Raw genomic sequence first — 72089 nt, forward strand, 5'->3', positions numbered from 1 at the left:
ATCATTGGATTGATATTTAAATTTGCTTTAAGATGGTTACAATTTTGTTGCAATAAGCCATATAGTATATGAGAAATTATAAGTCAAAGATTAGTTTTAAAAACTGTGGTAAGTTTGACCATGTCGACCGATAAAGTATTTATTACTGCTGTACTGGAGAAGTGGAGAGGTAGAGGGGACAAGAGCAGAAACAGGGTCGTCTCGTCCGTCCTCATGTCGTTCACAGTGGAGAGCACGGTGACAGAACAGAAGATCTAGGGTTGGGACTTGGACTCACCCAGTGACAGTCAAAACTTATCAAAGCGTAGTGCTCAGATAATTACTCCCTCCGTATTTTATCGTATTTTAATGTATGACACCATTGACTTTTTAACGTTTGATTATTCGTCTTATTTAAATTTTTTTTGTACAAATATAAAAATATTTATGTCATGCTTAAAGAATATTTGATGATAAATTAAGTCACAATAAAATAAATGATAATTATATAAATTTTTTGAATAAGACGAATGGTCAAACGTTGATAAAAAAGTCAACGGCGTCATACATTAAAATACGGAGGGAGTAAGTATTAATTTTTTTTTCAAAAAATTGCGTGGTGAATTAAAAAATTAAGCATAATCTATTATATACTAAAAGTCCATTAAATTTCCTACAAACACTCCTAAACCGCCATGTGGCATCCTATAAACGCTCCTAAGCCGCCACGTGTCACACTAACAAATCTATTATCTATCTATCTATTATATACTAAAAGTCCATTAAACTTCCTACAAACGCTCCTAAACCGCCATGTGGCATCCTATAAACGCTCCTAAGCCGCCACGTGTCACACTAACAAATCTATTATCTATCTATTATATACTAAAAGTCCATTAAACTTCCTACAAACGCTCCTAAACCGCCATGTGGCATCCTATAAAAGCTCCTAAGCCGCCACGTGTCACACTAACAAATTAAATAAAATCTTTAAAGAAAAGCAAACATCTAACCATTGATTTTCATTAAATTTGATGGACCCATTATTTCATTATTTATAACCATTAGATTTATCTATAAAAAGAAATCGTCTTCCCATACCTAGGCCCACCTGCGCTGTTGGCATGTACGTACGTACATACGTACGTTTATTCCCTCCTGTCAATTCTTTTCCCTCTTTTTTACCTATTTCTTTTCTTTTTTCACGCTTTTAGAAAAGCAAAAATTCTATGTTAAAGAAATAAGCAAATATAACATCTAAATCAAAAAACTAATATTTGATCCGCTTATGTCTTTTGATTACTTTGCATTTAAAAATTCATCCACTTTAATTCATCTTTGAGAATAAATATGTCACATTAATTAGGGCTACATCTTCCGACTTTTGTGTGCTACTTAAGAAATTATAGATTTATAAAAATAATTATATATATTTTATCATCGTACATACCTTGATAAATAATAATACATATAATAAAATTAATATGAACATAACTTTGACCAATATTAAAAAAAATTAGACCCCCATTCTAACATAACTAAAAGTCGAAATAACATTATTAGATTATTAGATTTGTAGTGTGCTCCTAAAAAAATGATTTGTAGTGTTCATATATTTAATGCCAACTATGTATCGTAGGTATAGACGAGTAAAAAAAGATAGATTTTAATCAACCATTAAAGATTTTATTTTATTTTTAGTTAATAAAGTAATTGCAGCTAAAACATTATAACCGATAAAAGTTATTATAATTATATACATACTTACTCTGCGCTTCGACTCTCTCTTCCTCTCTCTCATTCAATTCTTTGGTCTTATAAACTTTAACTAATTAATCAAAATGATTAATAATTATAAAGCTCAATAATTACATTTTTTAAGTTATGTCTGACTGAAATTTGTTTTATTATAATTAAATATATAATTCAAGATCTATATTACCCATATTTTATTTTATTAAAATAAAAATTTGTCATTTGAACATATACACCAGTCTAACTAAACAGCAAAAATAACATAACATTGTAAAATATAATAATAAGTAATATATCATCTTAAATCATTGTATATCCTCTTAAATAAAAATAAAAATAAAAATTAGAATTTATATCAAAAAAATCTTACCATCAGTTTCCACCTAAATAGGTGGATCCAATATGTTAAAACAATTGATATACTTTTAAAACAATCCTAACCCACCATGTGTTACGTCTTAAAAATTAGAAAATAATGATACTAGAAATTCTGGGAAAAAAATAGATCATCGGTTTCACTTCAATCATATAAAATAACAGAAAAAGAAAACACCCCTCCACTTCGCCCTCCCCCATACATCCGGACAATACGGCACTACACATACCTTCCCCTCTTGGCTTAGTTCTCCACTATACCCCTCCCTGTTTTTATAGTGAGAAATAATAAAAAATATTATAAAATGGATTAAAAAATAAAAAATCAATATAAGTTGTACTTTAACTTATAATAAATATTTCATTTTTGTCATATGATAACGTTTATATATCACTAAAACTGGTATATAAAATAGAGGGAAGGTGAGAGCGTAGATTATATTATCATATATCACTTCATGAAACATGTATAAATAAATTAGATCTACGATATGAAAAAAAAAACTTATATTGTAAGTAACATTTAAAAAACTATTCCTTCCATTATTTTTAGTCATAATTATAATATCTTTGCTATCCCATCCCGACAATAAGAAAAATTACGAAGGAAATGGATAATGTGGATCATATCATCACTATCACTTGAAAACATATATACATAATTAGATTATATCTACAAAATAAAATACTCTAATTGTTATTAGCATTCCCCAACAATATTACCATCATTCTAAAATATAACTATGTCCAAATAATGTTAATTGGATCTATCAAGACAAATATTTTGATACAATTATATATTCAATAATTAAAGTGAATACATTATAAAAAGAAAGGATGAAATGTGTCCTTAAAAACCATATCGATTATCTTAAGAAGAACATGGGGCGTACATGTTGACCTTTTCCTCTACAACCGTTGGAGTTTAAACATAATTAATATTAGTATAAAGTACCATATAGACCCATATAGGGCTTACCTTATGTATCAATTCTATTTCACATTCAAATATATGTATAAATTATACTTATAAACTATTATTCACCAATCGTTGAGCCAAGATTATTGGCAAGGTGATTGTTTATGAAATTGACTATCCGAGATCCGATGAACTCCTATGCTATCAAGTGGTAAAGAAGAACATAAACTGACAATATTGATTATGTGACCTATCACCTTATAGCGGTTAATAAACAAAAATAACTATTACTTGTACAATATGAATTGCATCCTCATGACTTTATTTAAATAAAAAAATACTTCCTCCATTTCACAATGTAAGTTATTCTAATATTTTCCACATTCATATTGATGGTAATGAATCTAGATAGATATATATATCTTGATTTATTAACATTAACATGAATATGAGAAATGTTAAAATGACTTATATTATGAAACGGAGAGAGTATACAACAACATGAAAAATAAAAACAGACTTTGATGCATGCCCACGCGAATGCGTGGGCTACCTTCCCAGTTATGGAGGTAAGCCTAAGTTGCTCTTAGACTTGTCTCCGTCTTTGGACTCACCTGTAGCTGTAGCCTCTGGCAAGGCTGGCTTGAGATAAGAGAAAAAAAAAATTGTCAGGGACAGAGGAGAGTTGTTAGCTGGGTGCGGGCACTTCCTACCTAGCAGCCTGCTGACAGCGAGCATGGCAGCCGGGAAAGCTTATCGTCGGCATTCAGCTACCGACCTGGATGGATGGCAGAGCTAACGCCTAAATTGGAGGACAAAATTCGGAGGTGCGGTTGCGCGGCTGTAGCTAGGAGAAAGACTCGAAAGGAAGCTGGGAAATTTTACTGGAAAGGACGATCGGGTCGGCGGCAGTGGCAGTGGTGGCTTGGTGCTTGCCCAGACAGAGCCATATGGAGAGAAGATAATACTTGAGGGGAATGAAGCTGCTTGCCGTCATTTATAGGCGCGAAAAGTAAGTCGTCGGGCGCAAAGCGTGGACGCGGCGTAACATGGTGTTAGCTTTGCGCACGCGTGGGCCACGGCCAGAGCGTCCGCAAGTCGGCGTCGGAAGTGAGGCAGCATCTTCTGATCAGCCTCAGATTGACAATCAGATGAGCCGGTTGATGCGACATTGGAAGCTCCGATTCACGGTAAGAGTGACGACTGACGACGCAGAATGTCTGCGGCTAAAGTACAAAGAGTTCTGGCTAGCGGCAGGGTGTCTCAAGCCCACTCGAGGTGTGAGCACGTACGGCGAGCCACGGCACGGATATGCCTGTGCTGCCGGGCGCCCCGGGCCGGCGTAGTGCAAGGCAGGGGTGATTAGCCGGAGTCCGGAGAGAGTAGCAGGAAGCCGGGAATGCTGAGACCGACGGTGGGATGGTTCGACTCCTGCTTCGACGGGTCATCGATCCGGACAGAGCTCCTCTTCGTTTGGTAGTAAAGTCAGGGTGTGACTTTATTTCATCTCTACCATCCTAATTAATCGGATGGATAGATTTGCTTCTAGGGACATAGAGAACTAGGGAAGGATATGGTGTCATCAACAACTTCACTGAAATGTTAGCGGTATCTATCTATCTATCTATTATCTATTATCTATCTATCTATTATATATTAAAAGTCCATTAAACTCCCTACAAACGCTTCTAAGTTGTCACGTGGCATCCTACAAACACTCCCAGCCGTTACGTGGCACTATAATAAATTAGAGAAATTTCTAAAAATTCCCTAGCCATTGATTTTCATTAAATTAGGTGGACCCATTATTTACCACTATTAGATTTATATAAAAAAATTGCCTAACCCTATACCAGGTCCACCTTGGGCGTGTACTACGTATATTACTATATGTATGGCAAAATCTAAACCGAGAAGCCTCTCGGCTTAGCGTTAATCAGCGACGAACCAATTTGTGCGAAGGACTGCTACACGTGCTGATGTGCATGCTTGTTTTTCCTCTTAGACATGCATGTCCTTTTCTTCCTTCTTATAAATTTTTCTCTCAAATTACTTATTCGATCTACAATCCGATTACACCATTATGTTCGTTACAATTAAATCTTCACAACAAGATCTTACATGATTATATTACGATGAAAAAATATTTATATTTGTAAATTACTTTTATTATATACATAAGTTACTTTTATCATATATATAAGTTACTTTTAGATTTGACTAAGTTATTTCTTGGACATATAAAAGTAAATTCAATAAAGTCTAAAAGTAATTTACATATATTATAAAAGTATCTTAAAACAAAACGGAAATATACTATTGTATTTTTCAAGTTGAAAGGAAACACTAGATGGAGTACAAACCAGCTACTACTAGTTGTGTAGTCACGTCCAATGAAAAAAAGGCATGCATTAAAGTTACTTTCTTTTTGTTATAGGTTACTTCTATAATATATATAAATTACTTTTAAACTTTATTGAATTTACTTTTATATGTTGAAGAAGTAATTTAGTGAAATCTAAAAGTAATTTAGATATATTGTAAAAGTAATTTATAATTTTTCATCAAAATATAATCATGTGAGATCTTATTATAAAGATTTAATTGTTATGAACACAACGGTGTAATCGGATCGTATATTGGATGAGTAGTTTAAGAGAAAATTTTCATTTTAAGTATAGGTAGATAGTGTCTCTCATAGATGGAGTGGTAGCTGATTTAGACAAACCAGCTACCACTAGCTGTGTATACACGCCTTGTATGTATGTACTAAAGTTTTTTTTTCCACCTTTTGCCGGCCTGTACGTATTACTATATGTATGTATATGTACGTTTGTTTTAAAGATAGTACGTACGCACTTTCACCTCTTCTTCTCTCAATTTCTTCATATTTTTTACATATATCTTTTCCTATTATCATACTTTATTAGTTAGAAAAGCATTTTATTTGTTAAACAATTCAGCAACTATAACATCTAAATTATGGGTGTGTTCCGATCCCAAAAATTTTTTGGCCAAAAATATTATATCAAATGTTTGGATACATGCATGGAGCATTAAATGTGAAAAAATCAATTGCACAGTTTACATGTAAATTGCAATAAGAATCTTTTAAGCCTAATTGTGCCATGATTTGAGAATATGATGCTACAGTAAACATTTGCTAATGACATATTAATTAGGCTTAATAAATTCGTCTCGCAATTTGCAGGCAGAATCTGTAATTAGTTTTGTTATTAGTCTACGTTTAATACTTCAAATGTGTGTCCGAATATTTAAAAAAAATGGCCAAAGAACTAAACACGGCCTATACCACTAATTTTTAATCCGCTTATATCTTTCAATTTATTTATGACTAAATTTATAGCTAGCTATAACATATAAATAAACACTATAAAATATATAAAACATAATTATATGTGTGCGTACTTTCTCTTCTCTTCTCTCACTCAACTCTTCCGTGTTATAATTTTTAACTAATTAATGGTGTAATATAAAAATGATCAATAATTACAAAAGCTAAATAATTATGATTCATATGTCATATCTGATTTTTAAAAGTTTATTTAAGATCCATATTAACTAATGTATTATAATTAAATAAATAATTTAAAATCCATATTACTCATATTTCACTGTATAAAAATAAACACCACCTGAGCTTGCACACCTATCCTTTATGCTTCGTAACCAAATAGAAGAAACAAAGCATTACAAAAAATTATAATAAGTAATATATCACCTCAAATCATTGTATATCCTTTCTAGCGCACTTAACACATCACATGTAAGTCTTAATTAAAAACAAAACGTTAGAAATTGTAAGAAAATATATCTACTCATAAGTTTCACTTAATAGGTGGATCCATTCTTTTTAACCAATAGATATAATTTTAGAATCTTAAGCCATCATGTGTTACGTCTTAAAATTTAGGAAAAAAAAGGAAATTAGAAATTTTGACAAAATAAGGATCTTCAGTTTTCAATTAAATCATTTAGGAAAAAAAAATTCCCGTGCACTTCACCCTCCCCTCACATGTGCACAACACATCACTACGCGTCCTCTCCACTCTCTCGTCTACCCTACCTTTTTTATAGCAAGAAAATCAATAATGTTATTAAAACATGCATATTTTTAAAATCAATAATAGCTGCACATATGATTTCTAATCAAACTATTTCTCTATTCATAACTAAACCAACAATTCAAAGATCCATAACCCCTATATTTTGAGCTGGCATAAAATAAAACTAAAAAAATAACATATCAATAGGCACTAAATTGAACTATCTGGAGAAAAATCAAATAAGTTTATACTTTGCACTAAAATTGGACCAACCATCACATGTTCTATTTTTATAATATTTTTTAAATGCTTATATATTAATGGCCTTGCATCTATCCTGTACATATTAATGCTTACATATTTGTTACTATTAAATTTAAATTTTTGGACTCATGTTGACTATATTTTCTTATAGAAGAGATACTATAGATCATAAATATTAGATCTATGATATGTGTTTGTTAATTTATATGTAAGTATGTAACAACTTGCGTGAATCTGAACCAACTAAAAAGAGAACTAACTTGATGGTACAATTAGTTTTATTTACTAACAACAATAGTTCTTTAGGATCGATTTGTTGAAAAATACCACTAAACATTCAATTAAACAAGACAAAAACATTGTACTTTTAATTTATGTTTAATTTGTAGATTCTTTAGATACTTTTGAAACATGACATGTTTTTATATGGACAATAGATAATTGTTTATACGAATGAATTAAATATTCTATGTTTTAAAACATAACAAAATGTTTGGATAAATTATCTAAGAAATGCCGATGAGAAAAATTATGGAGAAATAGTACTTTTTAAACATGGTAGTTTCATCCAGTTGATATTTCGTTTATATAAGTTTTTTCAAACGCAATCTAAAATACATGCCCGCGCAATGCGCGGGCTACCTTCCTACTAAGTCTGCATATCATTTCGATTATAAAAATACTACTGTGAGTTCTTACTTTATTTCAACTTTACATCTTTACAATGGCCTGTCAATCAAGTGTTTTATTTTTAGTAATTAAACTTATATTGCATAGCACTATCCTTTTGTTTCAGACAATTATATGCTCCAATTTCTATTGTTACTAAGCTCGTGTAGTTTTTTGGGATAATATACTTGACAAAAAAATGGTTGATTAATTCAACAAGGTTTTCATTCCTTAGTATATGAATCATATGGAACTTTCATTTTGGTAAATAAAAATTCCAACCAATGTTTATTTTTTGTTAGAAAAAAAACACTTATGACTAGATAACAGGTTGTGTTCGGCTGCATTAGCTGCAGCAGGCAGTCGGTTTGAACTGTCGGCTGTCGCAGCCGTAGCGCTGCGGCAACAAGTCCCTTCGAACATAGCCATAATGTTTTCATTCGTTTATGGGCTAAGTAGCAGGTTATATGTTGATTTTATTTAAAGAAATAAGGGAATAGAATTTTATCTATTGGATTAATTTAAACGGTAATGATGAAATAAAGTCAAACTAGCCCAAAGGCAGAGGATCTGTGTCCCAGCGGCAACTTCTGACGATTTCTCTGTCGACCGTGGCTCCAGACTCCAGTGCTGGCGACGCGAATTTCGCAGCTTGGCAACTTGGCAAGGCTGGCAAGGCGTGCGTTGAACCGCCTGAATGCACGACAGCAGACCCGGACGACGACTTGCATACACGGACGACGACTTGGTAAGGTAGCAGGGGAGGGCAGGGCCGCAATCAATGCATTGTCCCAAAAAGATGGTCGATGTGACATTGGAAACTCCGATACATGGTGCGCGCTAGAGTGGTTTTCTTAGCATATAATAACTTAATATCCGATGTGATATTTTATAATACAACGAATCTGGATACGTTGTCTGCCCAGATTCATGGTATACACGGACGGTGACTTGGCAAGGTAGCAGGTGAGCGCGGGGCCACAACCAATGCATTGTCTTAGAAATAATGGTCGATGTGACATTGGAAGCTGGTGCGCGCTAGAGGTGGTTTTATTAGGATATACTCCCTCTGTCCGGGCTGCCTGTCTAGATTTATTATACTAGAAAATATAAATATTTTATTTGGTTCTTGGTTCTTATATTTTGAGACGGGGGAGTATTGTACTAGTACTTTATACCTTACCTCTCAAATTCTTTTGTCCGTTAGGCTCACATTTATCTCAAAAATAAGTTTATTTTTATCTCTTTATATACTCTCGGTTCATATATCATTGATTTTACCACTTATTTATCCATCCAACGATAATATTTTCCTTTTTTCCGAATATCTGGGAGATCTAAATATCATTCCATTAAGTAAGAAATAAAGGAGAAGGTCATTAAAAATGTCGACGTTTGATGTCGCGATTCCGGTATTTGCATAGTATGGGGATCGTTGGTACTAGGATATATGCGGGACTGAGGTAAAAGAGATGGAGACAGGGATTTTTATACAGGTTCGGGCCCTGAATTGTCAGGTAATAACCTACATCTTGTTGGCCGAAGCCGGTATTGCTCTTATTCACCATAATCACACCAGTACAATATTTGGGGTAGCATATCTAACTGTTGTCGACATGGCGGTCTGAAGGTCTGACTCGTAGTCGACAACAGGGTAGTCTTCCTCCTCGAGTTCGTGCCTGGCGAGATTAGAGATAGCGCTTTCGTCTCTCCTGGCAGTATCCGGAGACACCGTAGGGGACTAGCCGTGCTTATCCCTGAAGTCGATATCCGGCGTCTTGTCTTGGCGTATGTTGGCTTCTATGTTGATCTTCTGTCTTGATCTATTATTCCGTATATGTTGATTATGGTGGGTGTCTTCCATGGTGGGTATGTTGATTGTCTATGTCCCCTCTCCTCCTAGGGAGCCTTATATTTATACCCATAGGTGTCTCCTTGTCCAAGTAGAACTAGAGAAACCAATATGGATACAATCCGAGTAGTTCTTGTCGTTTCCATGTAGAACTCTGGTTGTCCTTCCTTATCTGAAACTCCTCCTATATCCGCAGGTTGTTTTCGTATAGGACATGGTATGTGGTGGGTCTTGCCGAGATTTAATCAGCTACTATTAGGTATGTGGTATCCATAACCCTGACAGTAGCCCCCGACTTCAATGCAAATGAACGAATTCGTATTCTCAATCGCGCGCAGACCTTGAAGTAACTGTTATCGAGCTCACGTGACCATTCTCGGTGAGTTCAGAGATACGATAGACTTCCTTTATCAGCCTCGTGCAGGCACCTAAAGGGTTTGTCTGAGTCAATCTCCGGTGTCAACCAAGAAAGTACATAGCATACGACTAAGTCTCGTGTCTTGCTGTAATCGAGAATTTAGATTGAAGTCAAGAAATTTTATCTCGGCGGGTACACCATTTTTTCATTCCGTATTCCTTGTCGAGATTCACCAACCGTTCTCGAGTAATTGAGTAGGCGTAGAGTCTGCGACAGAGCCTTGTCAACATTTGTCGTACTCGCCTTAGTCGATCTTGGTGTAGAACCATAGAGACATGGAGTATTCGATAATGTCGAATAGAATTTTCTTGAAATCAATACTTAGAAAAGAATATTAGATAGAAATAGCCCCCGAGCGAATGCTCAAAGGGTGACATGTTATAATATGTATGGAAAACCGAAAATAAAGTAAACTTACAGACCAATGTTTTGTATATGAGCGTCTACTCTTTTACCAACTTCGATCAGTCAGTTTGTTGAGTTATACACTCTCCCTAGCCCCCAGCCTTGTCGTCGGAGAATCGTTCTCGGAGGATAAGGCACTTGGACCTTTGATCTGCCTCGGTTGAACAAGCACTGATCCTAGCCCCCAACCATGAAGTTGGAAAATCCATTTCCGATTACACGGCTTGGTTAATACGCACGGCGAGAACTCTTACACGACCAGATCTTACATGGTCTTTTGTCTCTGAAGGATCTGACAAGGCCTTATCCGCTCTGGGCGTCCCCAGCTGAAGTTACCGTAGGTTCCTCGGAGGCCTTGTCAGGACGGCGTAAAGGGACATTAGGATAGGTTTCAACGCTAGGTGTCTTTTGAGGTAAGGGATCTCTGGGTAAAACACTTGGCGATATTGTGCACTTGATATCAACTTTGTTAAAGTAGAGGTAATGGGAGAATCGCTACACCTCTGGTCAAGAACCAGGTAGTAGTCGTAACTCAACCACTAGAAGCAAATGTACGAGAGATCGCTACGATTGACTGGTCGAGAACCAGTGAGTAGGTGTTTCTCGATCATTTGAAGTCGTGGTGCGAGGACCGCTGCGTTATTGCTGTAGTCGTACCTCGACCATCTGAGGTTGCGGTGCGGGAGATTGCTACGTACTGGTTCGAGAACCAGCGAGCGAGTAGAATCATCTCTCGAACACCAATGGAGGTTTGCGGTGCGGGAGATTGCTACGTACTGGTTCGAGAACCAGCGAGCGAGTAGAATCATCTCTCGAACACCAATGGAGGTTTGCGGTGCGGGAGATTGCTACGTACTGGTTCGAGAACCAGCGAGCGAGTAGAATCATCTCTCGAACACCAATGGAAGCTTGCGTTGCGGGAGATTGCTACGTACTAGTTCGAGAACCAGCGAGCGTGTAGAATCATCTCTCGAATATCAATGGAAGTTGCTAGAGTTGGTTTATTACATGTGCATCTCATGTGGCCAGCATGACTCATACACCCAACTTGTAGCATATCCAGACGTCCGTTCGCAATCATGTCGGGTGATCAAGCCGACAGCGTTCGCGAGGAATTATCCGTTAATAACCTTTTCTCGAGTAGTTTAGCCATGGCCGGTGCTATGAGATAGGTCGTCGGTCTTTGTTGGTAGGTTGGGCGCGATGACTCTTCATTTGTCGAGATCGTTCTCGACAATGCGGTGTACTTGACCACAACCTACTCGAGTGCTCAATTATTCCTGAAAAACATTTTCTAGGAGGCAAAACTTATAGTAGAGAATATCGAGTATGTACTCAAAAAACTGCATGGATCTTCTAATATTATCAGGACATAACGAGCATATGTAAATACCATGCATTATGTAAACCGTAAACAAGTATGATTTATACGAAAGAAAATAGAGCGAGCCCCCAGCGTTAAACCATTGTCGGCCTAACACCGGAAACACTCACATAATAGATATTGTATAAAAAATCTGCTCTAGGTAAACATAACAAATTATGGATCTGACAATATACAGGAAAAGTAGGTACGGTAAATTATGAATAAAATATTACGTACCTTTGTAGATATATGCCAGATGTATCTATGAAATTAATAGATCAATTTAAAAAACCAATCTAACAATTACCTTTGTTGCCGGTATGTACATGCAGTAAAAAAACATAAAGCTGCACGTGTACACGTAGGAGTCTTTACAGGTGCACCGTTATTTGGAAAATCCACCTGTTCATCTGCGCTCGTATGCTTGATAAGCATTGCCTGTATGTTAATTTACTGGGACAAGTACTACCGATACCGAGCAGGAGTCAGGCTGAGTCGTCGGACTCCGTGCTTGATTTGGTCTCGCCATCCGAGTAGTGTACTACGGCAGCCCCCCGTCTGGAGATCTCGCAGGCTAGGAGCTTGATCCGACGATGATGCATGAACGCTGATTTCAGCTTTTCGGGTCCGACGCGCTTGTTCGTTTGGTGGAGATTGATGGACACAGCCGGCCGATATGTCACACCAGTTGATCTCGCACACATCCAGGGATTGGTGTTGGATCAATCTTGGTTGCCGCTGACATCACAGTGCTCCGCGCCGTCCACGGCGGTGACATCTTGAAGCTTGGTCGATCTCGCTGGATCGAATAGTTGATGGTGATGATTCCGATCTTGTCGGAAGACATACTCCGGTCGGGTTGGATCTCTCCACAGCCGAAGTCATCGAGTGGCTTGTTATCGGAGAATCCTTCTCTTAAACCCATCTCGTCGAAACCCTGAAGCACAAAAATCCCCCTACCTGGCGTGCCACTGTCGACGTTTGATGTCGCGATTCCGGTATTTGCATAGTATAGGGATGGTTGGTACTAGGATATATGCGAGACTGAGGTAAAAGAGATGGAGACATGGATTTTTATACAGGTTCGGGCCCCTGAATTGTCAGGTAATAACCCTACATCCTGTTGGCCGAAGCCGGTATTGCTCTTATTCACCATAATCACACCAGTACAATATTTGGGGTAGCCTATTTAACTGTTGTCGATATGGCGGTCTGAAGGTCTGACTCGTAGTCGACAACAGGGTACTCTTCCTCCTCGAGTTCGTGCCCGGCGAGATCAGAGATAGCGCTAGATCCCTACGGCCGGCCTTTGTAGGTACCAGATAGGGTCGATCTAGGTATATCTCTGAAGTCGATATCCGACGCCTTGTCTTGGCGTATGTTGGCTTCTATGTTGATCTTCTGTCTTGATCTATTATTCCGTATATGTTGATTGTGGTGGGTGTCTTCCATGGTGGGTATGTTGATTGTCTGTGTCCCCTCTCCTCCTAGGGAGCCTTATATTTATACCCATAGGTGTCCCATTGTCCAAGTAGAACTAGAGAAACCAATATGAATACAATCCGAGTAGTCCTTGTCGTTTCCATGTAGAACTCTGGTTGTCCTTCCTTATTCGGAACTCCTCCTATATCCGCAGGTTGTTTCCGTATAGGACATGGTATGTGGTGGGTCCTGCCGAGATTTAATCAACTACTATTAGGTATGTGGTATACATAACCCTGCAAAAAAATAACAAAAAAAAACTCACCCACGCACATTCTCTTGTAGGGTACAAGAGCTATTGCTCTAGTCAACAGCTTGTTAACAGTGAATTTGGTAAACCTCTAAGAGAATTATCACGTCGCCGATAGTCGGATTTCTGTTATATTCGGTTAAGGAAATTAATCGGTTAAAGAAAGCTTATCCAGAAGTGACCAAGTACAAGGAGGGTGCGGCATGGCGGTTTATCTATTAATTAGGTAGTATTTGGTAGTTTCCTTTTATCTTTAGGAAAGTGTGTTTAGTGTCTCATAAAGACTTTATGTTTTCCTTTTATCTTTTAGGAAAGTTTCTTTCTTGTCCTACATGGACTAGTATATCCCCATGGGTATAAATATGTACACCCGGGGTCATTGTAAACTATATCCACGATCAATACAATTCGGCACATCGCCACCTTTTACCTTTTCTTCTTTAATTTATTGTCTGGCGGGACTTGGTTGCATCACTTTCCGATCTCCGGCAAAGGGGTAAGTCCAATGTTCCGCCGACCCAAGCAATTGTATTGTCTACGTCGGCGTTGTTGAAGGCTGCATCACTACATTCGACCTCTTGGATTGCTCTGGTTTGGTTGATATATTTGCCTGGCTATATATCATATGTCTTAGTTACTTAGTATCTCAATTTAACTATATCGGTTGTCTCTCGCTTTAGGGTTTCTGCTGGTATCGGCTAATTTGTTTTACTAGATTAGCTTAGCTAAGGCATCTACCACCCTAAAAATCAGTCAACGGCTTAACTGTCTAGATATTATGTTTCTTTTCATAATTAGTGCTGCATCAATTAAGTTTGATCTACTAAGGTGTTTAGAACCATAATATCTAGCCTGCTTTTTGACTACCAATAAGGATTTCATCAGAGTTTCAGCCGATGAGATATCTGGATGTTGCATCGGCTTACAAGGATTGCATATAAGTTGGATTTAGCCGATGATAACAAAGATTTCACTATTTAATCTAATTTGTGGATTTTATGACATTGGACCTCCAACCGATGTATGCTTTAATCTTCGGATCAGTACTTGTTCTATCATATCATTGTTAGCCGATTGGTTTCTATTGGATTATTTTATTGCTTGCTTGCATTATCATCATTTGATTGCCTTTATATTGGTATTTACATCAAGTGTCAGATTCTACATCAACCATATAGCCGATAGCTTAGATCCCTATCGCTATCGGCTGGTATCGGCATCGACTGGAATTAATCTATCGGCTTGTCAGCCGATCGGCTCATTGATCTGCTATTTATATATCTTGTCAGTTACAGGGTCAAACTGACTGGCACGCCCGCATCTCATCAACCTTTGGACTTGCAGTGGAGCTAAGCAGATCTCCCAGGCCAGTGTGTGTTTTTCGCGTCAACACAGCTCTTGGAGCTTACAAGCTCCCACCAAACACCAAAGCGCCCTCTCATTATATATGTTTCCTCCATAGCAATTTGAATATTAATAACTAGATATAAACTTATTTTCGGAGGGAGGGAGTACATTACAAACAAACAAAAAGTTTCTGAAAAAATAGTAGATTTTATAAAACTCCACTTATTTTATAGATAAATGAATAAAAATAAACCTTCACCTGTTATGGCCCAAGTTACAGAAAACCACATGAATTTAGGCATGTGGTAAAAAACCTTGGTATTATAGTCGTAAAGTTTCACGAAATCATACTGTTCACCATTTTGTTATACTCTTGTATAAAAAATTTAAAAAATGGATGTATCGTTTAGATGATGGAGAAAGACACATCTGTCCTGGTTCGCAACCCTTTTTAGTCCCGTGTTACAAACCGGGAGGGAAAATCCGGGACTTAAGATGGCGATCTTTAGTCCTGGTTGAAATACCCGGGACTAAAGATCCATCTTTAGTCTTGTTAGTAACACCAACTAGGACTAAAGACGGCTGAGCCACGCGGCCGGCTCAGCCATCTTACCAACCTGGACTAAAGATATTTTTTCATTTTTTTATTTGGTTGTGCTGCTTGCTGCCTGTACTGATGTACTATTGATGAACCCTGAGCTCCACTCGAGACACTCAAGGCTGTTGTTGGTCCGATCTTTCGGTGAGTTGATGATAACTACGATTTGGGAGAAACATTGATGACCCGACTATAACCGTACTAGACGTTGTTGTGTTGCGCCTTAGCGATCGATACACCTCTCCGTGGTTTGTTGATCTAGCCGATGCAGATCAACCTTATTCCTGCAAGCAAATCGAAGATACAAGCAAGAACAAGATAAAAGCAATCTGAATTATAGATAGGAATTGAATACAAATGATAAGTTTGGAGTTCCGTAACGAGCAAACCGGCGATCTAACCGGTCACGGGATTACCGGCAAAGTAGCAAAGCTAAACTTTAATCTAAACAAAACCTGAGAAACCCTGAAGGGTTACCTAACTATTTAAAGAGGTAGGAGGACGACCAAGGGCACTCTAGGGTCGTGCTCCACCTGGTCATCTCGTTATCATCTTTGCGTCCTAGCACTCTAGGGGTACCTAGCATGTGGAGCACTTGATCTCGTTATCATCTTGTTCATCCATGATGTGAGCAATGGTTGTATCTGTAGTAGCCGTGGACACATCATCCTCCCCTTCTTCACAGAAAACCGTCCTCGGTTTTTCCATATGGTGCTCTTCGCGTAGTCCATTTAAAACAACCTGTTTCTTCCAATCACAACAAGGCAAACTCGAGACAATTTGGTTAGCAATAACATTTCTTTCTAGCTTGCATGTTTTATCCACATGTGTAGGAAGTTCTAAATCTGAGTAGATGTAAACTCTATGCTCAGAATATATTCCAAGATCATTATATTCGCCAAAGATGTGAAATATAACATTGGTTGGACATGGCAAATGAGACTTAGCAAATAATTTCTCATTCAAATTATCGAGCTCACAAAAATCATCAAACTGAACATAGCCCAAAGTATTTAAAGAAGATCTCAATTCACGCTTCTCTACTTCATTAGCAATGTGAACAGCATGCTTAAAATCAACGCAGTAAGAATTAACAGTAGGAATAGCATGTTCATTCACTAGTTGTGGCATGGATATAAGTGAAGCATTTTCACACAACTCTTCTTTATCACAAGGAACAACAAACAAATCAACTTGCGACAAAGGAATCTCAGTAGTTGGTTCCACTAATGGTTGCTCTACTATAGCATGAAAAGTGGACATGTGTAGCTCAGCTTGAGAATACTCACATTCATTTATCTCAGCACCATTTAATTTACCTTGCAAACTTTCTTCAGACATCGCAGGTGCTTCATCCTCCTTCTCAAGTACACCATTCTCCTCCTTTCGTTGAATGAACTGAACTCCCTGCAAAACGTTAGTAACAGGAGAGACAAAAGATTGCTCCTCCAATGTTTGCACATCATCATTGCATAAGGATATAGGAGATTCAGAAATAGGAGATAAATCACATTATTCATGCTTCCTCGCATTTGATATGATCTGAGTCTCAATGCTACGAGCAAGCATGAATAGGTGCCCAATATGATTATATGTCACATTATCAAGCAAAACCTGAATTTCAGAATTAAGCCCATTGAAAATCTACGCATTGTACTTTCATTGCACTCTTTGAGACCACTGTAGATGATACAGACCTTAAATTCATGAATGTACTCTCTAACAGTTCTATCACCTTGTTTCAGATGTTCTAATTTCTCCCGAAGAGTACATTTGTAATAAGATGTCACAAAGCGTTTTCTCATCATGGTTTTGAATTCATCCTAAGTTTTAGGTTTATTACTAACATAACTCCGCCAAAATAATGCAGAAGAGGTAAACTTATTACTAGCAGCCTTAATCATTTGAGCATCAGAAAAATCATATTTGTCAAATTCATTGTCTACTGCTAGTTCCCAATCAATATATGCAACAGAATCATACTTACCATAAAAAACTAGCAATTTAGATTCTACCATTGCAAGATCATTATCATGTACCTCATATGCAATGCGTGAAGAAGTCGCTATATCTCGTTGATGGTGAAGAAGTTGATGTTGAGCATGACCATCTCGTTTCCCCTTGCGCAATCCTGCCATGGTTAGTAGCAAACAAGAAACATACACAAGAATATGCACGCTCCTATCAACTACTAGGTAGTGGCAGCTGAAATATCACACACACACACACACTTAAGCTTTTAACCAAGCTCTTACAAGTTCTTACCAAAGCAAGCGGAATGGTGACGTACACCGACTCAACCAAGCACCCCAATGGAGTTTGGATGTATCGATGCCTTGGCAAACACTTGCTGTACGGCTGCAATCAATTCTGTGGAGCTCTAGGTAGGCTTAAATATGTAGCAAAGGAAAGCAATGGTTCAAATCAGAGAATGCAAAGTTGAATAATTGTTCAAAGTCAGTACCATGCTGGTCCTAGGCTAGAACGTACTAGAGACGCGAGCCTAGACACAAACGATACCACAAGATAACACCAGAAACAACTCAAGCACACACTGATATATGAAACTGAACTCAAAGATACAACTGATTTTTTTTTTCTTTGCCTTCTTTCTTTCTTTCTTTCTTTTTCTTTTCTTTCTTTTTTTTGGTGCGGCTTTTATTTTTATTTTTTATGCACCTTTCTGCCTTTTCTTCTCTCTCTTTTTTTTTTGATTTTTTAACCAAAACCAACACAAGGACCTTAATGCAAGATTACAAGGACTCAAATGTAAATATAAAACTTACTGGGACTCAAATGTAAAAGTCCAAACCAAAATTAAAAATTATACAAAAATTGAATGCTGAATTTATGTCGGTTCCATTTTTCCAAACAGATCTCGAAACTGACACCAAACAAAAATACACCAAGGTGTTTGACACGACTCACACTTTGTGATGTAGGTGATTTGGAGGGAGTCGGACTTCGAGGAAGGAATGCCGCATGCAAGGGGGTGGGACTCGGTGAAAATTCTGAAAGAAGGAAAACGATTCCTTTTTACCTCTTCTGCGTGGCCCCAAATAGAAACCAAACCAATCTACTAATTCTTTCTAGATCTAACTTGCATACTTCCAAAAAATGATTTTGTAACTTTGCTACTCTCGTGCACGAACACAAGCACGGCCGAAACAGAAACACGACCAACTCAGCAACCTTATATGCAACTCAACAACTCTAAAACCGACCGCCAAAAACTTATGGAAACTAGAAAAACGAAACCCCGACAACAAGACGATTCCTTTTTTCTAGGTCCCGACGACAACAAAGACACGGCGGGGGTGACGACTGTGGTACATAACGTGACCAGAACTCGAAACTATAAACGAAATAGATGCTACGACCAGCAACACGACGTGTCGATGCAACACAAAATTCAACAAAGCAAAAACTGAAAAGAACAATGCAATGGCACAATATGGCTAGGTAAATGATACAACTTTTTTTATCTGGCAATTTTCTGGCTATGGGTAGATAAAAACTCACTGAGCAACGAAAGCTCTAATACCACCTGATGAACCCTGAGCTCCACTCGAGACACTCAAGGCTATTATTGGCCCGATCTTTCGGTGAGTTGATGATAACTACGATTTGGGAGAAACGTTGACGACCCGACTACAACCGTACTAGACGTTGTTGTGTTGCGCCTTAGCGATCGATACACTTCTCCGTGGTTTGTTGATTTAGCCGATGCAGATCAACCTTATTCCTGCAAGCAAATCGAAGAAACAAGTAAGAACAAGATAAAAGCAATCTAAATTGCAGATAGGAATTAAATACAAATGATAAGTTTGGGGTTCCGTAACGAGCAAACCGGCGATCTAACCGTTCACGGGATTACACGGCAAAGTAGCAAAGCTAAACTTTAATCTAAACAAAACCCGAGAAACCCTGAAGGAGTACCTAACTATTTAAAGAGATAGGAGGATGACCAAGGGCACTCTAGGGTCATGCTCCACCTGGTTGGGGCGCACCCCACTTGGGCCCCACTTAGGCCGGGGTCCCAAACGAAGTTACAAGCCCAAAAGCCCATGACAGGTGATGCAACACCTTGTTTGTTCATCCGCGGATGACTTGGATGGAATTTGGTGATGAGGCTGGATCCGTTGGAAAGAGGACTCCGTGGTCTTTCCATCAAGTACTCACGGGCCGAAAACGGAGGTCATATGCAGACTTGGCGGCTATTTGAAGTCAGCAGTGTAGCAGGTGTCCGAATGGGATTCCAGCACGTGGAGCACTTGTTCTTGTTATCATCTTGTGCATCCATGATGTGAGCAATGGTTGTATCTATAGTAGCCGTGGTCACATCAACTATGCATATATATGTTTGAATACATCATATGCATGTTGTCGATTCGACAACTGCGTCACGTCGAAAGACGTGGTTCTCTCAATAGTGGTTGAAAGTAAAGACAATTGTATTGCTTAGTAAAAATTTTTCAGATCCCCCAGTTACATGGCCCTAGGGGGCTACTTATAGCCCTATTACAGATTCCCCGTTTAGGGTTTAGGCTTTACAGGGGAATTTACATGGTTGCTCTTATGATAGGGACATCATTATGGGCATACAGTGTCTTTTGCTTGTATGGACTCCTAATGGGTAAAGCGACTCAGCCCAATCCTTGGCGAAGCCTCTGGAAGGCGTGTCGGCCCGCTGGGCTTTCTCTTGGTGAGGTCCTATATTCGGCGAAACCCGTGCCCTTCGTGGCAAGGCTTTCGCCTGGCGGCCTTCAACCGTATGTCCCTCCGGCAAGGTCTATCTTCGGCGAAGCTTGTAAACTCCATGCCACGGCTTTCGCCGTGTGGCTTTCGCCTATGCTGTCTCTTCGACCTTCGTCGCTTGCCTCTGGCCCGCGCCTTTGCTTATGTCCTTGGTTTCGGTATGCCCGGCCGAAGGTCCCCGTGGTATACCTCCAACAAGCCCCTCACGGGCAAGGGTGAGTAGGGACCTTCGGCCGAGACCGTGCAAATCGTGTGGTATATCATGAGGCGCCCCCTTTCGGCCGATGTGCCACACCCTGAAAATCGCTAAATTATAAATCGTTGTAAAAAATAAATTTTTCAAAACTACTTAATGATTAAAGTAAGTGTGTGAATAAAATCTATGAAAATTTTGAACATTAAGTTGAGATAGATAAAATTGTATTAAATATTTTTAATGTCCAAGTATTTTCTGGATTTTTCCCAGAATTATTGGAGCATTAGAAATATTTCTAATAAATGAAAGATCATTTCAGTGATTATCTAAATTAAAAAGTTAATTAGAATTCCTCTTCTTTGTCTGGGCCGAATTCAGCCCACTCCTCTCCTCTCTCCCTCTCTCTTAGCCGAAGTCCAGTTGTCGTCCCTCTAGCAATCGGGCCAAGCAAGTAAGGAAAAGGAAGCCCAGGAAAAGTCTACTTTGCGTCCCCTCGCTACAGTACCTTCTTCCTCCTCCAGCCGAGCCATACAGAGCCCGAGCCGTGTGTGCGCCGCCGCTTCCTCCGCTCGATCCGGTGCATCCCGTGCTCCGTTTACAAAATTGGTTGCAAAAACGGATTCCCCTCGATCTCCTCTACCTTATCCCTAAGAAACCCCTTTGAATACCGTTGTTTATCGCGTGAATTCGACGCGGTTTCAAGCTCCGTTTTTCCGGCGAACCCTAACTAATCCGTCGTCGATTCTTCCCATATCCGAGCCGGTCTCCTCCTCCTTTGGCTATAAATAGCAGCCCCTCGGCCTCCTCTTCGGTTTCCCTCTTTTTCCCGAGTTTTTCCCTAGCCCTAGAGCCGCCGCCACGCTCACCTTCTCTCTCCACCGTCGCCACCAATTCCAGCCGCCGTCTTCCACTTCTCTGGTCGTCGCCGACTTGTGCCGCCACTTCCATCGGCTTTGCAAGGGTGAGAGCTACCCCGGCCACCCGTTCTTTTGCGCCGAACCCCGCCGGAAGTCGCCGTCACCGTGAAGGCCGAGCCGTCGCCATGTTTTGATCTCCGGCGAAGCTTTGCCGCTTCTCCCGTGGTCGCCGAACCTCGCTGTTTCCTCCGGTGGCATCGCAGCACCAAAACGAAGCCCGGCAGCCACCTCCGTGAAGCCGATCTAATCCATCTTCAGCCGTACCACTCATCGCCGGCTATCTCCCGTCGTTGTCCGTGGTCGTGCCGCCCTTCGGTGAGTTCATCTCGTCGTCCTCTCCGCGTTGGTGTTCTCGGATAGCCCGGCCAAGCCTCCTAGCGCCTGCGACCTTGCGGTCCGGTGCGTTGCCGGCGATGATGTCATAGCTGACGTGAGCGGCTGTTATTCCTTTCCAAATAAATCGTAATTCCTTTTCTGTATAAGGCTAAATCATATTGAATCTTGTAAATTCATAACTAATTCATATGAAGTCGGAATGAGGTCGTTCAAGTCTCATAATTCATCTAAATTCAAGCTCTACCCATATGAACTTTAATTGTACCATTTATTTGTTTTTTATTAGTGTTTTTTCTCATTTTGCGTTCTAGGTTTAGTTTTCCATTGTTTCGGAGGATCATTCGTTCGTTGGAAAAGTTCCTGAAGACGAATTGAAGACGCTTGTTTGTAAGGCAAGTCACACAGATCCCAAACAACCCTTTGAGCATGTTGAACCTGTTTAAAGCTAATGTTTTATTTCAACTTATGCATTATTTTAGAATGTCATCGGGTGGTGAGCCTTTCCCATTTAATTATGGCCGAAGATGACTTTATTTTCCTATGGGTTATAATTTGACTAGCATGGACCTTATATATTGGATTGGTTCAGCTAGATGTTATTTATAGTTGCTTAGCCGTGCTTAGAAACATTAGCTTATTAATGGGATAAATTATGCTTCAGTATTACTTATGGTTATATTTAATGGTAGCTCACGATGGTCAATCGTGTTATGATAATTAATTGATAATTAAAATATGATTAATGGTGGGTTGTGAGCACATGGTTTTGAAGCTCGTGCTCATGACACTTAAGGACCGGTTCGCGAGCTACTGTTGTGAGACATTAACCGTGCCAACCATAAATTAGCGTGGGCAACGGCTTTACCTTTTGTATAACATGGTTCATTCCAGGGCACCAGACTGTGAAGCAGCAAGAAGTCCGTGGGGGTCGCTGGGGAGTCCATTTGCCTCTGGTTTTGAGGGGGAGATTATGATCCAGGAACGGTGCACTGTGGTGAGTTGTGTTGTGTGAGAGGTATTGTCACAGTTCCTTTCCAAGGTATCGTGGTGGTATTGAGGCGCATGGTGACATGTTGTGGAGCTGTGTCTTGTGGGTATAGTGGTACATCTCTGGCCAGAGTAAAACTATTCGAATAGCCGTGCCCGCGGTTATGGGCGGGTCTAACAATGTTTTTCGTGATTAGTCTCACACTAGTCATTAATGTTAATAATGTGATAATTAATTTGACTCCTGGTTTGGAGGTTTGATCTGTACGACCGGGGTTGGTTGTTCAAGGTTGGTTGGGCCTGTGCAGCATGGGTGCGCTGTTCAGTGTTGATTAATATGGATGATTAATTACTCTACTATTTTATAAATTCTCAACTCTTTGCTAAATGCTGCTTTCGCAAATGAACCCTATATTATGCCATCCTTTGGTATCCATGTGCACTTGCATACTTGCTGTGTGGCTTGCGGAGTATTCCATGTACTCACCTTGCAATAATCATCAAACGTCAGTTGAAGAAAAATGGTCCAGAAGGAGAAGACCTTTGGCTTAGATCCCAGTTGAGCTGCCTGTGGGCGTGGAGCTGAAGCTTCGCTAGATTTTATTTTCCGCTGCAGTTTTCTTCATGGTGAGGATAAGTGCCTCTTATGTAAGTATTTATCGTTTTAGTTATTTTGATGAATCTGTATATTAAATTGTCAGTTTGTGTACCTCGGCTGTTTCCTGGACGAGGGTTTTAATGCACAAATTAGTTCATAAATTACTTGTGAATTTCTGGGCGTGACACGATGTTCCTACCGAAACCTGTGTCTTGTAACTGCAAAAAGGTCTAGCATTTTGCGTTAGCGGATCTGGCGATCAATGTTCTTTCCTTATTTTGCCTATTATTGGCGAAATTGTTGAGTGTATTGGGATTCTCGTGAATAGTAATGAGCTTGATGGGCCGGTCTATTTTCTTTATTTTGGCCCTCTACTTGCTTGGCCCGGCCCGATGGGAATTTATCGTTTTGCCTACCCTTAGACACGTGGCAGGTTGTGATTGGGTGGGAGTCGAACCGTCGCGCGATCGGGTTATATAACCCCGCTCCGGGTCGCTGTCATTCTCCCACTCTTCTCATTTCTACCGCCGTTGAACTCTCGCGCTCTCCACCCTAGCCTTCTCGCTCTTGCTTTTTGCCCCCTTTGTCTTCGCCATCTTTTTCGCCACGGGTCCAATAGCTCCTCACAAGCCTGCCAAGGCCGAATCAACTGGCGAAGACCCTGGTAGCCTTAGCGATGGTTGGTCGTGCTACCTTGGCAAGTCTCTTGTCAAGGAGGCCGACCTAGCCGAGCTCGTCCTCACCGGCGTCCTCGCGGAGCGCCAGGCGACTTGCGCAGGCGAAGATGTTGTCCCTTCGCCCGGGGACGGGCGAACAGTGGTCTTCGCCGCTGGGCTTCCCCTTCCATGTCACGACTTACTACCATCTGTGTTGGAGATGTACGAAGTCAAACTCCCCCAGCTTAGTCCATCGGCGTTCCCGAAGTTAGCCGTTTTTTGCTTGGATGTGCCGGACGTGCGGGTTCACCCCTACCGCGGAACTTTTCGCCATCCTGTTCACGGCGTGTGTGACGACTAAAGACATCAACACGCTGGCAGGGCCGAAGAAGACCGTCTTCGGCAGTGTAAACTTCATGCTTCGGCCAGAGCGCTCAGATGCGTGACCTGTACCTACGTCGATGGCAAACTGGGACCGCAACTGGATGCAAAAGTGGTTCTATATCGACAACCCCTACTCTGCCGAAGATGACCAGGCGAAGTGGCTTCGCTTCCAGCGCCTTCCTATCGCCGTTGTCAGCAAGCCAAATGTAGAGGTTGATGGCACGCTTGAATCGCAGCTCATCCTCGTTCGCAAGGTCGCGCGCCGATTGAGCACTTTTGCATGCTGCAAACTTCCCCCCTCGCGCGCGACTGGGGGTCACGTTAAAGAGGATGAGGAAGTGCTTGGTCTTCCCCGCCTCGAGCTCCCCCCCAGCATCAACCGTAAGCTTCTCTTTCCTCTTTCGACATTGTACCTACTGTCAAGGCATGATTTGGCTTACTTTTCTTTTCACCATTTTTTATCTAGTTCGCTCGTTGGAGGATGCCGAGGCCGAGGCAGCGAAGATGATCGGGGGTTTGACTACCGCCGAATTTGCTCGCCTGCTTCAGCAGCAATCTGACGGGAGGGCGAACCGTGTTCACGCCGGTGAACTAGCCAGCCAGTCAAACCCCGCAAAGGTCGACGACGACGTTGGGACGTTAAAAAAGTGAAAGCGTGCCGTCGCCAAGGGTGGCCAAGTGAGAACCCGTCGGACTGCGAAGGATGCCGCCGAAACTGACGCGGATGAAGATGTTGATGGCGAAAGGGAGGGTGGGTCTGACAACGACGGCGGGTCGCGTGGTTACACCCCTAGTCCGGTTCGGGCGAAGGCCAGGGCTGGTTCTAGTGCTTCGCCCACACGTCCTCAGGACATCGCCGGTGCAAACATGCTTCTGGCCATTGCCGGCTCAGCGTCGAATCTGGGTGCCGCGGTTAGGAAGAAGAGGAGTGGGGTGGTACAAGTTGCCGTCAGCTTTTCCGACAGCGAGGCCTCTTCGGACGGGACACCTACTTCACCGGCGTCGTGGCGCTCGATTTCACGAAGGAAATGTTTAACGCCACCGCCTGCCAGCGACGCCGAAGCACCAACCGGGGGCAGTGCTTGGGCCACGGCCGCTACTCCGATTGGGGCACTGCAAATGGCGGAGGCGAGTGTCTCCGGTGTTGACGGGGTTGGCACGGCACCTTCTACAAGTCGCCAGGGGGACGACAAGGCGCCGGCTATCAAAATGACGGTGTCTGACATGACACTCACCACGCCCCATTTTGTCTCCGTGGACTTCGCCTCCCGATTGGAGATCGCCCCCTTCGTCGATGGGGTCTGCCAGATCATTTTGCCGTCTGGTGGTCCTAGTCCCTTCACCGAGCTCAATGAGTTCGGCGAAGGATGTGCAGCTGCGGAGAGCCTACTCGTGCGGGTATAATTCCTCCCCTCTCTCTTTTTGGTTTTTCCGCTTTTTGCGCTTGCTGTACTTAAGCGGTTTTTATTTCCGTTTTCTTGGCTCTCGCAGCGCATTGCAGCACTAAGCAGTCTGCCTTAGTCAGACTGGACGGGTACCGGCTTTGCCTCCGGAAGGCCGAAGAGGACCTCCGCCATAAAGAAGACGAACGCCGAGTCGTGGCGGATATCGTTAAGAAGGCGAACGCGGAGAATAAGTCCATGATGGGGGAGAACAAATCTCTCCGCGCCGACTTGGAGAGGGCGAATAAAAAGGCTGCCAAACAGGAAGGGCAGCTCGCCGCGGCCGAAGAAAAGATTAACTCCCTTGAGGCCTGGCTTGGGTCGGCGGATGCCGCCGCCGAAGCTCTGGTGCCAGCGACTGAGTCTTCCAAGCAAGCTTGCTACACACTTCGGCTGGCCCCTACTGACCTTGGAGCGCGAGCGGAGGGCGCCCTGGGCAAAGATGGGTCAGCCTTCGACTTCTTTGAGTGGACGCAAGATGCGGTCGGCTCAGTCGTCGAAGTGGTCGACTTCTCTAGAGGGCAGACTATCTTCTTAGCCTCGTACGTTGTCTCGGGCAAATTGTTTACCTCCGGAAGAATGTTTTTGACGAGTTTCAATAAATCGCCAAATGCCTTGTCACTAACACCATTTTTTGCCTTCCATTGCAAGAATTTCAGAGTGGTACCCAACTTTTTGTGCCCATGTTCGCAACCGGGGTACAACGACGTTCTGTGGTCCTGTAACATACACTCCAATTTATGGGCCTCCTTTTCACTTTCACAGTCCTCCTTGACATCATGCAACATCTGACCAAGATCATCCACAGCGTCATTATCGTCAGCATCCCCGTCCACCTCGCCAGTTCTATTTCCTTCAAATCCCGCGTATTGAGCCCAGTCCGGAATGTTCTTGTCTTCCACTTCATCTTCTTCCATTTGAACCCCTTTCTCTCGGTGCGATGTCCAACAATTATAGCTTGGCACAAACCCCGACTCAAACAAGTGGAAATAAATAGTCCTACTCCTTCTGGTTCTTGCACTTGTTGCATGGACAACAAATAAAACCCTTATGCTTGTTAGCATCGGCCACCCTCAAAAAATAATGCACGCCATCAATAAACTCTTTCGACCGCCGGTCAGTGTACATCCATTGCCTATCCATCTACATGAAATGAAAAAAAATCGTAAAAATATTCAACGAAAGTGAAACCCACTAAACAATCATACAATAATAATGACATATCATTATTAATAGAATAATTATAAAATAATCCCACAAATTATTCTTTTTAAATTATTTTTTAAGTTTTAAACTAATATTTAATGTGTTGTACTTCTTTCAATTTTCAATTTAGTTTGTTTTCTATTATTTTTGATTAATTTTGAATATATTTTCCTTCTCAACTATTTTATAAAACATTTTAATAAAATTGTAAATAAACAAAATTTCTATATATTCTTCTTCCCTACACAAATTTTCTCTCTCATCAACTCCCAACAAAGTTTTAGAGACAATAGTGTGTACGAAACATAGCTCCAAATGTAACATGAGAACAAAAAAACATTGGAGGATGAAGTTGCTACCTTTTAGCACCTCCGGTTTGTATATAATCACCAAAATAAATTCATAAGAAATTTTGGCATGACCTCCCCTCTTGTTTGAAGAATTTTGAAGCTTGGCTCGGGATGGAGGAGGAAGGAGACATATATATATGAAGGGGTTGACACCAACCGGGACTAAAGATCCGGGGGGCCCTGACAAGCCCTGACAGCATATGAACTAGGACTAAAGATCAAATAGTCTCGTTGCCCTTATTAACCGGGACTAAAAATTATTTTTAGTCCTGGATTTTATTGAAATCGGGACTATTGTGAATTTCGCCAGACTGACCAAAGATGTTTCTCCACCGGTGTGTGTTGTTGAACGATTGGGGAAATTTTCTTCAACGGTATGGATAAACACTAGAAATACCCCCTTTTTTTTTCTAACTCTGCAATTCCTACTATGCTCCTTTCTTTTCCATTTTGTGATTATTCATGTTATTTTGTAACAATCCAACAGCTTTATATTTCATACTGGTGTTCGTATCTTTTATTGTACCAGGGAAAACTCTGAGTAGTAAATTTGGTTCATTGAATCATTGCAAGATAATTCCAACTACTGAGCAAAATTAAATGACGCAATAATCCTGTATGCAACTCATTTAGTGAACATGATGTATCCTGTGGCAAACAACGAGATGAAAAGTTACTGATCCTTCACAGGTTAGTTGATCCTTCAGGCATGTCTGTGATTTGCACAGTACTTTGTGATTCAGTGAAGTTTACATACAGAGTTTTTTATCATATGCAGTGCAGAGTTCCCATACAATTTTTTTTGTGTGATCCTATCGACTTTAGCAGTTCATGTAACAATCAGTGATAAGTGCCACCACTACTGGAGAAGTGCTCATCTCTCCCGGTTCGCAACCCCCTTTACTCCCGGATAGCGAACCGGGAGGAAGAATCCGGGACTAAAGACGGGAGTAAAGATCCAATCTTTAGTCCCGGTTGGTGTTAGCTCAGCCACGTGGCTGGCAAAACCATCTTTGCCTTTACCAACCGTGCCTAAGGATTTTTTTTAGTTTGGTCGTGGTACCTGGTGTGTGTGTGTATATAGGAGACCTATTTCCTACTACCGGGAGTAGTTACTCCCTCCTCTTAACGGGTCAGATTAGTGGAACCATCTTGATCCAATAACCGGTACTTAGGTTGTGTCACACCCTAAAAAATCCCAAATGTACAAATTGTGGTTTAAATGGAATTATTAGAAATGATTTTAAAAGCCTTGAAGAAAAGATCTAATTTTAAATAATAAATTCTAATATTAAAGTGGGCCAGATAAAATTTTATTAAATACTTCACTTGATTTTATAGTTCCTAGATTTTTCTGGGATTTATTTGAGCCAAGGAAGTATTTTTAATAAATGGAATTGCATTTCATGAATGCTTTAACGGAATTGCTGTATGTCTGAACAGAAATTTGATGGTTGAATCTGTCGTTTTTTGGGCCATCCAATCTGTTTGAGATTCGTGCAGGTTGTGGGATGGACTTCGTTGATGTCTTTTGGGCTGGGCTTTATTGGCCCTTTTTTTTTTGGCTATGTGGGTCCCACAAGAGCTGTTTAATTTTAAAAGCCACGCCTGATTTTTTGTCCGTTTTTGTGGGTCCCACCATTATTGATTCTTCTCGTTGATTCCGACAGAACGGAGGAGAGAGAGAAGCCGATAGAGAGAGAGGAGAGCGGGATTTCGTTGGCGTGAAGGGGAGGCGATCTCTCGGCGCGGTCGAGCAGGACATTTCGCTGCGCCGTCGGCGGCGCCGGAACGACGTGCCGGTGAGGAGGTTCTCATCGACGGAAATTCGTCGGTGAGTACTTGCTCCCCTGCTTGCGCTTTCATTTTGATCGGCTTCCTTCTCCCCCTTTGCAGCAGCTGCAAGCCTGCAACCACTACTGCCATTTTCGGCTGCATCTCGCTGTTGCTGCATGAGTAGATGACGATTAGTTGGGGGGTGGTTGAGTTTGAGCACTGCGTTAGTTTTGCTGGTTCTGTATGAGCAGTGCATTGACGAGCAGTTTTGCCGTGGAGATGGCGATGTCCGTGTCCCACAACGATGTCACGAGGAAGCCCACCACCATCTCATACATATGTTGTATTTTTTTTTTTTGCAGGCATTTGCTGGATTTGTGTTTTGTTTTGGTGTTTGAAGCGCTGATCTACTGATTTCATCTAAGGTTAGTTAAATTTGTTTTAATTTCTAGTTGATTGGCCTCAGATCTGGTGATTTCATCTAAGGTTAATTATTTTTTTATTCTTTAACTTGGTTTTGCTCAGATATGTTATATTTGTGGTTTTTCATTAATTGGTAGATTATATTATAAATTGAAAACACTTTTATATGTAATTACAGTAATGTTATATTGTAATTACAGTAAATTTTCTATGTAATTCTTATATATATTGATTGTAATTTTGTTATGAAGTTAAACTTCATATGTGAATTGTCCATTTTCTTGATGTAGTTGTATCATTTATCTGATTATTTTTGTAGTTGTCCATGTTGTACTACTACAACTACTAATTGCTTCACATATGTGAATGTGAATGTACCTAATTGGTTAGTTTAGATGTCAATTTCATGACCTTAATTTGCATCATTTCATACCTCAATCAATCAGTTTACTATCTGATTAAACTTTTTGGTTTCATGGACTATGTGACTATGTGACTGTCTTATTTGTTGAATAATTAATCTAAACTATGTGACTCAGCAGATCTGATTTTGCAGTGACTACGTGGATCTAAATTGCAAGATTCAGAAGAGGAAAATGATGAAGAAGAAAAATCAGAAGATGAAATCAAAACAAATTACTAGTACCCGTGGATTTTTTCTGTTCTTGAGGTTTTATTCAAACTTTTTTTGCTTCTGAATCGTGTGTGCTTCTGATCTCGTTTTGGTCTTGAATAATTAATCTGAAATATGTGATCCGGCAGATTTTTTTTTGCAGTGACTACATGGATTACCACAATCTGAATTTGATTTTCTTTAACTGATTAATGTTGACCTCACTGTGGTTATACAAATTGTACTACATGTTCAGCAACTATACTGCTTTTGAGTTTGATCAGATGTTTTATTTCTTAAGTTTTTGTTTGATTTTTGATTTGTTAACAGAATTGTAGCTGTAATCTGAATACTGAATGTGCTTTGTTGAAAAAGTAATCTGGAATCTGTGACTCAGTAGATATGTTTTTGCAGTGACTACATGGATCTAAATTGCAACATTCAGAAGAAGAAAACAATGCAGAGGAATAATTAGAAGATCAAATCAAGAAAAATTACTACTCCCTCCGTTTCACAATGTAAGTCATTCTAGTATTTCCCACATTAATATTGATGTTAATGAATCTATACATATATCAATATGAATGTGGAAAATGCTAGAATGACGTACATTGTGAGACAGAGGAAGTAGTACCTGTGGATTTCTTATGTTCTTGAGTTTTGATTCCAACTTTTTGTACTTCTGAATCGTGTGTGCTTTTGATCTACTTTGAATTGAAGTTATTTATTTTTCTTATTGACATAATTTCTCCATAGGATTGGTTTCAATTTTTTTTATATTTAGTTGCTCTGCAGTAATATGTCTCAATTTTGAATTACTGATTGAGTTGTGGTCTTAATTCTGAATTTGTTGTTATTTACTTTGGTCTGCAGTAATATGCATTTCAAAATTCATATGCCATAATGTTGTTCAACCTAAGAACACACATGACAATTGAATCTTAAGATAATATGGTATGTGATGTTTCTATAAAGTCTTAATTCTACAAGATGTCAGTTACATATTTTTAGTATTGAAATTACAGTGTTTGTTTTATGTAATTCTTATACAAAATAACTGTAATTTAAGAAAAAAATTGAATGTTGTTGAATCTGATATACTCTGAAATCTGATATGTTCTATATGAAATTTGATTTACATTTGCCAGAACTTTGTGCAGTTAGTCCATGAGTAATATAAATTTTTTGACATATAGATATACTTTGTGCAGTTTTCTAGATCCATGCCTAAATCTGATATACTCTGAATTCTTTGATGTTTATGTAAAGTCTCAAGTCTACAAGATGTAAGTTACATACTTTTACTATTGAAATTACAGTATCTGTTTTATGTAATTCTTGTACAAAATGACTGTAATTTAATAACAAATTTTTAGAATGCTGCAGAATATTCTCAATATAGTGATTTGAATATTTTTATGGCAACTTGTAGCAATTTTTAGTTTATTTTTAGATTGTAATGCATTATGTTTTTCTGATTTTCTTCGTACTATAATTTTTTTTATTATCCTGCTAATCAGTTGATATGCAATGATTTTTTTTCTTTTTTCTGAATATTCTTAGTGAGTTATGGTCTGAATTTAGAATTCCTTGAAGAGTAAAAAATAATCCGAAGTTGTAATTGATTGCTGCCTAAGGATGCTAGGTTGCAATCTAACAGTTTCCTGACAATTGTCCTGTAACTAATCAATATGTTGGCTTAAGACAATTGTCTTCTTATTTGTGACCATCTATGTCTCTGACATTGATGAGCAAGTGAGTATGGCTGGTCTCATTCATTTTGTTCAGCTCTATGTCCTGGAGACTGTACTGGAAAGAGCTATACTGCTACTAATGTTTAGTGTTTGAATTATGATTTTCTGATAGAGTTGTGCTCTGAAATCTGCATTTGCTTCTTATTAATTAATTGCTAGAGTAATATATCTAAAATATAAAATTGTGACTGAACTCAACTTTCTGCATCTCTACACTATTTTGTCAGCAGTTATTTTGTGTTTTGAGATAATGAGGTTACAGAAATATAAGAGCTCCTCATAGTGATTTTTAACTCTGTGATGCATCTGTATTCTCTTAAAACGGCAAGATATCGGTGTCTTAAAATAAATCAGAGAAGAGTATGGTCTGAAATTATGCTCGTAGATATTTCAGTTCAGTGAAAGTTTTGGCATCAAATTTTATATTTTGCATTTCGATTTGAATCTGTGAATACTCAAGAAATTTCAGACCAAGTTATGGTGTTACCTGACAATCTGTGTATTTTGATTTCGTATGATGTTTTTGTTTTTCTTACACATTGATTGATGTTTTTCTTGCAACCATGAGTTTCTGAATTTTTAGTTTGTCAAATATGTTCAACTTTGAAATTTGTCAGATGTTTATGTAAAGTGTAGTCAAATCTGCATTCTGTGATCTATATATTGGTGAATTTAACTTGTCAAATTTTTACAGTTCAAAATCGACTGAAGATTCAGAAAAATAAACAGAATATTCAGATCCTGATTTTTGAAATCAGACTTTAAATCCTTTGTGTTTTTTATTTGATTTTCTATATCTCCTTTTTCTTTTTTTATTCTTCTCCTCCATCTCCACCCTCTTCTTTTTTTTGTTAGATCTGTTTGTGTGTAAAAATCCCCAAGTGATTTCTTCTTGGAAGCAAAGTTGCTTTTTTCTTTATAGATCAGAATCACGTGACTATGCAGAGTTGCTTCTTGCTTGTCAAGTTTTCTCGATATGGCATAAGGTCACGTGATTTTTTAGTCTGTTTTGATCTGATCTATTTGGGCCATGGTTTGTATTTGGGCTTTCTTTTGGATTTGGGCCCTCATAGTATCGACTGGATTTGGGCTCAAAAGAAATGAGCCATGAATAGCCTTTCAGATTTAGTTTGCTATGTTTTTTTTTATTTTTTGTTGTTAAAAATCTGAGTCTGTTTGATTCAGATTTTGTGGCTACAAAATTCGACAGATTGGAACACCTTTTTTCTGTCGACTGAGTTGTAGACAGTCCCATAATTTAAATAGAAAAAGGTTTTAAAATCTCCCTTTTGGCTTTGGGCCGAAAGTCGGCCCAAGTCTCTCCCTCTCTCCTCGGCCTGCTAGCGCCCGGCCCATCCAGCCCGCCGAGCCGAGCCGCCGCTCGCCCTCCTCTCTCCCGCTGACAGGTGGGGCCCACCTGTCAGGGCCATCTTTAACCTCGCGCCGCCGCAGCCGCGCCTTAGCCGCGCGTCGTCGCCGCCGCCCTTTCCAAATTCCGTCGCCCCTTTCCCGATCCGGTTAAATTGGTAGAGGGGAAATGATCCTCTTGATCTCCTCTATCTTTTCTCCTATAGAAACTTCATCTAATTCCGTTTGGAAATCGTAGGATTCGAGCTCGATTCGGATTCGTTTTTCTTCCCAAACCCTAAACCTTCCATCGCCGTCGCCGGCCGCCGTGGGCCTCCATCGCCGCCCCTAGCCCCTATATAAGGACCCCCGGGACCTCCTCTATCCGCCACCACCCTCGCCTTAGCTCGCCGCCGCTTGTAGCGCCGCCTCCGCGACAACCCGTGCGCCGCCGTCGCCGCCGCGAGTCCAGCCGTAAGCCGCCGCCGCTCCGGTCGTCGTTGTCGCTCGGGAAGGCCGCCGTCGGGATCGCCAAGTCGTCGCCGTCCTCGTCCCGTCCTCTGTTTCCGCCGAAGACCGCCGGAGCACTGCCATCGTCGTCGACCCGAACGCCTCCGCCGCTTCGACCTCGCAGCCGTCGCCGTCCGTTGCCGTCCGCCGTCGTCCGAGCCCTCAGTGAGTTCGCCGCGTCGCCCGCTACCCGTAGGTGCCCTCCGTTTGCGCCGCCGCGCCGTTGTTCGCCGGCGAGCGTGAGTTGCCGAGCCGCCGCCGGTGGTGACGTCAGCGCTGACGTCAGCCGTAGACCCGCGGTAGACCGATTCGATCTCGGCCGTCCGTTCCTTAGACCGTCCCGTGCACCCGGTCCACCGTGAACCCGAGCCCGCTGACGCAATAAATCCTTTTTTCCTTTTCAAAATAATTCTTTATTGCGTCATAATTCAATTAAAATCTATATAAATGATTTAATCCGATTTAATCTATAAAAATTCATAACTAATTCATCTTAGCTCGGATTTAGTTGGTTCAAGTCTCTAAATTTTTCTAAAATTGAGATCTACATTTTAAAAATATCCACATGTACTGTTCATGATTGTTTATGTGTTGTTTTGGTGATTTTGCTCTTTTATGCTTAGATTCCTACGTTCCCGGAGAGTCCGATTTTGCAGGAGAAGATTTTCAAGAGTTCCAAGGCCAGCAAGGCAAGTCACACAGATCCCAAACAACCCTTTGAGCATGTTGATCCCGTTTAAAGCTATTGTTTCTATTCAACTATGCATTTATTTTTGAATGTCATTGGGTGGGAATAACCTATTGCCTTGTTATAGCCCTTTTGTTATTGATTACCTATTCTTTGTCACTTGGTTAATAATTTGATTGGCTAGAACATTATATGGTTTTAGCTAAAGTGCTTAGGATGCTTAATCATGCTTAGAGACATTAGCTCATATAAATGGGATAATTAATGATTCACTATTATTTAATGGTGGCTTAATGATAGCTCACGATGGTTAATCGTGATTGGTTAATTAATTAATTTGTCAACTAAAACTTGATAATGGTGGGTTGTGAGCACATGGTTTTGATGGTTGTGCTCATGACAATTAAGGACCGGTTCACGATTTTCGGTTGTGAAACATTAACCGTGCCAATCACAAGCCAGCGTGGGCAACGGCTTTACCTTTTGTATAGTGTGGTTCATTGTAGAGCACCAGACTGTGAAGTGGCGGAGATATGCCCACGGGGGTCGCTGGGGAGTCCATGCCTTGTTTATAAGGGGGGTGATTATGATCCAGGAACGGTACACTGCTTTGAATTGTGTTATGCGAAGGGTATTGTCACAATCTCTATTCGGGTACTTGTTAAGTATCGCGACGCATGGTTGACATGATGTTGAGGTTGTATCTTGTGGGTACAGTGGTACACCTCTGGCCAGAGTAAAACTATTCGAATAGCCGTGCTCGTGGTTATGGGCGGGTCTAACAATGTCTTTCGTTATTAGTCTCTCACTTCTCACCATAATAAATGATGCTGTAATTGGTAATAACTTGTTTAGCTCCTGGTTTGGAATGGTATATTCCTGGTTTGGAGATAGAGCTGTGCAGCTGGGAATGGTTGTTCAGAATGGTTGGGCCTATCCAACGGGTATGTTGTATAGTGTTGGATTAATACTGTTTAATTAAATACTTTACTGTTTTATTAAATTCTAAAGTATTTATTAAATGCCATTTATGCAAATGAGACTTTATTATGCCATCCTTTGCTATCCCCTGCATTTGCATATTTGCTGCGTGGCTTGTTGAGTATGTCATATACTCACCTTGCAATCATTCATCAGAGGAGAAGTTCTACAGTGATGCTGAAGGTATGGAGGATTAGGCGTAGCCCTGGTCAAGCTGCTTGTGGGATGGAGACGCCTGCGCTGGTTATTTTATTTTCCGCTGCTTAGATTTTTATTGTTTGAGAGGAACTATCTACCTCTGTAATGACTTTATATTCGCTTATTAATTAGAATAATAATTGCACTCTATTATCAATTTGTTATTGTATGTCTCGGCTGATTCCTGAACGAGGGTTTTACACACATGTAAGCGTTTGGAATTTTGGATAGAAATTCCGGGCGTGACAGGTTGTTTTTTTAATTTAAACAATTAACTAAATTGTTTATTAGTTGAAATTATTTCTTTTTTGTTAGTTGCATGCAAACGAACTTCTGCAATTGAATTTCTGCTACGTGCTGGTCAACAGAAGATACATGTTAGCAGCTAAACTGAATTTTCTGCTCGTTTGGTGCATGCATATATTTCCCATGTATTTAGGAACGTTAACGTGATGAAAAGGCAGAAAATATGTGAACGTTGACACATTTAAAATGCACGGTCTGTGAAACAGAAAAGGAACAGAGCATCAGTTGAGAAGGAAGCAGAACATTGTTTGGAAATGCGGCAGAACATCACTTGGAAAAAAAATCCCAAACCGAAAATGGAGCAGAATATCGTTTGGAAATGGAGCAGAACATCGTTTGAAGAAAAATACATTCTGCTCTTCCTAGACAAACTCCATCTTCTGCTCGTCCCAGCAGAAAATGTATCTAAACTGAAAATGGCAGAACATCAAATGAAAAAAAAAATCCACGGAGGAAAATAAACCTCAACTAAAAATTGGCAGAACGTCAACTGGAAAAATTCCCCAAATATCAAGGGCAAAACCTTCTGCTCCCTGGGTAATACGTGATTAGTTACAAACAACAATTGCGGCGGCATGTGCTCCGCGATGGCCGAGTCCATCTGAACTTGTAAATAGGCAATATAGTTTTATTAGCTAGTAGGAAGGACGAAAGCTTAACAAAAAAAAGGTGCAGAATATGTTCTGCTGGTGTAACTGAATCCCATCCTCTTATAGGAAGCTCTATGGCAAGAATACAGGCAGAAAGTTTCTGCTTGGGTAACTGAATCCCGTTCTCTTATAGGAAGCTCCCTGGCAAGAATACAGGCAGAAAGTTTCTGCTCGGGTAGAAATAGGAACAGGAAAGAAAGCAGTATGTGAGTATGTGACTCAGAAGAGGAGCAGAGCAGAAAAATAATTTGAACAGAAGCACAACATCTTCTGCTCCTTCAACAAAATCGTCACTAAGCAGAAGACGTTAAAAAAGGCAGAAAATTAAAAAGGAGCAGAAGAACATCAATTGGAAAGAAGCAGAACATTATTTGTAAACGGAACAGAACATCAATTGGAAAGGAGCAGAACATTATTTGGAAACGGAACAGAACATCAATTTGAAAGGGAGCAAAATGGTTTCTGCCAATCATAGTGTCCATGTTCTGCTCCTCCGGCAGATGAACTAACATGCATTCGAAACTGTTTGTATCCCACAAAAATAGCGGTCGGCATTCTAAACGGGTTGGATAACATGGCTAATTAACTCCGAAATAGCAGAAATTTGCACTGCCACGTAGCAAACCGTACGGTGGATAAGCTGGGAGTAGTTACTCCCGGTAGCAGCTTATAATTTTCATATATATATATATATATATATATATATATATATATATATATATATATATATAGACACACACTAGCAAATATGCCCGTGCGTTGCAACGGAGCAAAAGAACAAACAAGTTGAGAACATAGAGATAGTTGTCGTTAGATAGTAGAGTGAGGTGTTGGCATGAAAGAGAGGGGTAAAAGACCTGGTAGTTTCACATGCAACCAGAGTTTACTCTCTTTTCTTTGTCAATTACACAAGAAGACAAAGCCTTAACTACAATGGGGGCTTCCTCCTGCACGGAAGCGCTTCCTCCTGGTTTCCCCTTATTGGGACAGAGGTGTTGCGACGCCAGGTGAACGTCTTGCCGGTGGCGGCGCCGTCATGGACCATTAAGAGGCAGGCCAGTGCAGACGTCGGAGCGAAGAGCCGGTGGACATCCATTACCTTCACGCGACGATTGTGAAGCTTGAAGAGGAGCGCGTTGACGAAGGAGCCATCCTCCTTCGGGGTGGTGGTGACGGCGGCGGCCGCAAGGAGCTAGTGTCTGGATTTCGGCGATAAGGTCAACGACAACCTCAAGCTCGAGGCCACATTTGACCTCGGTGTGCTTATGGGGAAGCAGAGGTAGGAGCGGCCAAAAGCCACCGCCATGATCCTCCCTCGCCGGTCGTTGGCCGCACTTGCCATGCCAGCCTTCCTCCCCACTGTGTCGTTGACGCCCAACTCCTCTCCGTCGGCCACCGGCCGTCTTCGCCAGCGAGCGTCGTTGTCGCGCTGCGCACCTCTGGTTCTCCCCGCCTATCGCCGGCCATGCTCCTTGAAGAGAGGAAGAGAGGAGATTAAGGGAGGGGAGTAGTCGCTGATATGTGAGGTCTACGTGGGTCTCACGCTGTCTCAGTTGCCACGTCGGATAAAACCAAGAACGAAACCACACTAATGTCCTAGAGTGATCCGGTTTTGTAAGTTGATGGATGTCATAAATCTGGTCTTTTATTGGCGGATGATTTTGTATTTCGATGACAAGATTAAGGACCTCGGGTGTACGTTGTCTTGTTTTGCCCTACCTCTGTTTTTTAATAGATGATGTCATTGAATTTTGGATACAGATTTGACCATTCGTCTTATTCAATTATTTCTTGATAATTATCATGTATTTTATTGTGAATTATTTTATCACTAAAAGTGTTTTAAAAATGATTTATATCTTACGTATTTAAAAAAATGAATAAAATGGAGAGGGAGTATGGGCCTGTTCACTTTGATGCCATTTTCAACCAAACCAAATTTTGGTAAAGTTGCCAAAAAAGTAGCTACATTTAGTTTGCTGCCAAATTTTGATAACTATATAAGAAATCCTACCAAAATTTTGGCAATTTTGGCAATGTCAAAATTTAGTAAGGATTTTTTTGGCATCAAAGTGAACAGGCATTATCTTTCAAATTATAGAACAAAACGTTGTATTGGGTTTTGATTATCAGACAGGACATGACAAAACATAGAGCTTTTAGCACATTAACCTTTATGAGGCAAAGCGCTACGGAGGCACGGAGCCACGGACAGGAGGGGTGGGCACGAGATAAATACATGCGTTAAATCCTACGGTTTGGCTAACGGAAAAAAAAAATTCAGCCGGCTCCCACGTAGACAGGCCCAAAAAAAAAAATCAATGAATAAAAAAAAACAGATGTTGGTGCGATCCTATTCATCCGCCCTCTCTCGTTCTCCGTCCGTCCTTCGCCTTCGCTCTCGCTCTCTCTCTCTCTCTCTCCATCTCTCGCTATTCCGCGCCGCCGCCGCGACCACCGCAGCGAGCCTGCGACAACCTTTTTCACTATCGGCGCCCTCCCTGCCACCCTGCTCCCCCTGCCGCCCCTACCCCTGTTCTCTCTCTCCGCTATTCCGCGCCGCCACCCCCGGTCGCGTTTCTCCCCACTGTCTAGCCACTGGATTCGATCACCTAAAGGCCGGAGGGCGATGGATCCAGCCGCCTCGAAGCCAGGGGCCACCGGATCCGCGGCGGGCCTCCGTCTCCAGCTAGTAGTGGTAGCGGTGACGGCTTCATCCTCCGACGAGCGGCGACGGCCTTCCCCCTCTCCTTGATGGCCGCATGGCAGGTGCGGTTTGAGGGTGACCACGGCTTAGAGGGAGGTCGACGATGTGTTGGCGGTGAGTCCGTTCGGTTCTGCTGTTGTTTTGTTGAATGTCTAATATGGCAGAAGGATTTTAATTTGTGACATTGTTCTGTTGTTGTCGATGACGTTGATGGATAATTGAATCAATGTAAATAGCCTCTTCTTGATTTCTGATGCAGTTTGTCCACCTGCCGGCGGCGTGATTCCATCGACATGAGCAGCTTTTGCACCATTGGGATATTCCCAGGTGATTGATTCCCGTTTTTCTCTCGTTCTGTATTTCTTGCAGATTGATCAAGGATTGATCTCTCTTTCTTTTTATTGCAGATCGATCAAGGTATAAGCCAGCATGCAGGTCGCCAGCAGCGTCGTGATCCATCGGCATCGATGGCGGCGATTAGATCGATGTCCACAGCCATATTGCGCGCAGCCCATCGGCAAAGCCGAAGGCGACGACCAATCCATCGGCAAAAAGCGGTGCTGGAGACATCACAGCACCCGCTTACAGCATCGGCAACAGCGAGCCCCCTCGAAGGCTCCAACCGAATATCACGGCAGATCATCCAACGAATATATATACTAGGATTTGCCTGGTACAAACACAAGCTTTTCTTCAGATTATAGTATCAGTATGTGCACATCAGCACATGTATCGATCTAGTTGCCTGCACATACATCATCATCTCTTCTTAATTATACTCCATTAATTTCTTCCTGATTAGTGATTACTATATACTACTACGAGATCAACTAATTTCACATTATTTGTCAATATTACATACTACTGTGAAAAGTGTGTATATATGCAATAGTTAGGAATAAACCCAACGAGTATAGTCGAGTATGGCCAGTTTTGGAAATACATGCTGCTCTTCTGAAGCTTTCAAAATTTTGGAAATACATGCCGCTCAATTTTCTGAATCTTTGAAAATGCATGTATACTGATACTTTTGCATCTCATGAATGCAGCCGGTACTCTGTACAGCTACTGTGTAAAATCAAAATAGATAACAAAGTTTCCAATCATGTTGGGATTTCTGACACTTCCTTCCACTCTATGTCCATCCGGCACTGAAACATGCCGACGACGGCGATGCCGTCTTCTCTATGTATCTAGGATTGATGATTCTTGTTTTCTCATAATCTTAGTTGTAGTATCTAGTTGTATCTTTGTACTGGCTTCTTACTTTGACCGAGTACTCAATGGTTACATCAAGTTCTTGTCATCAGTATGATTACATACTGCTTGTTCTTCTAAAGCAGTATGTCTGTTTTTTTTTATATACTGTTTTTTACATCCCTGATATATTGACTGGTATATACTGTTCTTTTTAATCGCTGATACTACTACTATGTAAAAAGTAGTATATACTCATTCAAAAAAAAAAATCAGTATATACTCATTCAAAAAAAAAAAATCAGTAGATACTCATTCCGAGAAAAATCAGTATATACTCATTCCGAGAAAAATCAGTATATACTCATTCGGTCGTTCCAGCAGTATATACTGCACGTACCAATAAAGAGAAATAATTAGTATATACTCATTAATTCTGAAGTAAGTATATACTGCTGCTAACAAAAAGAAGTATACACTGCTACAACAAAAATATAAGCTGGTACTCCTAACTATGTACTGCTAATACATAAAAAAATAGTATATACGACCGCTCATCACTAGAAATAGTATATATACTACGGCCTTAAAAACAGTATATACTGTTGCTAATTAGAAAATGGGGATATCCAGGTGCGTTCAAATTTGAAAGCAAATGCATGCCAACACTCTTCTTATCTGCATGAAATCCGGTGTGTAGCTATGTCACATGCATGCAGTGATTTCGAAACTAATATTTTTATCTTTTTTATGGCTAATTTAAATGCTAATGTATCATCCATTAATAAAAGGGATTACATATACCTGGTTGTACAGAAGAGCCCTCATATATATATATATATATATATATATATATATATATATATATATATAATAGCTCTATTATATACCTCTCCCTTAGAATAACTATTCTACACCCTCTCCCTCCCTGTCCGGCCCAGCCCACCCCACCCTTCCTCCCGATCTCCCCCTCTTTTTTCGGTACTTTTTTTTTCACTCTCTCGGTGCTACTCTTTTTTTTCTCCCTTCTCTTCCCGCTACTCCTCCCAATCTCCCTCCTCATTTTTTTTCTTTTTTTCTCTCCCTCCTCTTCCCGGCTCCTCCTCCCAATCTCTCCATCCGGTTTCTTTTTTCTAAAAAAAAGAAAAATAAATTAAGAGAATTTAAGACTTGAAACCATGATCTAATGGTTCACGGAAAACTCCCCTAACCAATTCACCTATGACACTAAGTGATTAGAGGTTATTGTTTGTTTGCTTTATATGTTTGTTCGAATCAGTTATATTTACTATAGAAATCGAAGCTTCTTACTTTGATTTGGAAGTAGCATTATCGCAGAAGTGCTTAACATGGTACGTTACTGCGAAATGTATAAGTCGTTACTACGAAATTTATAGGTCGTTACTGCACTTTTTGCAGTAACATCATGACGAAATTGCAGTAACAGAGAACATATGGTAGTAACGGTACTACTACAGTACCACTGCTTGTGCATAGCTAAATTTTTAAATCTCAATCTTGTGCAAAATACAAGTGCTAAAAAGTACTTCTCTTTGTCCATACAAAGATACATAGTAGCAAGCTTAGTACAAGTAAACTTTTAGAGTTCTAATCTTTAAACAATAATATCTCTCACATTGCATATTATTTTTTAGAACCGTTTTCACCATAATGCTTTAAAACGACGTTACAACGAGACAATAGTCCTATTACTACACGATGATCGAGACAATAATGCTTTTATAACGTTGTTACTGTGGAAAGTAGTTGTGTTACTGCACATTGATCATTGCGTTACTACGCCGTTCTAAAGAGACAAGAACTTAAAAAAAGTAAATCTCAATCGTTAGAGAGCAATATCTCTCACGTTATATAGAATTTTCTAATCCGTCTGCACCATGATGTTCGTAAAAAAATGCTTAACAAAACTAGATCCATCATGACTATTTTTCGATGTTGTTACTGCGAGAAAGTTGTCATGTTACTGCATAATGACCGTTATGTTACTACGGAATTCCTGCGAGACGTGAACAACGAAGTGGTGGGCGGGGGAGGGAGTCAATGGGCGGGTTTGACCGAGGCCTGACCAGCGGGAGGGGGCTTTGACCAGCCTTTGACTGAGGTGGGAGGGGGGATTTAGGCCCTAGAAAGGGTGGGGGAGGTGGGATTGGCCCATGGGAGGGGGGTGTAGAATAGTTATTCTAGGGGAGGGGTGTAGAATATATATATATATATATATATATATATATAGAGAGAGAGAGAGAGATAGGAGCTGATAATTGAACCTTGGTTCATATGCACCCTGCTTTGTTGAATGACACGTGTGCTATTGAGGTTAGGAGTTGATGTACCATTGTGTTCTTAAACTTGGTAGTAAATGTACCTACTCAGTTCAATCAATCTCTTATAAGGGGAAAATGAGGAAGGTACACCATGGCTCATGTCTTTTCACACATCAATGAATTGTGGCCATGTCTTTTCACCATGTGACTGCTGTACTCTAGAAAGAGAGAGGTCAGCTGATTCTATTTTACTCTGTTCTCTTGCAGCATTCACATTAATCCACATGGTAGCCTACTATTTGCTATCTGATTAAACATAAGTACATTGATTTCTTTAATTAATCTAGTTTCTTATATGTTCAGAAATTGATCTATGTTAAGTTTTATGTGTCCACTCACCACCCAAATATGATGTTCACAAAAATGACGTTTTAGAAATGTCGTTTCGCAAGAGTGATGTCCACAAATGTTATTGCAAACTGATATATCATTTGCATTAGAATAAAAAAAATCACATGACTGTTATTTCTATAGATGCACGTCATATTCTAAAATATAATTTTGTTATAATCTACATAGGAAGAAAATATAGCAAGATGAATGTGTACTGAGCTCCCCCAAACATGATATTTAAAAAAAGATGGCACTTTGCAAAGTAATGTCAAAAAATGATATAGGGTAAAGCGCCACTTAGCATTTATTAAAATAAAAAAATAATCATATGACTGATATTTTACGGATATATGCTACATCGCAAAAATCTAATTTTGTTATAATCTATGGAATAAATAGTAGCTGGGAGACCTAATATCATGTGGGTCATCAACTAAAGTACATATATTTTGGTGATTTAATGATGGTTGGTTAATTTTAGCATGATCGTATCCATCGGCAAATTAACTTGAGCAGTACATACATATGTCTTGCTACCCGATCAACCATGTGCTTGCTATGTAATTAAGAGAGTAATATAATTTGGTCTAAGTTAATAGTAATATGACTGGTGGTAAAATGCAAATTTCAATGGCACTTGAGATGCGAAATCGATTAGATAAGCTAACTAGCAATGTTTACTCACCCAAATATACAAATACATTTGTAAATTATGATGTTAACTCTTACTCTCGTTGGAAGTGGCAGAGAGCTGTTGAGTCTTTGAGGAGCAACCACAATAAATACCACATGTCTGTACCTCCCTATTCCTTTTCCTCAACAGTAACCATTTATCTAATGGAGGTGAGGTACATTTAGTCAACACTAATCTTGACACACCCCTATGGCTCAGATTCTAGGTGCATATGAACCTTGGTTCATATATGCTGAGTATGGGCTCCAGCGTTAAGAGCTATAGGATGCTTACCGATCGGTTTTGATCATTTGGGTACATAGCTTAATGGGTATACACCCGTTTAGAGTATAGTATTTAATAATGAATAGATTCCATATATTTGAATAGACAGTAACAAAAGGAATAAATGCATTTATATGCATGCATGCAATGCTGATGAGAGAATTTCCATAATTACGTGTACATTTCAAAAATGGAAACATTAAATACCCGTGAAATTGGAAATAATATCTTGTAAATATGGAAACTTACTTACTTCACGTTGGGGTCTGAATAAATGGTAACATTATTGTGAAAAATGGAAACTAAGTATATGGTGTCAAAGTCATGGATACCACATACCTAATAAGAGTTGACTAAATCTCGGCAGGACCCACCACATACCATGTCCTATACGGAAACAACCTGCGGATATAGGAGGAGTTCCGGATAAGGAAAGACAACCAGAGTTCTACATGGAGACGACAAGGACTACTCAGATTGTATCTATATTGGTTTCCCTAGTTCTACTTAGACAAGAGGACAACTATGGGTATAAATACAAGACCCCCTAGGAGGAGAGGGGACACAATCAACAGACACGGACAACAGAGACGCCACAAAGCCACAAGCCAATACAAGCCAACATACGCCAAGACAAGCCGCCGGTTATCGACATCAGAGATATACCTAGATCGACCCTATCTGGTACCTACAAAGGCCGGCCGTAGGGATCTAGCGCTGTCTCTGATCTCGCCGGGCACAAACTCGAGGGGGAAGACTACCCTGTTGTCGGCTACGAGTCAGACCTTCAGACCGCCATGTCGACAACAGTTAGATAGGCTACCCCAAATATTGTACTGTTGTGATTATGGTGAATAAGAGCAATACCGGTTTCGGCCAACAGGATGTAGGGTTATTACCTGACAATTCAGGGGCCCGAACCTGTATAAAAATCCCTGTCTCCATCTCTTTTATCTCAGTCTCACGTATATCCTAGTACCAACGATCCCCATACTATGCAAATACCGGAATCGCGACATCAAATGTCGACAGTGGCGCGCCAGGTAGGGTGATTTTGGTGCTTCAGGATTTCGACGAGATGGGTTTAAGAGATGGATTCTCCAATAACAAGCTACTCGACGACTTTGGCTGTGGGGTGATCCAACCCGACCGGAAGTTGCTGACAGCCGTAGTCGACGACAGGGCCATACCACGTGATGTCGCGCGCGGGCAGAGGACTTGGTCCAGGCCGAACTCAACGCCGTGTCCAAATCGCGTACGGCATATGACAAGTCGGCATGCTCCACAAGACCAACAAATAATCAAGTCTAAGTTTACTGCATACATATGTCTCCTACAGAGTGTAGTAGACAATAACAAGGTAATTAGTAGATTAATTAATTGATCTACTAATTTCGTAGATATATCCGGCATATATCTACACAATTTATCGTACCTATTTTTCCAATCTATACGATATTGTCATATCTATATATTATTATGTTTACCTAGAGCATGTTTTTTATACAATATCTGTTGCGCGAGTGTTCCTGATATTAAATCGACTACGGTCTAACGCTGGGGGCTCGCTCTATTTTCTTCCGTATAAATCATGCTTGTTTACGGTTTACATAATGCCCTGATATTTATTCTGCTCGTTATATCCTGATAATACTAGAAGATTCATGCAGTTTTTTGAGTACATACTCGATATTCTCTACTATATGTCTTGCCTTCTAGAAAATATTTTTCAGGAACAATTGAGCACTCAAGTAGGTTGTGGTCGAGTATACCGCATTATCGAGAACGATCTCGACAAATGCAGAGTCGTCGCGCCCAACCTACCAACGAAGACCGACGACCTATCTCATAGCACCGGCCGTGGCTGGACTATTCAAGAAAAGGTTATTAATAGATAATTCCTTGTGAACGTTGTCGGCTTGATCACCCGACATGATTGCAAACAGACATCCGGATATGCTACAAGTTGGGTGTGTGAGTTATGCTGGCCACATGAAATGCACATGTAATAAACCAACTCTAGCACCTCCATTGGTGTTCGAGAGATAATTCTACTCGCTCGCTGGTTCTCGAACCAGTACGTAGCAATCTCTCGCACCGCAACTTCCATTGGTGTTCGAGAGATAATTCTACTCGCTCGCTGGTTCTTGAACCAATACGTAGAAATCTCAAACACCGCAAACTTTCATTGGTGCTCGAGAGATAATTCTACTCGCTCGCTGGTTCTTGAACCAGTACGTAGCAATCTCTCGCACCGCAACTTCCATTGGTGTTCGAGAGATAATTCTACTCACTCGCTGGTTCTCGAACCAATACGTAGCAATCTCTCGCACCGCAACTTCCATTGGTGTTCGAGAGATAATTCTACTCACTCGCTGGTTCTCGAACCAATACGTAGCAATCTCTCGCACCGCAAACTTCCATTGGTGTTCGAGAGATAATTCTACTCACTCGCTGGTTCTCGAACCAGTACGTAGCAATCTCTCACACCGTAAACTTCCATTGGTGTTCGAGAGATAATTCTACTCGCTCGTTGTTTCTCGAACTAGTAAAACGTAGCAATTTCTCGCACCTTAACTTGAGATGGTCGAGGTACGACTACAGCAATAACACAGCGGTCCTCGCACCATGACTTCAGATGGTTGAGGAACAGCTACGACTGGTCTTCGACCGGCAGCGTAGCAGTCCTCGTACCACGACTCCAAATGATCGAGAGACACCTACTCACTGGTTCTCAACCAGTCAATCGTAGCGATCTCTTGTACATTTACTTCAAGTGGTCGAGTTTAGACTACTACCTGGTCCTTGACCAGAGGTGTAGCGATTCTCCCACTATTTCCACTTCAAGTGGTCGAGTTTAGACTACTACCTGGTCCTTGACCAGAGATGTAGCGATTCTCCCACTATTTCCACTTCAAGTGGTCGAGTTACGACTACTACCTGGTCCTCGACCAGAGGTGTAGCGATTCTCCCACTACCTCTACCTCAACAAAGTAGATATCAGGTACACAATAATGCCAAGTGTTTGTCACGACCGGAAATAACCCAACGGGCGTTCCTTACGTGCGTGTGTTATTCCTTGTCCCAGGAGGCAAGGTACACCAAAGTTGATACAATTCCGAGTTTAACAAGCGGAAGCGTAAATAGTTAATTGTTACATGGGCAGCGACGGCCCAGCACACTCAAAGACAACGAAAAACAGCGGAAGACTAAGGCGACGACCACAGGCGCTTGACGGCAGGCACGAGCTAGACACCAAAGCCTTCATCATCCAGGGGCTCCTCTTCTGGGTTTGGGAAAAATTGAGCAAGACTGAGTACAACCACCGTACTCAACAAGACACACCCACAAGTGCAGCATAAATGCAAAGGAGTACAATGGAGTTATAATATAGGGGTTAGGTTTTGCAATAAACAGCATTTAAAAGACCCTTAGTTGCTCAAAGCTATTTTGTAAACACGATTCTAGAGCTGTACAATATTATTAACCAAGGCCGTGAACCCACACGAACCTGCCTTAACCCAAGGCCTACGATGATTCAGACCGAACTGGCAACCCGACCCTGGGTCCCAGCTCGTCCCAAGCCAACCCAGGCCAACCATTCCACATTTTAGTTGTTAAGCAGGTTTTAAGAATTAAAACACTAACTTGGGTACATTGCTCGGCTTGCCCATAACCGAGGGCGCGGCTATTCGAATAGTTTATACTCTGATCAGAGGTGTACATCTTTACCCACAAGACACATCTTCCTCACGCGTAACCACGTGCCACATACCACCACGGTATACGGACGGAAGACGTGACATAGTTTCCAACCCACCCTAGCCATAGACAAGAGTACCGACCCAACCCCACCTACGGCCGGAACCCCCGGGACAGGTAGGCAGGACTGAGCCCCTAGCAGCAGGACACCGGTCCTGTGCCATGACATCTCGACTACCGGGCCGCAGCTCGTGTAGCCTTCATTTGCCCTAGAGATGTCCATCGACCCCCGACTTCGTCCATCTCCATCCGTGTACTTTTGTTTATAGCCAGACTGAGCCACAAACTAAGCCTTACCCATTAGACATGTGGAAGTACGGTAGTGCTTTGCAACAGAGGCCCGAAGACCGGTCCTTATATGGCCGAGGTGCTACCATCAAAACCATGCACCCCGAGCCCAGCCTAAAACCATTTTGAGGGTTTTGAATAGAGGGAGAGGTGTGAATCCAATTCCACAATAATCCAACCATTCCATGGTGTCCAAGTGATATGAATATTCCCAAAGTCTAGAGTTATAAAACCACCTAATGTTGCCTAATTAATCAGCGAAGCATCTACCTAAATTCATACTAGTGGAGCCATGAATAGAGTGCCCACTAGCTGAGGTTTTGTTTATTCTAGGGTGAACAAGGTAATAATAACAATAACCACAATAATAAGGTCATAACAAAGGTAAATAGGCATGGCTAAATAAAACAGTGATAACGCGGGAATTTAAATAAAGCGATAATGCAATAATTTAAATCAAAATAATTTTATAAACTAGGATCCAATATGTTCAAAGAATGATGTGACTTGCCTTGCTCGCTTTCCCAAACGTCGGCTTCAACCTCCACGAAGAGCGGATCTTCCGAAGCTGCAGCGTCTACACGACCAACAGAAAAGAAAGGGCTTTTACTCTAATAAACTCCATATAACAAGCAGGAACAAAGCACAAAAATGGGTTCTTGACTTCTTAAGGAAAAATTAGAGACTTGAACGGTCCAATTCCGAGTTCAAATGGCCAAGTTATGGCCATTTGAAGTTTATATGCTCTTTAAATGAATATTTACGAATTTCTTCGTTTTAAATTTTAATTTAAAAATATATTTATTGCGTCAGCCGGGGGAGAGGGCGCGCGGACCGGGTCCACGGGAGTGGGACCCACGCGGCAGCCTCACGGTCCTCGGTGGACCGGGTGCACCCGGCTCACACCGGCCGGCGCCGTGGGCCCCACGCGTCAGCCGCACCTGAGGGCGCGGGCGGCTGACGGCCGGGCCCCACGCGGCAGCCGCTAGGCGCGCCCGGAGGCGGCCACGTCGGCGCGGCCGGCGGGAGGCAGCGCCCGCGCCCCGATGGTCGCCGCCGGCGACCACCGGCACGGCGGAGCAGCGGCCGAGAGAGGGGAGGGAAGGGGGAAAGGAGGCGGCGGTCCACGGCTCACCCCGGGTCGACGGCGACGACGGAAACGGCAACCGGAGCGGAGGAAGGCGGCGGCGCGGCTCGGGTCGACGGGGTCGGCGGCGCTTCGGCGGTCGGCGACCGAAACGGAGAGGTGGACGAGGTCGGCGAGGTTGCGGCGAAGCCGAAGGAGGCGGCCCCGAGGTGGGAGGTGGTCCGGGGCGACGACGGCGGCGGACCGGAGCTCGGCGGCGACGGTGGAGAGAGAGAGCGACGGCGCGAGCTCGATTCCGGCGAGGAGAGAGGGCGGTGAGTGGCGGAAACGGTGGTGGGGAGCTCGGGGAGGGTTTATATAGGGTTGGGAGTGAGAGAGGGCGGCCGGAGGGGAAGGAAACCGGCGCGGGAGGTCCGGCCGCCATCAACGGCGCCGGCGAGATTTGCGGGGGCAAATCCGCCCATTTGAACGCGAGAGAGAGAGGGAAAAATGGGGGAAAAGGGAGAGGGGATCACGGGGAGTGATTCCCCCCACTTTATTGCTTGCGGGGACGGCGGGAGGCGGCGGGATTCGCGGCGGCGGCGGCGCTAGGGCGCGGGGAGGCGGCGGGAGCGGCGGGAGGAAGGGGATGACGGGTGGGCCCCACCCGTCAGCGAGGGTGGCGGGCGGGCCCGCCCGTCAGCGGCGCGCGCGCGGGGAGGCGGCGAGTGGGCCGCGGGGAGGAGGAGAGAGGGGGAGGGAGATGGGCCGAATCCGGCCCATTAGAGAGAAGGAGGGATTTTAGGGTTTTTCTTTTTATAAAATCATTTTAACTTTGTTTATTTCTTAATAATTATTATTTGTGCTCTGAAAATTCCACTAAAATTTATTTACACATTTTAGGCTTTTAGGAAATATACAAAAATCCTCCAAGCCCTATTTGACTTTTAACTTTGCACATTTTAATTTTTGAAGGCTTTCACAAGCATTTTAATTATTCTAGGCATAATTTAGAGGATGTATTTTAGGGTCGATTTGGGACGCGACAAACCTACCCCCCTTAAACGGAATCTCGACCCCGAGATTCGGAAGAACTGGCGAAGAGATCTGGATGGGCTGCCTTCAGCTCGTCTTCACGCTCCCAAGTAGCTTCTTCCTCGGCGTGGTTGCTCCACTGGACCTTGCAAAAACGGATTACCCGATTCCTGGTCCTGCGCTCCATGGTGTCCAGGATTTTCACTGGTCTCTCCATGTAGGTCAAGTCTTCGCGAACTTCAATCTGCTCTGAGTCGGCCTGCTCGGACGGTACTCGAAGACATTTCTTGAGTTGCGACACATGGAACACATCATGCACGTTGCCCAAGGAAACGGGCAGCTCCAATTGGTAAGCAACTTCTCCGCGTCGAGCAATGATGCGGAAAGGACCCACGAACCGAGGGGCGAGCTTCCCTTTCGCTTGAAACCTGTGTACACCCCGCAACGGCGTTACCCGGAGATACACAAAGTCATCCACTGCGAATTCCAGGTCACGACGTCGGTTGTCTGCATAACTCTTCTGCCGAGACTGTGCCACCTTTAGGTTTTCCCGAATGGTCCTGACCTTCGCTTCAGCTTCTCTCAAGATATCGGTCCCGAATACTTGGCTTTCCCCGACTTGGTCCCACAATAGTGGTGTCCTGCATTTGCGGCCATACAACGCTTCGTATGGTGCCATCTGTATGCTGGCTTGGTAGCTATTATTATAGGAGAACTCGGCGTAGGGGAGACTCTTATCCCATGTCTTCCCAAAATCTAGGACACATGCGCGAAGCATATCTTCGAGGATCTGGTTCAGACGCTCGGTCTGCCCATCTGTCTGCGGGTGGTACGCGGTGCTGAAATTTAATCGGGTTCCCAACTCTTCTTGGAGTTTCTTCCAGAAATGAGAGGTGAACTGGCTTCCCCGATCAGATACAATTTTCTTGGGGACGCCATGCAGACTTACGATCCTAGCGAAGTAGAGTTCAGCTAGTTTGTTCCCTCCATAGGTGGTCTTTACGGGAATGAACCGTGCTACCTTGGTTAGTCGATCCACGACTACCCATATAGAATCATATCCGCCTTGGGTTTTTGGAAGTCCGGTGATAAAATCCATCCCAATTTCATCCCATTTCCATTCTGGCACTTGTAGAGGTTGGAGAAGTCCGGCCGGTCGTTGGTGCTCGGCTTTGACACGCTGGCACACATCACAAAGTGCCACGAACTCTGCGATTTCCCGCTTCATACTAACCCACCAATATTTCTCTTTCAAGTCCAAGTACATCTTTGTGCTGCCAGGATGGATGGAATAGGGACTTTCGTGAGCTTCCTGAAGTATCAACTGTTTAAGTTCCCTGACGTCTGGAACGCATACCCGATTTCCATTCCATAGGGTTCCGTGTTCATCCTCTGTGAAACCAGCGGCTTTACCCTGTTTCATATTCTTGAGGAGCCCATGCATATCCGGATCATTCTTCTGAGCCTCGCGGATTTGATCGAGCAAGGTGGGCTTGGCTTCCAATGCAGCCAAGAATCCACGACCAACTATGCTTAGGTTCAGGGCTTCCAACTGTTGATTAAGTTCCGGTGGAATGCCACGGACGCCAAGAGTGTTGCAATGGCTTTTTCGACTTAGAGCGTCGGCGACTACGTTGGCCTTGCCAGGATGATAGTGGATCCCCACATCATAATCCTTGATGAGTTCTAACCATCTCCTCTGCCGAAGATTCAGATCCGACTGAGTGAAGATGTATTTCAAACTCTTATGGTCAGTATATATTTCACAGCGATTTCCAATGAGATAGTGCCGCCAGATCTTTAGAGCATGAACCACAGCAGCCAATTCCAAATCATGGGTAGGGTAGTTGCCTTCATGAGGCCGCAGCTGGCGTGAGGCATAGGCTACCACATGACCTTCCTGCATTAATACGCACCCCAAACCTTGGCGCGAAGCATCACAGTACACCAGGAAGTCCTTACGAGTATCCGGTAAGATTAACACTGGCGAGGAAACCAGCTTCTCTTTGAGAGTTTGGAATGCTTTCTCACACTGCGGACTCCACACAAATTTTTCTTCTTTCTTCAACAACTGTGTCATGGGTCGAGCGATTTTGGAGAAGTTCTCGATGAATCTCCGGTAGTACCCGGCCAAACCCAAAAAGCTGCGGACTTGAGGGACCGTCTTGGGTTGCTTCCAATCGGTGACGGCGGTCACCGTTTCGGGATCCACAGCAACTCCTTTAGCAGATATCACGTGCCCTAAGAACTTGACTTCGGACAACCAGAACTCACACTTGCTAAGCTTGGCATACAATTGATGTTCCCGCAGCTTTCTCAACACCAGACGGAGATGCTGCTGATGGTCTTCCTCTGATTGCGAGTACACCAGGATGTCGTCAATGAAGACCACAACGAACTTATCCAAGTATTCCATGAACACTTTGTTCATTAAGTTCATGAAGAAGGCAGGAGCATTAGTCAGACCGAAGGACATCACTGTGAATTCATACAGCCCATATCGCGTGGTGAATGCGGTCTTCGGGATATCTTCTTCACGAATACGCAATTGGTGATATCCGGAGCGAAGATCAATTTTAGAAAAGACGGTGGCACCTTTGAGCTGGTCGAACAGATCATCGATCCGAGGAAGAGGGTACTTGTTTTTGATAGTGACTTCATTGAGAGCTCTGTAGTCAACACACATCCTCTTTGTCTTGTCCTTCTTTTCCACAAAAATCACGGGAGCACCCCAGGGGGAAGTGCTCGGCCGAATATACCCCTTTTCCTTCAGCTCTTCCACTTGCTTCTTGACTTCGGCAAGTTCATTCGCGGCCATACGGTAGGGCCGCTTGTACAGAGGAGTTGTTCCTGGAGCAAGATCTATCCGGAACTCGATCTCCCGCTTGGGCGGCATACCGGGTAGTTCTTCCGGAAACACGTCACCGAATTCACTGACGATGGGGATTTCTAACAGTCCTATCTGATGAAGTTCCGAACTGCCAACAGAGGTTGGGGGTGCAAAGAACACAACTGGTTGTTCTGGCCCTCGGTACAGAGTGACAGTGCGCCTTGCGCAATCCACTACACCTTGGAATTGAGCCAACCAATTCATCCCAAGGATCACATCCAAGTTCTTGGTGTCCAGAAGAATCAAATCCGAGGGAAAAGGGATTCCCTGGATGTCTATAGGAACGGCCGGGCTGTAATACTTTGCTGTCATATCCCCTCCAGGGGTGGTGATGAGCAGAGGGTTCCTAAGCCGTTCTACCCCCAGTTGATTTCTTCCCATGAAAGACACAGATATAAACGAGTGGGAAGCTCCAGAGTCGAACAAAATGGTAGCAGGAATGGAATGAATGAGGAACGTACCAACAATGACGTCCGGAGTCGTCAGCACATCCTCGGCAGTCACGTGGTTCACACGACCCCGAGCGACGTCCTTACCACCGTTGTTGGGGCGGGGAGGCGCTTGGCCTTGCTGGCGCCGTGGCTTCGGGCATTTGTCCGCAAAGTGCCCGGGCTCGAAGCAGTTGAAGCACAGACGCTGCTGACCTTGAACGTCTCTGCGGCCTTGACCAGGTTGCACAACGGGCGCAGGAGGACGGGGTGCACGGGTACCTTGCTGACTCTGCTGTTGCTGCAGCTGTGGGACGCGCACCACGAATTGAGGTCGGGGCGCGGAGCGTGGTTGCTGCTGCTGCTGCTGCTGCGAGGAGGATCCCCCTGGATAGGGATTGGTGTAGCGGACCCTTTGGTTAGCCCCCTGTTGATTGCGGAAATTCGCCAAGCGACGCTTGTGCGACTCCAGTTCCTTGTGCTTGGCTTCCAAGCGGATGCTCTTGTCGACCAGACATTGGAAATCCGGATAGTCCCCGGAAACGAGACGCACCGATAGCTCAGGGTCCATTCCTGCCAAGAACTTCTCCTGCTTTTCCTCATCTTCCCGAACATCCTCCGGGGCGTACCGGGCCAGGTTGTTAAACTCATGCAAATACTCCATCACAGAGCGGTTGCCTTGCTTCAACTCCCGGAATTCCCTTTTCTTAAGGGCCATGACTCCGGCGGGCACATGGGTCCTCCGGAAAGCGGCGGTGAAGCGGGCCCAAGTAATAGGCTGCCCCGCCGGCTGTGTAGCCTGGAAGTGGTCCCACCATAGAGATGCGGGCCCCTGCAGTTGGTGAGCGGCAAAGATGACTTTCTCCTCATCGTTGCACTGCACGGTGTCTAACTTCTTCCCCACGGCATGCAACCAATCCAAGGCATCCACGGGGTTATTGGAGCTAGAGAAGGTAGGCGGGCGGATGCGAAGGAACTCGGCGAGCTTAGTATGTTGCGGGGGTGGTGGTGGAGGTGAAGCATGATGCTGTGGTGGATTTTGGATGTGGTGGAGGAAAGCAGCCATCATGTTGGCCTGCTGGGCGAGGATTTGGGTGAGGAGGGTGTTGGTGTCTGGTGGTGGCGGTGGAGGCGGGGGAGGAGGGGGAGGTGGGCTGCCATGGTTGTTGTGGTTGCTGCCTTCGGGTTGGTTGCCATCACCGGTAGCAGCACTTCTCCTGGTTGTCACCATCTGAAATACCCCATACAGAACCAGCCAAGAGAGAGAACAGACTATTAAAACTAATCACCCACGACTACCATAATTCTTGAATTTATTACTGCTATTGAAGTGGGTTCATTAAGGTTCAAGTTGCTTAAGCCAATAAAATAAAGACAGGCTCCGACACAGTCATACCACACAACGGTACAACCATGCCCCACACGACTCCAACAGGAAGACAAACGAGAAAGAACACACGCGCAAGCCTACTAACTGCTCGTCTACTTCTGCGACGGGCCAGGGCGGAAGGTGAGCAGCAGCGCATCCTCCGTGCTACCAACGCCGGAGGCTTCCCCCTCCTGAGGAAACACGGGCGCGGGCTCGGCACGAGGGGTCTCCACGAAGCAGGTCCACGCCAAGGACTGACGAACCAGCTCAGGCCTGGAGGTGCTCTTGCGGGCGGTGATCTTCTGGCTGCGGCAGACGCGGCGGCGCTTGGGACGGCAGACCTCTCCCTGGGCGACCTTGAGCTGACACAGCTGCGCCTCCAGCGCGTCTAGGTCCTTCTTCAGCTGCAGATTCTCCTGACGCAGCTCCAGGATCTTCATGTTGTTCTCAACCATCCCACGGCGCACCATATGATGGAAGTCGATACGGGCCGCATCGTACGCCTCCACCATGCGCGCCAGGTGCATGATGGTAGCGTCATCCTCCGAGCTAGCATCCCGGAAGGTGGCGTAGTCGCGGGCTCCTCCGCGACGAGGGTGGTAGCGGTAGGACGAGTGCTGCAACTCGTCCGGGTAGCGCTGGTGAAGAGTGCCGATGGCGAGGAGTGCGGCGTTCTGGCAAGCGGCGGAGAAGGAATCTCCACCCGCGGTGACTGCCAACGAAGTCCTCTCGGGAGAGCCAGTGAGGATCACTGCAGTGACCTCCCAAGCAGCGTGGGGCTCTGCATCGTCACCCTCCTGCTCCGGGAGCTGCTTGCCCTGGTAGTCCACTCCATGCGGATATCCCAGGACAACGCACATGCCCCGTAGCTCCAGAACAAAGCCGGTCAGGTCCAGGCCACGACGGTTGATGCTGCCGGCCATCTACAAGCAAGGACAAAAGAGATAAAAATATTTTAGAGATCAGCTTTTGATGACAAATGAAGCAGCAAGACAGAGAGAGACTAAAGGATTTTCACAAATAAGAGAGGATTTTTATTTCGAAAATATTGCTAAGGCTTGGGATCTAAGGCTCGTCCTAGGGTCAAGGGGGCTCTGATACCAACTTGTCACGACCGGAAATAACCCAACGGGCGTTCCTTACGTGCGTGTGTTATTCCTTGTCCCAGGAGGCAAGGTACACCAAAGTTGATACAATTCCGAGTTTAACAAGCGGAAGCGTAAATAGTTAATTGTTACATGGGCAGCGACGGCCCAGCACACTCAAAGACAACGAAAAACAGCGGAAGACTAAGGCGACGACCACAGGCGCTTGACGGCAGGCACGAGCTAGACACCAAAGCCTTCATCATCCAGGGGCTCCTCTTCTGGGTTTGGGAAAAATTGAGCAAGACTGAGTACAACCACCGTACTCAACAAGACACACCCACAAGTGCAGCATAAATGCAAAGGAGTACAATGGAGTTATAATATAGGGGTTAGGTTTTGCAATAAACAGCATTTAAAAGACCCTTAGTTGCTCAAAGCTATTTTGTAAACACGATTCTAGAGCTGTACAATATTATTAACCAAGGCCGTGAACCCACACGAACCTGCCTTAACCCAAGGCCTACGATGATTCAGACCGAACTGGCAACCCGACCCTGGGTCCCAGCTCGTCCCAAGCCAACCCAGGCCAACCATTCCACATTTTAGTTGTTAAGCAAGTTTTAAGAATTAAAACACTAACTTGGGTACATTGCTCGGCTTGCCCATAACCGAGGGCGCGGCTATTCGAATAGTTTATACTCTGATCAGAGGTGTACATCTTTACCCACAAGACACATCTTCCTCACGCGTAACCACGTGCCACATACCACCACGGTATACGGACGGAAGACGTGACATAGTTTCCAACCCATCCTAGCCATAGACAAGAGTACCGACCCAACCCCACCTACGGCCGGAACCCCCGGGACAGGTAGGCAGGACTGAGCCCCTAGCAGCAGGACACCGGTCCTGTGCCATGACATCTCGACTACCGGGCCGCAGCTCGTGTAGCCTTCATTTGCCCTAGAGATGTCCATCGACCCCCGACTTCGTCCATCTCCATCCGTGTACTTTTGTTTATAGCCAGACTGAGCCACAAACTAAGCCTTACCCATTAGACATGTGGAAGTACGGTAGTGCTTTGCAACAGAGGCCCGAAGACCGGTCCTTATATGGCCGAGGTGCTACCATCAAAACCATGCACCCCGAGCCCAGCCTAAAACCATTTTGAGGGTTTTGAATAGAGGGAGAGGTGTGAATCCAATTCCACAATAATCCAACCATTCCATGGTGTCCAAGTGATATGAATATTCCCAAAGTCTAGAGTTATAAAACCACCTAATGTTGCCTAATTAATCAGCGAAGCATCTACCTAAATTCATACTAGTGGAGCCATGAATAGAGTGCCCACTAGCTGAGGTTTTGTTTATTCTAGGGTGAACAAGGTAATAATAACAATAACCACAATAATAAGGTCATAACAAAGGTAAATAGGCATGGCTAAATAAAACAGTGATAACGCGGGAATTTAAATAAAGCGATAATGCAATAATTTAAATCAAAATAATTTTATAAACTAGGATCCAATATGTTCAAAGAATGATGTGACTTGCCTTGCTCGCTTTCCCAAACGTCGGCTTCAACCTCCACGAAGAGCGGATCTTCCGAAGCTGCAGCGTCTACACGACCAACAGAAAAGAAAGGGCTTTTACTCTAATAAACTCCATATAACAAGCAGGAACAAAGCACAAAAATGGGTTCTTGACTTCTTAAGGAAAAATTAGAGACTTGAACGGTCCAATTCCGAGTTCAAATGGCCAAGTTATGGCCATTTGAAGTTTATATGCTCTTTAAATGAATATTTACGAATTTCTTCGTTTTAAATTTTAATTTAAAAATATATTTATTGCGTCAGCCGGGGGAGAGGGCGCGCGGACCGGGTCCACGGGAGTGGGACCCACGCGGCAGCCTCACGGTCCTCGGTGGACCGGGTGCACCCGGCTCACACCGGCCGGCGCCGTGGGCCCCACGCGTCAGCCGCACCTGAGGGCGCGGGCGGCTGACGGCCGGGCCCCACGCGGCAGCCGCTAGGCGCGCCCGGAGGCGGCCACGTCGGCGCGGCCGGCGGGAGGCAGCGCCCGCGCCCCGATGGTCGCCGCCGGCGACCACCGGCACGGCGGAGCAGCGGCCGAGAGAGGGGAGGGAAGGGGGAAAGGAGGCGGCGGTCCACGGCTCACCCCGGGTCGACGGCGACGACGGAAACGGCAACCGGAGCGGAGGAAGGCGGCGGCGCGGCTCGGGTCGACGGGGTCGGCGGCGCTTCGGCGGTCGGCGACCGAAACGGAGAGGTGGACGAGGTCGGCGAGGTTGCGGCGAAGCCGAAGGAGGCGGCCCCGAGGTGGGAGGTGGTCCGGGGCGACGACGGCGGCGGACCGGAGCTCGGCGGCGACGGTGGAGAGAGAGAGCGACGGCGCGAGCTCGATTCCGGCGAGGAGAGAGGGCGGTGAGTGGCGGAAACGGTGGTGGGGAGCTCGGGGAGGGTTTATATAGGGTTGGGAGTGAGAGAGGGCGGCCGGAGGGGAAGGAAACCGGCGCGGGAGGTCCGGCCGCCATCAACGGCGCCGGCGAGATTTGCGGGGGCAAATCCGCCCATTTGAACGCGAGAGAGAGAGGGAAAAATGGGGGAAAAGGGAGAGGGGATCACGGGGAGTGATTCCCCCCACTTTATTGCTTGCGGGGACGGCGGGAGGCGGCGGGATTCGCGGCGGCGGCGGCGCTAGGGCGCGGGGAGGCGGCGGGAGCGGCGGGAGGAAGGGGATGACGGGTGGGCCCCACCCGTCAGCGAGGGTGGCGGGCGGGCCCGCCCGTCAGCGGCGCGCGCGCGGGGAGGCGGCGAGTGGGCCGCGGGGAGGAGGAGAGAGGGGGAGGGAGATGGGCCGAATCCGGCCCATTAGAGAGAAGGAGGGATTTTAGGGTTTTTCTTTTTATAAAATCATTTTAACTTTGTTTATTTCTTAATAATTATTATTTGTGCTCTGAAAATTCCACTAAAATTTATTTACACATTTTAGGCTTTTAGGAAATATACAAAAATCCTCCAAGCCCTATTTGACTTTTAACTTTGCACATTTTAATTTTTGAAGGCTTTCACAAGCATTTTAATTATTCTAGGCATAATTTAGAGGATGTATTTTAGGGTCGATTTGGGACGCGACAGTGTTTTACCCAGAGATCCCTTACCATGACGACACCTAGCGTTGAAACCTATCCTACTGTCCCTTTACGCCGTCTTAACAAGGCCTCCGAGGAACCTAAGGGAACTTCGGCTGGGGACGCCCAGAGCCGATAAGGCCTTGTCGGATCCTGTAGAGACAAAAGACCATGTAAGATCTGGTCGTGTAAGAGTTCTCGCCGTGCGTATTAACCAAGCCGTGTAATCGGAAATTGGGTTTTCCAACTTCACGGCTAGGGGCTAGGATCAGTGCTTGTTCAACCGAGGCAGGTCAAAGGTCCAAGAGCCTTATCTTCCGAGAACGATTCTCCGGCGACAAGGCTGAGGGCTAGGGAGAGTGTATAACTCAACAAACTAACTGATCGAAGTCGGTGAAAGAGTAGACGCTCATATACAAAATATTGGTCTGTATATTATGTTCATTTTTAGTTTTCCATACATATTATAACATTGGTCACCCTTTGAGCATTCGCTCGGGGGCTATTTCTATCTAATATTCTTTTCTGAGTATTGATTTTAGGAAAATTCTATTCGACATTGTTGAAGACTCCATGTCTCTATGGTTCTACACCAAGACCGACTAAGGCGAGTATGACAAATGTTGACAAGGCTTCGTCGCAGGCTCTGCGCCTTCTCTATCACTTGAGAACGGTTGGTGGATCTCGACAAGGAATACAGAATGAAGAGATGGTGTTCCCTGTCTCCATCTCTTTTACCTCAGTCTCTCGTATACCCTAGTACCAACGATCCCCATACTATGCAAATACCGGAATTGCGACATCAAACGTCGACATATGGAAAAACAAATTATTTTTTTTGGAAAAATGGAAAGTAAGTATAAGTGAAAATGGAAACTAAGTATGTAACACTAAATACTGATAGTTGGTTTTTGGAAACATGGAAACTAATTAGGTGGACATTTATTATATATATCGCAGCAAATTTATTATATTCAAATGTATTTGGAAACATGGATAATATCGCAACAAATTTCTATGGTAATGTATCCGTACCAAATTATTACATTCATGACTCCATTAATTTAGCAATTTTAGTGACAAAATATGCACTAGCTACGGGTCACTTTCCATTTTTAGGTATGGATGGGTCGTATACTCAAAAATTTGGTATGAAGCGGAAAAAAAATCCCATGCAATGAACAAATTTCGATTTTAGTCTATGTTCAGTTTATGGCAAAAAAAACTGGGTATTAGAAGTACATCTTTTTGTAATTATATGTACGGAGATGATATATACTCAAAAATTAATCGTAGTATGTGAAAAAAAACTTAGGTACAGTTGTGCATCACGCTGCCTAGCCGTTCGATTTAATTAATATATGTTGGATACTTAAAACATCTAGTATATACTATCTAAAATATCAGTATATACCGGAGAAAAATTAAGTACAATATAACCCATAAACATAATCGATTTAGGTATATACCCATACAATTTTTTAAAACCTGTTTAAATTGAGTATGTGTCTATTTAATTCTCAAAAAAATAGTGGATTTGGGTACGAACCCGCTTTGCACGTAAATACATGAAAAATTTGGGTATGTGCCTAATTTGTGTAAACGTATTCATTAACATATACCCAAATATTGGGTATGAACGCCAAAAACCCCTGTTTATTTTCCATACTCGTTTAAGCTAAGTATATACCCATTTAAATTGTTATGCTCGTTTATATTGGACATATGCCTAATTTAACTTTTAATGGCCCAAAATTAGGTATATAAAATCTTTTTAAACCTGTTTAAATTGGGTATGTGTCTATTTAATTCTTAAAAAAAAATAGTGAATTTGGGTATGAACCCAATTTGCACGTAAATACATGAAAAATTTGGGTATGTGCTGTTCCTTTTGACTTAAACAGCAATTATGCTAGAGATTTAGAGAAAACGATATCCAATGACACATTTACTTCAACATTTTTTAACTAATTTCTGGGTATCCCATCGGTAATACACCCATACATATACATAATTCGGATTGGATACGGAAATAACATAAATGGGGCACTAATTAAAGTATAATAAACACTGTTTCAAGCTAAATGCCACTAATTATTACACTGTAAATATAACACGTAAATATCAAACTCCACAAGTGATGCTTAGTTCTCTGATGGCTTGCATTTCTTGTGTACCCTCCGAGATGCGGCTTTCGGCTGTTACTGGGTTGCTCTGGTTTGTTTACACTTAATATAGCGGCTATGTGCAGTAGACATGCCCTCATGATTTTGATGATGAATTTTGCCATAATTGTGTGATCTTCAAATTGGTTAGTAGGAGGATGAGCAAGCAACTTATTAGGATGATCCACTCCCATCTTGAGGTCTTCACCATCAAGGGAAATTGTTTACACTTACTCGTACGCGTACGTAAGGATATAAGAATAGATTGAAACAAATTACCCATGAACCATGCCGGCGACCGCCGGTGGTGCAACGGACGTACCTGACGGACAACCGGCAGCGGTGACCACGAACCTCATGGACGGCGGATGATGACATCATGGTGACGAAGCTTGCGGATGGCTTGCGACGGGCGACGAATTGAAGCTCACAGATGCACAACCAGCAGCAGCCGCAGCGACTAACCTCGTGGACGACCGGCGGCGTAACGACATCGTGACGGAGCTCGCAGCATCACGGCTGCGACGGCAGGATGTACGTACCTGGGCATCTAATCTGAATTCTAAAATTTAGAATACCCTCGGATGGTATATATATACATATATAAAATGAAACGTCTAAATTCATATACACGGAGCAATCAATCCAATGTAATTAACATGCTTGATTTTCTGAACGTATTTATATGTAATCACATTCAAAATTTATAATTCATTTGGAAATGCATCCATGCAAAATAAAAAATGGAAAGGTACAAGATACCCTGATGCAAATATACATGGAAAGCAATCAATCCAACGTAATTAACATGCTTGATTTTCTAAATGTGATTATATATAATCACATTCAAAATCCGTAATTCATTTGGAAATGCATGCATGCAAGATAAAAAAATGGAAAGGTACAAGATACCCTGATGCAAATCTTTCTTATTGGGTTAAACCCGCTAATTTCATTAATACCCAGTTTTTGGTTTGCACGAATCCTAAAGCAGTTGCACGGTGGATGACGTTGGAGCATGGACTCCATGGAGCACCAGTTAATATATATATATATATATATATATATATATATATATATATATATATATATATATATATATATATATATATATATACCATGCAGCAACAGGGCCATGCAAATAAAAAAAAAGATAGCTCGATCTTTAGTCCCGGTTGGTAACTAAAGAAGGTTTCTCCACCAGTGTGGTATCCACACATCTTCAATACATGAATTGCCACAATTCATCTCTAGCCCTTCAACAATATAACCAATGGACACAACAATTAAGCAAAAAAAGAGTCAATTGCGTACAACACCACCCAGCATCTCTGAAGCCTCTAATTAATCCAAGAAAAAACCAGCACTTGTAACCAGTTTCCTTCACAATTACTTTATGTGTATAGTGCAGTGGTAGGTGATACACGTAGTACTACATTAGTTAAATTTAATGTATGGTTTTTGTTTATAGATAACAGAGTATTTGTGAACCTATCCTAACAACGTATACATGCAAAATAATTGAACCCTTGGAACTACATGTTTAAATTAAGGCCTTGTTTAGTTCGCGATAAGAAAATTTTTAGGAGTCACATCGGACGTTTGACCAGATGTCGGAAGGGGTTTTCGTACACGAATGAAAAAACTAATTTTATAACTCGCCTGGAAACCGCTAGACAAATTTATTAAGCCTAATAATCTGTCATTAGCATATGTGACATTAGTATATGTGAGTTATTGTATTACTTATAACTAATCATGGACTAATTAGGCTCAAAAGATTCGTGTCGCGATTTCCATACAAACTATGCAATTAGTTTTTTATTTTATCTATGTTTGATGCTCTATGCATATGTCCAAAGATTCGATGTGATGTTTTTGGAAAAAAAAAAATTGGAAACTAAACAAGGCCTAAAGCATAGACGTGGAAGGATGTGTTTGTCATGAGCATCAGAGACACAAATACATGATCAGGTGCTCTTCAGCCAGCTGGCATTGTTTCAGAGCAGTATATGTGGTGACCAAATGTATAATTTTGATTGCTTTGATTGTGGCTTGAATTGTCATGATTAGTTTTGGCACATATGGTTTTCAATGCATCAGCTTAGCGTACGTATTAGAGCAATTATTGAAATGCATTACAAATTTGCTTATAGAATAAAGGCATTCTCTCTTGTATGTACCGTATGCATAAGCTTTCAATTATTTCAGTCAAGTGACATGTACACAAAGACAGAAATACTAGATGCAATTATGCATTGGATAAGGGCAAATTGCGCTATTTTGTAGCTTGTGTTTAGCTAGGTTCTTTGTCACGTCATTTTCCTATCACTTAGCTTAATCAAGGATTTAAATTGGCTAGCTGCTAGAAAAGGCAGCAGCTAAAATATGCTACTTTTAGTGCTACATAATCTACAACGCTGATAGATAGGCTTAGTAGCCGCTATTTAGCCTTTTGTTAACGGCAGCTAAGCTTTGGCCGTGGGATGAAATTGGCAACGAGCCAAGGCCCATCTACCTCTCCTATAACCCTAACCCTCACTTCCTTTCTTTCACAACATGACTCCCTCTCCTTCTCCTCTACAGGCGGCTGCGGCGGCTGCGGCTGAGCCCGGAGGCGACGGCGACGCTGGAGGCGGTGGCTGCAGTTCCGCTGGAGGCAGCGGCTGCGACCAGAAGTGACAGTGGCGGCTGCGACAACTTCGCCCGGAGGCAGCGGCTGCGACCAAAAGCGATGGCAGCTCCTCCCCCAAGTAGCGGCGACGACTCCTTAGTGTTTCTTCTGGCAACAACTGCTGCTTCTCCCGCCAGCGGCGGAGGCTGCTGCTTCTCTGATTCTCTCAGTGGCGGGGTAGGCTTCTTCCCAAGAAAATGTCCATACCGCAGCAATGTACAGGTAAGAAAATAGTCTATGTTTCAGATTGTGCAAATGTTCTGTATGACTTGATGATGAACTCTATGAAATTCTATCAAATTTTTGAATTTTTCTCTAATATTCTAGAAAACAGCTAAAATATTTTAGCTGCAGCCGGCTATATGTGCTCTTAGCTGTTGTTGGAGAGCTCAATTGTTAAGAGGCTTAGCTGGAGATTTAGAACCTTGAGCTTAACTGATAGATTGCTATTTGATGACTTCAATTATTGGTCTAAATCAAGGGGCGCCATAAATTAGATTTAAAGAAAGCTAAAGAAAGGCTTGTGAGAGTACATGTTAAGCTAGCTTTTGTATTATTAGTAATACCTAAAAAAATTCTACTTAACCCTCTAAAAATAAGTATTTTCTGGGTCTACCTAAGAGACAACCTCTTGAAAGGTAATTTTAGATAGGTTTGTTTTCACCATAACAGATAAAACGTGCCTATTATACAATACGTGATGGTTGTGATAGTCACATGTTCCTGTTAGGTGCATTCTTTTCAACAGTTGGTGATAGATATCCAGCAGCACGTGAAAACACGACAAGCTATTAGCACATGATTAATCAAGTATTAATTATTATAAACTTGAAAAATAAATTTATTTTCCCAAAAAAAAAGATTTATTTGATTTTTTTAAAAGAACCTTCTATACATAATTTTTTTTTTTGCACAAAATGCATTGTTTAGAAGTTTGCAAAGCGTGCTAACGGAAAATATGAAAGTTGTGGTTTGGAGTTGATAGAAAAAAACTCAATCTTAGTTTGGGTTTGTGGCGACTGAGAACTAAGGTTGGAATAGAAACTTAAACATGTGGGCTACTGCGTGGCTAGCCTTCACCACACCACAGAAACATCAGCTGGTACAGTGACAAGTGACAACATCACTTAACAATCATCCCGGCTGTTATTTGAACCACCCATCATACTTTGCACATTTTAATTTATTTTCCTTTGTGTTCAATAGAGAGGGCATTTTCTCCTTGGACCCCAGTTAGGCGAGCTACTTCTCTTCTTTGCATAATTATTAGGCTCAAGTATTTACACAAGATTCAAATCAATATAATGCAAGCCATATTATAGTTCTTCTTTTATGGATATAACCTCATTAATATAATCGTTGAAAAAATACCGAATAAATTGGCCAAAACATGGATACCTTAGCATAAAGGATTCATAACTTGTTTGGTAAATCATGCCATTCTTCTCTTTTGTTGAACAGCTATCTCACTCGGTTGGTCTGTTTTATCAAAAAGGAAAAATAAATATAATGCTGTCATGTGAATTGGGCCGTAAGACTAAGGCCCACAAACAACCCATACAAGTTAAGTTAGAGATAAGATTAGATTGAATCAGTTAGATATAAGATTAGTCAATCCTTACTTAGGGTCAAGCTATACCATCTATATAAGGATGGGATTGTGTCTATTATCATTAAGCAATGAATATCAATTAGTCTAATCTCTCCCTCCCAACAATGTTCTTCTCCCTAGTCTAAATCTACAACCCTTCTCCAGGAGCCAACGCCGCCCGGCTATCTTCCTAGTGGTGTTTATCCCGTTATAGCCTCGGGTCATGATAACTTGGTATCATAAAACTAAAATTCTTGTCTAGCTTTCCAAACCAAACAAAGTTAATCATAAACCAACCAAACGTCGTGCAACATTTGTGTAGGCTACTCACTAATTAGTCTACAGAACCCAAAAAAAAAATATCTCTAATACACAAAGAAAATATTAACCATTCCTCCTGACTTGAAACACACAAGGAACAACTGTAGCTGCCATGGCAAATGGTGAACGAGCAAGAAGAATGCAAGAGGGACATGAAACAAAAAAAAAAAAAGTCCAGCTGCCTTTGGCACTCTTTGATCAATCTCAAGTATGATGCTGAGTTGCTGACACAAGGAAAAAACCATGACGTTGCATACATGGCAATGCTGAAACTTATGCAGTAGAAACTAGGACATTATTGTATGTAACCGAAAAATTGATCCCAGTAACTTAGTTTCTGAAGATAACGTACAAATGACAAGAAAGCAGAGTCGATAAATACAACTAGATCTTGAAAAATAAACACAAATATGCCATACAAAGACATCAATACAGCAAGTTCAGGAAGAATCAATATTAGCTGATTAGAAACTAAATTATTTGTACAATTGTACACTTGAAGATAGGGTAGATCAAACTTTCACAATAACCATGAATAAACATTTGAGGATCTGATCATATTCGTTAGCCCCAAATGGAGCATATATAGTCAAGAGAAAAAAAAAATAGTGCACAGGCCAATGAAGTTTATCAATGTTTCACATTCACAATTTGAAAAGACAAAAAGTTTAAACAAGCATTTAGCCTCTCTTAACATAACCCAGCAAGAAACAAACATAAGAGGTGGCCCTTGCACCTTATGAGGCCCATGAGAAAATATTATGAGGACCTGCTAGTAATAAATAGCGTTCAATAGATCATCAAAACCAGTAAAAGAAAAGGACAATGTGCTTAGATCATAGGAGAGACATAATTAGCAGAATAAGTTCACCTCTGCCACTCAAAAGAGGAAGACAGTAATCACTTGTTTCCCTTCTTCACAAAAGCTGTGAGGTTACGCCGAAGGCCGAAGCTCATCTGGTATGGCACGATGCTCTCCTTGTACTCCATTAGATGCTCTTTTTTTTAGGTGAAAGCGGCAAGAGTATTGCCGAATATATTAGAGAGAGAAGAGTTTTACATAGCGTTTAGAAGTGCGATATTACAGAACGTAGAAGAACGACTCGCCTACACAGCAGAAGGTAGGTAAAGGATTGCAACAAACAGCTAAATCAGGGCGGTTGAAAAACGAAAAAGCTTTCTTGTATGTCCTCATTGATCTGTTGGGCCGCTCGGCTTGAAATCAGTTCTTGATTTTTGAAGATCTTCGCATTCCTTTGTAGCCATATGTACCACCATGTTTTGATTAGGATTCCAACTCGGCGTCGTGATTCCGTTCTGTTGCTTGCATGAGCTAAATCCATCATCCATCGTGCAAAAGAGGTTTGGTTTGTCATGCCCTGCATGTTTTGTGCTGCCTCTACTAGATGCCAAGTTCTCCTAGTGAAATCACATTCCCTGAAGAGGTGTTCAGTGTCTTCAAAAGCACTTCTGCACAGGGGACATATCCAATCACATTCCCAATGACGGATAAGGAGGTTTTCAGCGGTTAGAGCTCTTTTATGTAACACTAGCCATCCAAAAAATCTTTGTTTTGGTAGTGCCTGTGCCCTCCAGTTTGCTCTAAAAGTGGGGTTGGCAAGTTATGAATTGGAATTTGTAGGCACTTTGTGCTAAGTAGATACCTGTGTTGGTTCTCTTCCAGACTATAGAATCTTCATTTTGTGTTGATAGGTGAATGTTTGATAGACGATTTGCAAGTTGTACCAGCTTGTGTATAGCTTCCCCATTGTCGAGCTGTCTGAAGGAGAACACCCAATGGTTATTGTCGAGCTCGGTTGCTAGGTTCTTGTTTTTTCTTGTTGCCAGCCGATAGAGATTTGGGGCAATTTCTTTGGGGCACATTCCTTGGAGCCAATTATCCTTCCAAAATAAGAACTTTTGGCCATTTCCAATGACGATTTTGGTGCATGTTTGGAAGAGTTCCAAATCCTTTGCATTGCATGGTAGCTCCATGTCTTTCCATGGTCTGTTACAATCATGCCATCTTATCCATAACCATCTTATTCGGAGAGCTGATGAAAATCTTTCCAAATCAAGGATTCCCAATCCTCCTAGTTCTCTCGGCATGCAGCAAGTTTGCCAATTTACGAGGCTTGTTCCCGGCTTTACATCCTCTGGCTCTTCTCCTTTCCATAGGAATGCCCTTCTCATTTTGTCAATCTTTTTTATTACCCATTTTGGGCAAGGCAGGGCCGTGAGGTAATGTACCGGTATTGCCGTGAGGACAGATTTGACAAGGGTTTCTCTTCCCGCAGATGAGTAGAACTTTCCTTTCCATCCCGGAATCTTGGCACCGATCTTGTCTAGCAATGGGATGTAATCAATCTTTCTCAACTTATGCAGGTGTAGTGGCAAGCCAAGATAAGTGTGGGAAAGGAAGAGATTGTTCCCAGGAAATGTTGGGTGATGTTGCTTACATTCAAGTTTGAGCATGCGATGGGTAGAATTCGCGTCTTTTGGACGTTGTTGCACAGGCCTGTCGCGTTACCAAAGAAAAGCAGGAGATTTTTTAGGTTTCATGTGTCGTACACAGTGGCTTTTACAAAGAGTGCAACATTGTCGGCATGTAGCGAGATTCTGAACCTGTATGGATTGGAGTGTATAGGTGACAGGGTCCCTGATTCTTCAGCTTTTGAGAAGACTAGTAATCGTGCACGTGCAATGCACGTTTCCCACATTAGCTATAGTAATCATATGAAAACACTTAAAATTTGTTGCATTTTCCTGTAATATATGTCAAGCAAAATATACAACATACTAAAAGTTTAAGAACTATATGTACTCATGTAACTTAGCATACTCCTTTAAACACTAAAAAATGCAAAGCAGCTAACAATACCAAACATATAATTTGTCATAGCTTGATAAACACTTGAAAAGCTCAAAGCAAGATATTTGTCATTATGGTATTGAATTAAACCCCACAGCCTACAATATCTTATCAGGAAAAAAAAGGACTCGACGTCTTCACCAACAAACTTCAAATATATCCCTCATGGCCAGCAATGAGGTGTATACAGCTCCTGCCGTGTGTCCACAGAAGTTCATGTGGTCTACAAAACACAAATTTACATCCATTTCACTTGCAATAAATGGTCATCACATATAATTCCAAAAAGAATATTGTCCATAGTTGCCTTAATTGAAGTAAAAAGTAGATAGCAAGTGTGAACATTCTAGAAACACTAGCATTTGTCAAAACGCCTCTATATTTTCCTTGACCACAAATTAATCCAAAGTGGTCACATTGCTAAACTATGCACACACCTGCAGTTGAAGTGGCAGCCACGAAAGGACCTACCAATCTTGAAATCCGGAGACCAATATCTTTCATGGAATTCCCTCAAGGAAAGGGTTCCACTATTAGACTGGAAAAAGGTAAACATCTCAAATCAGGGAAAAGGCATAATCTGAAATTGGAATAGCGCATACCTTTTCAAGATTCAATGTAATACTGGAGTCCACACTTTTTTCGTGAAGCTACAAATAAATAATATATCCACAATGATGATGAAAAGGATTTAAAACATGGATAGCAGTACTGGATTAAAAACATCAAAAAGCACCTTACAATCTGAAAGCTTGAGAAGATATTAGCATCAGGCATCTTCCTAAGAAACCAAATGCTCTTTTAGCCACATCAAAATTTTCAAGCAAACTACATATGTCCAAATAAAAAGAAATAACAAACCGACCAAGCAAGCGTATGCTGATAGATAAAATTTATGAATTACATCGTTAGTAATTAGAAGTCATCAACACAATACAAATATTCAAAATTCCAAAAAAAACACATCTTTACTTGAAATTATCAGAGGAGAAACATCAAAATCCATGCTTATAACTTGTAGAATATACATTGGATTCAACTGATGCACTTTTTAAGGAAATGAAGCCATGGTTCTATTGTCCTGAGCTCCAAAATTGATCATTGGTATATACAAAGGGGATATTCACTTAATATCAAGCAGTGATCAAAATATACTTGTTTTTATAGGTGAGGTCTCAGGTGTCCTCTAAATAGATGCTACCAAAAGGGACTCCAGAAAAAGACAGCTTCATGACAGAACTTCTTAGGTTCTTGAGTAGCCTGCAATTAAAACTTTGTGCAGAAAATGACTATTAGCAACTGTGAAAGAAGAGGAAAAAAAAAGGAAAATCTTGTTTGCTCAAGTTGCAGAACATACCACAGGCACCATGGAACAAAATAAAGTACCAAAAGCTATATCTCAAAGAGATTGTATGGGCAAGGCATCTAATATTTACACATCTGTTCATGCTATACCTGCACACTGGCTGAATTTCCCTTTTTCTTTTTTGCATTGGAAGAAGGGTTTGCTCCACAAAGCAGAAACATTGTATCTTATTGAAATAAATTGCAGCCTTCAGGATGAAAGGAAAAAGGTTGTAAACTCAAAACTTTAGGAATCTAATTACTGTTAGCTTAACTGCCATAGTGATACACCTTAATTTAATTTTAGTCAGCAACATAAATAGCATGATATAGTGAAGTCACATGAGTCCTTGCCAATATATTCCCAAATATATTTACAAGGTTAACAGTTAAAGGTCTAGGGTAGCTTTATGGCTTTTTAGTACATCAACCTATTATAAATTTCAATCAGAATATACCACCAACGCCACAAAAATGAGCTACTTAATAGTGTCTCCCATCATCTTATGCCCATGCTACTTAAATAAAATTAAATACTCTCCAGAAGCAAATCCATTTCTTGAGCAGTTAACAACAAAGATTATGGGCAGTAACAATTGAGAATGGCTTTCTTTAAATAAAATGAAAATAATGATTTTTTTGGCATGAAACTAAACATCAACATTGATAGGAAGAGCATATAGCATGTCTGTCATGAATTGTATCAATGTATGGGCAACCATTGTACATGTTTTACAGTGAATGCATCAAGATGCAAAATGTAAGTGGATCAACTGTAGAGTACACCGCATGATATATAGAACCAAAATTACTAAAATCAGTCTTTCCAGGGACCTATTTTAGCAAAAGCAAAAAAAAAAAAAATTACTCTGCTCGAATAAAACTCTCTTGACCTATGGAGTTATATGTGCATACCTGAGTAGAAACTGAAAGAGACGCTTACATTTAAGCTTGAGAACATTTCAACCTGATAGGCTCGAGAACATACCGCTTCAGTTTTTTTTTCTTTTGCAAAAAATCGAGAGCATTACATCACCTGTGGCAGCTGTAGATTGATGCGTTCTTCCGCAGCTTGTACTCATGATTCTGTTGAACCTTAGCTTGCTTCTGCTTACAACTGAGCAAAGCGTACCTCATCCGAGCTTGCTTTCTTCTTTAACTCAAGAGCATTTAAATTAGTGGTATCATTATGCGGACCATTCCCTACGGTGTTTGCCAGTAAATTAGAATTAGTTAACTCAAACAGTACATGATATATAGTGAAGAAATCACAAGCTTAAAAGCTGTTACATATCATCGGGCTGTATAAATTAATTTCAGATATATAAAATTAGCAATTAACTGGCAGCGGCATAACAGCTTTGCAAAAGAAGCGAACATGATGTGTATTGTTTACTCGTCACTGCAAGCGATTGTGATGTAAAACTTCCTGCATTACCGGGACGAGCTGCCAAGGTGAGTCAGTCATGATAAACTTTATTACATTCAGATCACAATTGTTGATTAAAATAATTAATTGAGCACTCAATCGATACAGAGTACTACCTGATGTAGATCAAACCACTATATATGGATATTTGTTAGAACCACTATCAACACTTAACGTTGATGAAATCCCACCGATGGATCTGAGCAACCAAAACATCACATCAGCATTTGCATGTTCCTAGCAAGGCCGAGGAACCAA

At 42.2% G+C, this 72089-nt stretch overlaps 1 protein-coding gene and 3 long non-coding RNA genes across 27 annotated transcripts in view; 2 read left to right on the forward strand and 2 right to left on the reverse strand.

Moving 5' to 3' along the window:
• Window positions 1–3978, reverse strand: part of LOC127785681 (GDSL esterase/lipase At4g10955-like) — a 12765-nt gene extending 8787 nt beyond the window's left edge. For 2 of the 6 annotated variants that reach the window (XM_052313077.1, XM_052313076.1), the window contains exons 1-2: window positions 3742–3978; window positions 3643–3666 (exon numbers count right to left, since the gene is read on the reverse strand). The gene's annotated coding sequence lies outside the window, so the exon portion shown is untranslated. Of the gene's footprint in view, window positions 1–2339; window positions 2377–3642 lie in introns of all 6 variants that reach the window. The other 4 variants (XM_052313075.1, XM_052313072.1, XM_052313078.1 and 1 more) reach the window with 3 other exon arrangements.
• Window positions 3979–29220: 25242 nt separating this feature from the next.
• LOC127753436 (uncharacterized) lies at window positions 29221–35813 on the forward strand. Of its 8 annotated transcripts, XR_008012556.1 has the most exons (6): window positions 29221–29410; window positions 29715–29777; window positions 30332–30445; window positions 30803–30906; window positions 31600–31674; window positions 34623–35812. It is a non-coding gene; the product is annotated as an uncharacterized LOC127753436 (long non-coding RNA). The 8 variants fall into 8 exon arrangements; XR_008012555.1 differs by having other exon boundaries at window positions 30332–30906; XR_008012554.1 differs by lacking the exon at window positions 31600–31674.
• Window positions 35814–39171: 3358 nt separating this feature from the next.
• LOC127786212 (uncharacterized) lies at window positions 39172–41289 on the forward strand. Of its 2 annotated transcripts, none has more exons than XR_008019930.1 (3): window positions 39172–39643; window positions 39789–39856; window positions 39937–41289. It is a non-coding gene; the product is annotated as an uncharacterized LOC127786212 (long non-coding RNA). The 2 variants fall into 2 exon arrangements; XR_008019931.1 differs by having other exon boundaries at window positions 39174–39643; window positions 39789–40202; window positions 40579–40931.
• Window positions 41290–68938: 27649 nt separating this feature from the next.
• Window positions 68939–72089, reverse strand: part of LOC127753117 (uncharacterized) — a 3815-nt gene continuing 664 nt past the window's right edge. For 2 of the 11 annotated variants that reach the window (XR_008012474.1, XR_008012473.1), the window contains exons 2-3: window positions 69496–72030; window positions 68939–69281 (exon numbers count right to left, since the gene is read on the reverse strand). This is a non-coding gene — a long non-coding RNA (uncharacterized LOC127753117). Of the gene's footprint in view, window positions 69282–69495 lie in introns of all 11 variants that reach the window. The other 9 variants (XR_008012480.1, XR_008012475.1, XR_008012472.1 and 6 more) reach the window with 9 other exon arrangements.

This window comes from Oryza glaberrima, chromosome 10 (genome assembly GCF_000147395.1).
Source record: "Oryza glaberrima chromosome 10, OglaRS2, whole genome shotgun sequence".
Lineage (NCBI taxonomy): Eukaryota > Viridiplantae > Streptophyta > Magnoliopsida > Poales > Poaceae > Oryza > Oryza glaberrima.